This window comes from Dufourea novaeangliae, unplaced genomic scaffold, assembly GCF_001272555.1.
Source record: "Dufourea novaeangliae isolate 0120121106 unplaced genomic scaffold, ASM127255v1 scaffold89, whole genome shotgun sequence".
Taxonomy (NCBI): domain Eukaryota; kingdom Metazoa; phylum Arthropoda; class Insecta; order Hymenoptera; family Halictidae; genus Dufourea; species Dufourea novaeangliae.
In genome coordinates, this window is record NW_015373988.1 from 1,841,931 (window position 1) to 1,914,019 (window position 72,089).

Consider the following 72,089-nt stretch of genomic DNA (forward strand, 5'->3'; position numbering starts at 1 on the left):
ATGTTACAATTATGTACTCTACCTGTGATAAATATCCAAACACTTGGTTGCGATGACAGTACAGAAATGTGTTAATTAGTGATTAATTTGTCATTTTTGGTTGTGTATGAAAATTAATAATAGTAGATTAAAATTATACATGTAATTTCCTGATACAATCGTCAGTTTTAAATATCACTGTTTTACCTAATCCTTTCTATCGGAATTTTAATTGTCTGTGAATTAAACTATTATTGTGCTATATATGTATATAGTTTATTATACGGTGGCATAACAAAAACGAAAAATAAAATCATTCTAGGAGCTTCTGTCTCACGTTTAAAAACATAGTTTAAATTTACTATAAAAATTATAAGAATTTATTTGAGTTTAGACAGGAAGTTATATCTTTTATATGATACTGTATTATGCTAAATTCTATTATCCATTATTAGTTTCTTATATAATTTAATTTAGTATACATTCAACAATGTTAGATCTAGTGTTGAAGGAACTAGCGTTATTAACTATCGTTATCGAAAAGTACATTTCATCTATGAATTTCTCATACAGAACGGAATCACGGTCGGTGGTGAAAGACCCGAAGATACGAGGCTACTACCGGTAATCCCTACTTTTATATCGATTGCCACTCAGCTACATGTTACAGCCGCCAAAAGGCTGCTCCAATACTTTCGCCAGAAGTCATTTATCGGTTGAACCCGATTCATCATGTTAAGCTTGAAGCTTGATTAGATACAGTGATCATAAAATTGAACTGGGTGAATGAAGTTATATTATGGGCTGCGGTCAATAAATATGACGCTACAATATACACATATAGCAAATGATGTGTAAAATAGACATACAAAATTAATCTTAATATTGAGGCATCGATTTTATGAAATGAGCATAATGTTAAATTAATGGGGATCGATTTAAATGACTCATCTTATTATATCCTAACTGAAATAAATTACTATTATGAATGCAAACAGGGAACAGAAATAGGGAATAAAAAACGACACCATGAAAATTCATTTTTTTAAACAGAAATAGTTTAGCTTGCTATCGTGTATTTCTACGATAAAAATTTTCCCTAATTTTCATTTGAGTGTTTAATACTGTACGTTGAACGATCACATGCAGCTCCAGAAAAGTAATACAACATGTATTCGTCCCAGCACTTTTCCGTTTCGAAAGGACGTAAAGATTTATCATCGTCCAAGGAAAGGTTATATAGAACGCTTCAAGAATTCCTCGGGGACGCATTGCTCGTTTTTCCGACGATGGAAAAGAATTTCTGATCCCGCTGTCAGAAATATCATCGCGAAATGGATACTGAAAGTCATAGATATCTAGGGTTAATGTAACGAAAAATAAGTCTATAAACAAGTAAAATGGAGCTACACGTTTTTTACAATGAGATTTCCCATGGAAAGACCAGCCTTTTTAACAATCATATACTGCAAATACTGAATCTTTTTTCTAGTATTTATCATGATAGAAATAAGAATACTTCAAGTTAAAATAATATGCATACGATATACAGTTTTATCTCCACAGACGATTATCTATTCATGATAATAATTAGACTGCGGATTTTATGCATTTATAGCCTATAGGTCTCTGTGAAATGCAATGAAAGACAAAACTGTCGTCAGATGAAACGAGTTTTCTACTTTCTTTTGGACCCAATGACATATTCAAAAGAAAAAAGAAATTCCTACTTTTGTTTTTGTCTTGATAAACAACCTTCTAAAATGTGATTTTGCATAAAAGTCCGCAGTCTAATAATAATAATATTCCAAGAAGATTAGGGAATTTTTAAAGACTGAGAACAAGTTATTTCTGTCTATTCAAAAACATTTCGTTCTGTCTAACTTATCTTCTAAATGTACAGAAAATCCTAAATAATTCTCTTGCATTTCTCGGTTGGAAAATCATCCCCGGAATAAATTCACGTTGGCCGCGAATTATCGGAAAGAGGAACGAATACAAGTGAGGTTTCCCATCCGAATCGATTAACCGAACATCGTTCTTGGTCCCCGAGGAAAAGAATTTTGGGGAGAAACTCGTACGCAAGCGGAAGCTAAAGGGGTGGCGCGGCGCAGCTGGGGTGAGTAATGGAAGTGGAAAGGAACTGTTGTTAGGCGATGTTTCCTCGGTCAGACAGCGGCGGTTATATCGAGATATCGAAAGAAATCAAAATATTAGGTCGTCCTATAAATTCCTGTCGATTTTTGTACTGGCCGACAATAACTAGATCACAGATTTTATGGATTTGCAGTGGGTATTATTGTCTTAATTAAAAAAATGTCTTTATTTGGAATTTGAAATGAAAAGAAGAAATAGTTTTAAAAAATTGTTTAAGAAATTGAAATTGGACAAAATTGCATTTTCGGTAAAGGAGATTTTAGTAGGTTAATAATAATAAATAAATAGAATTGAATATTATTACAATCTTCATTCTATTACGTATTGTAAGTTATGAGATACTGCAAATGTGTAAACATCCACAGTCTAGTCATAATATAGTCATAATGTTAAGTCAACAGGGAAACATTTCAAGATATATACGATAGGAATTGCAGAATCTATTTTTCGGCGCTGTATGCTGCTGTTCGTAGTGCAAAGTCTATCCAAAGTTTCTTTGTAAGCAATGTTACATTAATTTCTGAATAACCAACATATTTGATTGATTTGAAAGAATGTATACTCAGTATACATACAGTGTATACTATCTCGCATTTTGTCCCCTACTGTACATCCACGTAGCAAGGAACCATCACCAAAGACCAGGTAACGATTAAAGCAACACAACTCGAAAAATCCTCTTCGTTATTAAGACATCAGAGGAAGAAATCTGAACGAATATATTATTCGACAGTCACGCAATCGACCGAGGCGAAAGGCGTTAATCCAGAAGACAGTGCTAGGGGGGGTTTATTAAGATTTGAACAGACACCCCCTCGGTTCGCCGTCTTTAAATAGCTCCGGAAGACAGAAAGTTCGCCCGTGAGACTTCGTTCGTCCTCCCCCGTCACCGGCGGATCATCGTCGAACCGTTCTCGTAGTCTTCCGTTTACGAAAGAACTTTCGCCTGTTCCGCGGCCCGCAAAAGTTTCATCGTTCCGTATCGCCTCGGCTGAGTGCATTTCGCGCGGAGTTTTCTCGGCGGTTAAACCTCGCCGCCGGTGACCTCTTCTGGAAGCGTTGAACCAGCCCTCGCCAGTCGCTTGTGTCAGGAAAGATAAGTCAGCGGGAAAGGTATCGGCCCGCCAGGAGTCGGAAGATCGAGGACACGGAGTTATACGCCCGTACACGAAAGGGGTTAAAACGCGGTTTATTCACGGGACGGGCAGTCTGTTCCTCGACGATTCCCGCGACCGTACGCTCCTCCCTCCCACTTCTCGCAACCGTACTTTCTCACCCCTCCACACGACCGTACCACCTCCCCCCATCGCCCATGGCTTTTATGCTCCCAAATGCAGAGATGAGAAAAGTTTTATTAACTTATGCACGGGTTAATTGAATATTATTATATGTATATCCCGAACCGTCCGCCCGGAGCAGCGAATAGAACGTTAAATGAAAAATACGGCGGCGCAATGTCTGTCGAACGATAGTTCGATTCAGGGGAACTTGGAAATTCAGTATGCTTCTGTCGCGAGAGCCGACGATTTTTGTAATATAATTAAATGTTTTGTTATTTTAAAGGTGTCATTTGTGATTGTGAGGAAAAAAACGATTTTTGGGGGATTTTTTTAGGGACAGCGTGTGCATTTAATTTTATAAAAGGTTTTGTATTTAGTAAAGGCATGTTTAAAACGTATTTTGTTAAGCTTTTAGCTACTATGTGTATGTCACTATAGAGGCTTTCTTGTAAGTATGTGACACTTTTGAAGAATATGCCACTATTGGGAAAGTCGGTGGAGGCGTGGCTTAGATTTTGGCCCTCTGGTGGTAAGATGAAAAACTACTGGCAGTAGGTACAGTAGACTCGCGTTAAAGTAGCGATAGGAACGCCTCATTACTCAGACACGTGCCGCACCCCACTATCGATAGCCATCTGTAACCAAAGTTCTGATCCAATTGGTGGATTGACCGAACCGCCACGAAATCCTGTGTGCCCATTGGCTCATGTTAAAGTAGCGTTTCCAGGAATAATCCGCCTCGAGAGCTCCGCACCACTACTTTAACGTGAGTCTACTGTACTTCAAATTTATAGTTGTTTACGGTTTGGGGCTAAATGGTGGACCCCGAAAGTTAAGTAACTGATTTTCATTTTTAGAACACTTATGTTTCGACAATAAAGTAAACACTGAGAATTGAAAAATGTGATGCTTCCTCGTATCTGCCACATTACAGGTAAACTTAATGTACACGTTAAGGGAACACGTTACTCTACTAGTGTAATCCAATAATTCCGCCCGAGCGTATCGGATTATCCCAGTTTCTACTGTAATAATGAGATTGTATGGACCAAATGCAAATTCTAGTAACTACAAAATTATTGAACTGGGACGGCTATCCTTGAATGCTTTCCAATCCTAATCAACTAATTTCCATGCCACGATACACATTGCGGACCACATGTTGCTCGCGTGTTCATATTTTATTAGGAACGGTTCCACGAGCAACTAAGATGGCTACCATAAATGCAAAGCAAGTGGAGACAACCGAGTTGAACGGGCTGCAAGTTCACTCTGGCCGCGTGCAATTATACTTTGCCTAACCGGTACACCTGGTTACGTTACTGCCAATAGGTAAATTGGTCAAGACTCGGGGGAATAATCCATGGCCGGTGTAATAACCAGCTTCATTAACCGCTCCTGTTTAAGTACGAATTTGAATGGCGATCGTAAGTGAACAATAGTTTAAAAATAGTTCGAAACAATTTGAAAAGCAGTTCTTTCGTCTTACACACTTCAAAATATTCTTAATCTTCCGATGATAAAAGGAAATTCTCGAAATACATATACATGAAGATATGGAATTACACATTAAGAGGTGTTTGCAACCTGAGGAACCAAAAATTAACAAGAATCAATAATTATCTGATTCGACTATCCAAGTCCTCTACAAACACATTTTAAAAAAATCGAAATTTTCGAATTACGAACATTCCCTTGTAAGTATGTTCAAGCTTTTAAATAGCAAAGTTATAAAACTTGTTAGAAAAACAGAAAAAAAAACGTTATATAACATGATGTCATACAACATTTTTCGTGTTATATAGCAAGTTACATGTTCTCCATCAAGTGTGATGTTATTATTTACAATAAAATACGAAATGTTATACAAACTTGTTACAGATCTGTCCCGAAGGTATAATCTTGCTAGCTTAATATATATTATATAAGAAATTGTTATATAACTTTGCTATACAGCATGTTTTTATCATTTGTTACAAGATTATACCTTCTGGATAAGTCTGTAACAAGTTAGTATAACATTTCGCATCTCATTCTTAAGAATGGCGTCACATTTGATGGATAACATAAAACTTGCTACATACCACGGAAAATATTACATAACATCATGTTATAACATCAAATTATATAACATTATTCTGTTTTTCTAGCAAGTTCTATAACTGTGCCGGTAATTATGAAAGTGATCTACGTAAAAAATCTAAGAAAATTGAACGTGTCACATATTTGGTGTGACCTCGATTTACGTTACAATAATATGAAAGCACTTTTTCAGACTATTTAATTGACTTAGGCCACTTTCACCAGCACTAACTATGCTAGATAACGTATTATGCTATATACTGCAGACGCAGCTTAATATTTACTTTATTTCGTTTTGCCCATTCCCACGAACCGGAAACGCATCGAACCCACAGTCGAGTAAGGAAAAACTATCGGACGGTGACCGTCAAAAGAGATCAAAGGAGATCCGGTACAGCGAAATCTGCAAAAACGAGCGAACAGAAGAGAACAATCTTCCACGCTCTCCCCATAGGGTGCACGGAGATACGAATATCGCTAAATCTATGCATCCTGATCTGCTCGGAACACGCAGACACCGTGCATACAACTAAATAGTTCGTTGTGAAATGCTAAATACTGTCGACGAACCGCGTCCCTATTTATAGAGTCGGTCGGGTCGATATCTGTCCGCTGTAGAGAGAAACGAGCGACCTGGGGGCGAAAGAGGAAAGGGGACGGGGTGAGAAACGGAGAAAGTTCGAGGAAGTCACCGAGGAAAGCGTGGATGAGAAAAAGGAGAAAAAAGACGAAGGAAGGGGCACATATGCCCGACGCTTTTTATGCATCGATGCCTGCGCCAATTTCACCTTGCCATTTCAACTTTAGTACCTAGACTCACAAGGGAACTTCTCGGCGACCCGCAAAAGTCCGATTTTTTTTTAAACTTTGCAAGTTTCTAGGGAACCTTCATGAAAGTATCAGGTAATTTTTTTCCAACTTTTTGATTCTCCAGAATGAAAACACCCCTTGGGGGGTTACATACCTTTGATAGGTCGGAAAATAGCGTTGGTTTTATAAATTTTTATTTATAAATTAAAATTTTTTTTTCATTGTCAATTATAACTTCTCGTATATCATTCTCGAAAATTAATGGACTTCTTTCAAAATTTTTCTTCTGGATAATGAAGTTGCGAATATTAAACAATCAGAGAATGTATAGTAACGTATGGAACAAATCAATAATTGTTTCAATTCAGGACAAATTTTTATAAATTTGTATGAACATAATATACCTCAGATCAGAATAAAATTAATTATTCAAAATAAATTATAGTTCCATTATAATCCTATTATAATAGAATTCTGTAATGTCGATGAAGTCTTCTAAATAATTCTGAAAACTGCAATTTATTTACAGAATAACGTAATAGTTATATTCAGTGGGTCAGAACCGAATTCTAATGGATCTCCTTGTTTGAACAGTCATGAAAAAATGCAATAAAATTGGCCCCACATTTTGTTAGACATTTAACATTTATATTTTTGAATTCACATGACTCCGATCGTTTTTATAGAACACTTATGTCAACTGTGCTTTTGTGCTATTCTAACTCCCGAGAGTTAACATCAAGTCGAACTAGCCGAGCAGGCGAATTATTAAGCATGTGTTGCTGGCAAACCAGCCGTTCATAGCATATACGCAGGCAAACGTACATAGTACTCTAGTAAACTGCCTCTCTCCACGCTCTCGTACATGTTTGCAATCCTTACTGTATTCCTCAGAGTATTGTGCTTCTCGGTGAATGATTTCACGGTGCTAACTGAAAGTGCATAGCCCTTTAGTAAATTATATTCTCAAAATATCTGCAGTTAACCGACTCCCGTTTCCTGTCTACACTTCGTCCGTCATTGATGATCAGTGCTGTCTAATAATAACGATTAAAAAAACACATAACATTTCATGTCTAACAATAACTAATTAATTATTTTTTAACGAAATCAGTATTTGTTTCTATGGAAATCGAAGACCTATGACGTACCATTTATATTCATAATGATCAATTGAATTCATATTGAATGTTATTCAATTCTGATTTATAAGCAAAATATAGATCTGCAACACACTGTACATAAGTATTTATGTAAAATTGTAAGAAACTTCATGTACACAAATGTGACCACCAGGTCTGAAAGGGTTAAAATGTAACTTCAATTATATCTAAACCGTGTTTGCTTTATGATGTGGAGTTAAAATAAGCTTCCTTTTTTATTAGTTGTAGTTTCTCACTATTCCCGTTAGTGTAAAGCACATGACTCTATACTTGCAACTAACCCATATTTGGACCCTAGCCTGTAGTTGGACCACAGGGTACCCTATCCAAATTGATCCTCTATTACAAACGAAAACGTATTAGAAATGAATAAAGGACAATGTTACTTGAGCTCAAGGTATATCTATTTACCCAATTGTTCGACGTACATTAAATCTTTCGAATAGCTGACGTGTCTGTCGAATGAATGGACCATTTCACACGTATAAAAATGTGCCGCGACGCGTGACGTCTTCTACGAACAGAACCAGCCGCCCGAGGACACGCGTTTCGTTACAAAAATCTGGCGTGAAAACGTGAAATGTGAGGGTTCATGGTAAATTTATTTGAACCACGGCTCATCTGAGTGTCACGTTTGATTTCAAAGCGAACCACGACCTACTCCCACCCCTTCCCTCTTTCTTTCAACTTAACGAACTCTTTTCTCCGTTCTTCCTTTTTAAAGCATCGTAAAGACTTCACGCCCATTCAAATTGTCGTAAAATTTCGAATGTCTTCCATACGTCATTCGGCGTGTCGCTTCGGAAATTGGAAATTTTAATTGAATGAAAATGTTCGCGATGCGCGAAGGACACTTTTTATTATTATCCATTGTTTTGGTAAAAAACACAAGCGAAGCCTGTTATTGATATTTCAATTGGAACCCTTCATCGAAACGAGAATGCTTTCGCAAATTTTTGTGGCTTTGTTGACGATACGAAGGAAGCACAAGAACAATTAATTGTTGGCTCGCAAGTGTAAAATGCAAGAGGATTGAGAGGATTATTTGAATAAAGTGCCTTAAAAGATTATTCAAGTAGACTGTAAATGAATTTCAGACTATTATAATTTATAGGAAAAATTATTTATTGCAGTCTTTTTGCTCTATTTCTTCTATTAGTAAAATAACCTGTACCGAAATCGTAAATAAAGTTTTATGAAGTTTACCTATAAGCTTGACTTAAAATTTTCGAGTGTAAATACACAGAGAGGTTTTAGCTGAATTTCATTTTAATCTGTCAGCTCTTTAATTTATTTAAAACTTTTAAGTGGTTTTACTGGTAAAATGAATAACACTTCGTGAAACGTAGATACCAAGCTCTAACTTAAAATGCAAATGCTGGCTCCTAATATTAATTTTCATTTATAAAAGTCTAACCAAATGTATTAATCGATAAATTTCATATACATATTACATCGTAAGCGTTCTTTGCTTGTTGAAAATATGCTCGACAAAACGCTGAATTCCACGATAAAATCTCTTTTCACGTACTGCTATTTTTTCCACAAAAACGAAATAACAGAAGTTTGTCATATTTTCCTATCGACACACAACCGTCCAAAAGTTTGTAAGCAGTCGTATTTTCTACATAAGCAAATTATTCTTTGGTAATACGTTGAAAATAACCGTCTGTAGAGAAAAATTGATTTCATAGTTTGACCAGTTTGCAGAAAAAATTTTGTCTGTGTGTACCAATTAATTCTGAAAATATTTTGAAACATAATGAGGGGGATTCAGTTAAATAATATATTAAGAAATTAATAAACACGATGCCTACAATTTTATTTTATGTTATGGAAAATATAGGTTTTTTGATACTTTCAAATTGGTTTTCTCGAATACAACAAAATCTGTAACTTGACTTTTTGAAAGATTTTATTTAACTGCTTCCAAACTTTTGAACGATTACTGTATGTGCCAACATTATTGTGTGTTAAAAATAGTTTTAAAGGCGAATAAGCGGTATTTTACCTTGGAAGGATTTATGGAAGGGTCCTAGGCTACGTGTTGTTTTGAGAGAGGTTAGGTTTGGGATAGACACAACGAATGCGATGGTCCAAGCGAGAGGTATCGAAAAGTCCATAATCACAAATCTGCATCTCGTTGCAACACTTCTAACAATGAGTACACACCATTATTCGCGCTAATTGTAGAATAAGAATACGGAATAGTACGAAGACTTGAAACTGGCTTGTAAGATACATTTCTAACTTATACATATAATTTACAGTCTTAAGTCGTAACTACACACCACTTGTCTCTGAGAAAAATTTGAATTTTTCTTCCACTAACACCGCCTGGTGGAGAATTTTGGAAGCTCTAGACGTGCGAGTAACTTCAACTGACAATCAGTGGCATACTATTTCCGAAACGATAACGAAGAACAACAACATTCAGTTCGTTAAAGGTGTTACAAGGTAGTTGTTGTCGGATTATTCGTCTCTGAGACGAGTCGGTTGTGGTTAAAGGTTATGAAGTTAATTAAGGGGACTGGAAGATAATTGTGCAACGACGGAGATCCGAGTATAAGACATTTCGGAGGGAGTTTATGAAGTAAGTATTACAACAAAAAGTAAAGAATATCTTATTAATCAATATTGACGAAGGCAGGTATTGAATAAGATAAATTTTGTTAGAGATATTATCGAGGGCAGTAATATCTAGTCCGAGCAACATTATCTAAGACCCCATAAGATAAGTCGAAAATATCCAAGTTGCTTTCGTCCAATAATTTTGTTTCTAAAGAAATCGACTTTGAAAATATATGCAACATGCGCGCGTTCGTGCCTATATTAACACGTTTAAGACAATTGTGTGGAAAATTATCTCAAAATAAAGTATCTCTCGGTATAACGATTTTTTAATTCGGATCTTTTGGAATGTTTCCATCTACAAAATAAAATAGCACGATCTGTACGACACTTCTATTCGGATATACTCCTGGAATATGTAATGACATAATTTTCTTCGAACATTTACACTGTACTCAGTACAGTAAAACAATGGAGGCCACCAGTGGCTTCATTATTTACGGCAGCTCCGTCTTCAAAAAACGCGTTCAGACGTTTATAATCCATGATACGTTGCGGTTAAGAGAAAACTCAAATGGTCTGGAAAACCAGCTTCGCGTCGTGGTTTAGATTTCGCTATGAAATAAATATCACCTCGTTGTCGTGGTGCCAAGGAGACTAATTTAGGTAATGGGTTACCGAGTGGCCGCGTGTTAGAGAACACAATTGTCGAGGGTTTCATTAAGAAACTAACTTGGCTTAGATCCTCTTATTAATGAACAATAAAGACGGAAAATCGTGGAAAGTAATTTTATATGTTACATTAGAATACCGTCACCACACTTTTCGGTTAATATCTAACGGTTAGAATATTTTGATATGAATCTTCTGAACACTTGAGACTTTCGCAGAAATCGTTGATTTCAAAAATATGGTTAGTTGGATATAAAGAACCATGTCAAGGTCACAGAGACAATGGATCTATGAGTGTGTTACAAGAATACACACATTCTTTGTAAGAGTAAACAGAAGTATTCACATAGCAAATACGTAAAATTAAAAACTTCTATAGGTACATTTCCAATATACAGACTGAGTCAATAAGAATCACTACCTAAAATAACTCGTTACCTATTACATAGTTGTATCAAAAAACATATCAATGAATTATATAACATTTTAAAGAGCGCAACAGAGGGATACAATTTGATTTCATTATATCTTATTTTTTTTCCGGATATCAAGGTGACCCTGAGTGTTCTCAAGGATAATGCATCTTGTTTTTAATTTCAAAGACTAAAAACCTCAAGGTCACCTTGATATCTCAAAAAAATAAAATATAAAAAAATCAAATTGTATCCATCCGACGCATCCCTTAAAATGCTACATAATTCATTAAAACGTTTTCTGATGCAATCAATAGGTAACGAGTTATTTTAGATAGTAGTTCGTATTGACTCATCCTGTATTATTAATTATGCTCGCGTATCTATAATCAATGATTATTAATCATATAGTATACGTATGTATACAGGGTCAGTCATGAAAAACAGAACACCTGAATATATCTGTTGGGATCGAAAATGGAGAATAAGTCTAAGACAAAACATGTATTACTCAAGGGGGCAAAATGGTGGTACAAACAAATTTTTTGTTTAATGTTATTTGCAAGGTTATTTGAAGACCGTGGATCTTTTGTTTTAAATGACATCATGTAAGTTTTATCTACTATATACAGTATACTATGATCTTAAAATGACATTGTCTTTTTTGGAGTAACTGGCTTCGCGTCATACGTATTTTCAACAATTAATAATTCGGAAGTGAAGCCTCAAACACAATTTCGTCATTCTTGATTTTTGCCTTAGTTTTGCATTTGGAATCCACCCTTTAGAAATTGTTTTGTAAATATCTCGTTATTAATTGGTTTAGGACGTATGTACGAAGGTCAACAGATTTTGACATATCCTCTTTAGTATTAATATATTTTTCTTTTACCCAATCATGGCTTTCTTGAAATTATTTTTCATTACCCGTATTTATTGCAGTTATTCCCGTGTCAAATTTTTCATTCTTACCGATGGTAGAAATTATTACACCTTTCATTTGCTCTCTTCTAAAATTTGAAAATTGTGACTTAATACACTCTGGCTCTGGGTTCCAAATACACAACCTAATCTCGTTAAATTGGCGAATCATCGAAAGAACATGGCTGTCTTTGTATTTCCCCGAGGAATTATTCCTTTCGGTTTGTAAAGGAATGTCCGATTCGATCGTCGCGGTAAGAAAGGAACGAGAATTGTCCCGTCGGATCCCTCTGAAATAGAATGTGCAGAAGCGCCCATTAGCGACCTGTTTGTATACTCCAGTGCCGTGAAGAGCGCTCTTTCCGCGCTACTTCATCTTCCGGTAAGAAGCTGACCTCGCCGAGCACAAGTTCCCCCCATTGTCTCGGAACGTGAAGTGCATCTTTGCCGGTGGAAAAAAAGAAGATAATTCTATATGAACGTGTCTCTTTCGAGTTGTCACCTCCTTTCGTTGCCGCGAGAACGATACTGGATTATTCTCTTTTTCCGTGTGAGAACCGAGAAACAAACGATGCTACGGAAGACTGAGATTTATTTAACCCTTTGACAGTCTAATTTTATTTTATGTTCTAAATTACTTCGAAGTAATAGGAATGGGTTTTGTGTGATCGGTTTCGAAGTTGACGTCATACTAATTTCAATACCAAACCAAATATTTTCCTTTATATGTTAGACTGAATTCATCAGAGGCAGGAACGATGAAATGAACAAATTGATATAAGTGATGAATAAACTTTTATAACGTCCCAAGGTAACTTTTATAATGTCCGGCCGTGTTATATGCTTTCAAATTCAATTATTTATCTTTATGAATAAAATTTATGAAAACAAAAATGTAGATAAACAGACCAAAACTGTATGTTCAAGCTGTAATGTTGGACTTTTTATTTAAATGTTTTACACCTTCCTATTCATGATATTCTAATTAATTGGTAATAATTACGATATTCTATCAACCGTTTGACTTTGTTAATCATTCATAGGGACATTATGATCATTGCAAAATTATTTTTTTTTTAAATTCGGAAGATTTCATACAATAACTGAATTATTTAATTAAAAAGACGAAGATTCATCAATTTTACTATAAGTACCTATTTTATTTATAATTGTTGTTACCATTTCACATTAAATTACGATTTAGGTATACCTTAAAAAAATAATCAGATAATTAATCAGATTCGTTGGAAAAATTATTAATATCATTATTAAAAAAGTAAATATACTCCACTTTGCGGAACATAAGAGAAGATTTTGCCATAAAACGTAAACAGCTGTGACCCACATAGTAAGAAAAATTCGAGTTTTCTAAATATCTACGTAGAAGCATCGAGCACGTGTATACACTTGCATGCAGTTAAGTAGAATAATTGACCATTTCAGTCACCTTGGGCTTAAATTACTCTTAAAATATTAAGGGTTAAACACTTAATGGGCGAATTAAAATAAACTTCATATTCCAACCTCCTAGCTTCGGATACTCATCTAGATTCAATGATTTCAAACAAGGAAGTTCGAATTAGTTCCCATTTGCTGGTTACCCTTTATTATTTTACTGGTGCACGCGAACGTAGATCACTTATTATTTAAAACATTTTGACAAGTGAATAGTAATTATATCGAAAGTATCATCTACCATTCAGCGAAGTTCCATTATTTTTCAATAGAAGTGTTGATACGATCACCATCCCTGTAAGTTTTAGGAAAACCTTTGGTCTTTTAATTTCGAATGAGTGGATCGCGAGATTTTATGTACACCGTTTGGGCAACAATTCCTTTGAACGTCACAGTCATTGTTGATTTGTTCAGTACATATTAAACAAAATAAGATGAACAACATTTTTTTCATACCTCAAAACGTATACTAATAAATCCCAGACTGATTGTTTGTTTCGTGTATTATACTCGTAGTTATTTTTACAAAAATCCTAAAAAATGGCTGTTTTTTTACAGCTGAATGTATCCAATAAACCGTCCTTGCTAACGGTTATGAATTCGTTTCTTAGAACGAAACGAACCATGCCCATTTTCACCCTACCAACCTACACTCCGCCACGTGGAAAACATCAAAGCCAACCCCGAACGTGGGGTGGGCGCATGATTGAAAGCCACGATTCGTGTGTATATAAATTTTCCACCGAGACCAGGGGGGGGCCTACGTAAAAGCAAGGAAGGAACGAAAGAAAAAAAAAGAAATCAAATCTCCCGAATCCGCACGCGAGACGGGATTACAAGTTGCGAAACACTCGACACTCTCACGCGAACCGATCCTTTTACGCGTGTAATCCAATTTCCGCGTTTAACCCCGAAATCACGGAATTACTCGACTCAAAGTTAACTGGGTCCCTCAAAGTCGGTCGAATTTTCCTCGAATATTTTCCCGAGCGTCTCTGCTATTATTTCGAGCTATGCAATTCGAGCGGCTATTTTCAGAGATTGTAAATAGTTTAAAAACCTCGCCTCGCGGAATTGCAATTCTACGAGATTAAAAAACTATGTTTTTCAACGGGTGCCTTTTATCGCGCGGAAAGCTATTGCCACGAAATATATCGGATTTGTGAAAATGGTTTCGAATCAGAATAGAAAAACGTATTGTAAGAGAAACTGTAGAATGTTGAGAATTCTAGAATTTTAGAGAAGTCTTTAAACCAGTAACTTTTATAACCACAATTTAAAAAGTGACGGATGATATTTCGTCCACCGGTGCGAAGGGGTTAAAATATCAGCGTTACACCTGGGGACCTCTCCTTCTCAGTACCAAGGAGCCATCGAACACTCATCAAGGATTTACTGTAATGTCTTCCTGAGAATTCTATCGTTCGAATTCTTTCATTGCCATCTGTATCTACGCACAGCTTGAATCATAACCGAAGTACGAATCCCGGTAAATAATTTCATATCGCCTACGGGTATTTAAATAAAAATTCAATTCGCCAGCCGTTGAGCCAATCTTTGTATCCATTTCCTCCGATGACTACGCTCGTTGTCCCGCGCAGAACAGAGAAAAGGGAGAATTTATTCCTCGGTCAGATCAATTTTGCACGGATGCGGAAGTAACACGAGCGCGAAAGGAAAATCAAATCCGGAAAATCCTCGTGAATTATTCCGTGGTGTCTGCGTAACAGTCGATACACGGTTATAAATGATTCTGCGCATCCTTTGATAAAAGATTGAGAAAAAGAGGGAACCAGTACCTTATCCCGGCAAAATCTGAAATTTTGCGAGAGAAAACCGCTGGCCCTGGACGATACTCAGTATTTTCCTTTGAAAATGTTCGATCCTCGCGAAATTTCAATCCCGAAGAATTTTCATGTATGTCTGTCTTCCACCAGTCGCTTCTATTCGATACAAATTTCATTGTTCAAACTTACGTTATCATATTGCGATATTTCAGAAAAGAAATGGAACAATTTGTACCTGCAGGGTGTCCATTTATAAACGTAACATACAAACTACTGGAAAACTATCCACTGTATGACAAAATTGTTGATTTCAAAGGGGACAACTTGGTTAATTACTTATTTATAGATGGCCAAGTAGAGGTCATATAAAAATGACATACGTTTTTTTAAATAGAATCAAAAATCACGGAAATAGAAAAAGTATTAACCTATTTATGTCAAAAAATGATTAATTTAGAAGAGACTTTAATCTGAGTATTGCAAAGTGATACTTAGAAAGTACAAATATCTGCACCTTCCCTGAAATGACAATAAATTTCCAGTACACACTGAGATTAAAATATGTATATCTTAAACTAATAATTTTTAGACATAAATAGGTCAATACTGTTTTGTAGGGTGTGCCGAGGTGGATCGATTACTGTATTTTAAAGTATATAATTCTATTTAAAAAAAACGTGTGTCACCTTCACATTATAATTTCTACCAGGTCATTTACAGAAACTAATTACACCAGATTATGTCCCCCTAGAGACCATCCACTTCTTGCCAAAAACTCATTTCAAATCACTTCACGAGTCTTCCATTTCCGGGTCCTCCAACATTTTTGTTACACCCTGAGTATTGCAACAAAAGTTACGACGAATCTCAGAAAATACACAGTTATAATATTTTAATAATTTGTGTAAGAGTTCTATTGTTAATTAGGCATAATGTGAATAAGTTCTGTAATCTGCAAATAAAAATATGTTTCTACGGAGAAATTAATGACAGTCTAAATAACATTGCGTTTGGTCTCTGACTTGTGAAAAACGTTTTCTTCAGAAAATATCGCAAATATAAGGGAACAAATTTTCATTAGCACATGACCCATTTCGCATGTTTACTTTCATTGCACCCGGAAGCTCTTTACCGCATACGGATGAAGAGGACATGGACCGAGTCAGAGTAAGCAATGAAAGTGAACGACGATAACTCCATTTTCAAATAACCATGATGAAGTTTCCTCAAAAATAGTGAAATATCGCAATAACTACTACACATTTTACATGTTTTACCCAATAGGGTACGCGTGTAAAGAATATGATACGTGAAAATAAAGGAGAAGGTAGATGAAGGATGATAAGAGTTATTGAAACCAATACTCTTGACAGCAGAAAGTGAATCTGTTTTTAACCGCGGGCTCCTTCCACTAGAAAAGTATCAATATTCGCACAATAATGTACAGTTCCATAGTAAATTGTTCCTTTTTTCCCAGACTTCAATCAAACATGAAATTCAATACTTTACTCTTTGTTAAGAAAAGTTCCACGAACCTTGATCTTTCAGAGACAAATCATTCACCCTTTAGCCTTACATTTTCGCACGATAGAAGAGTGCTAAATTTTACTGTCGCTAGGATTAAAATGCAAATAATATAATCGGATAATTAACAACAGGCATGTTGAGAAGTGGAGAATTTTTAGAAATTTTTCTTAAAAAATTAAAAAATTCAACAGTATCGAGCACTTAAAATCAACACTGCAAAACCTCCAAAATTTGTTGAAGATGGAGTCGAAAAGTTAGTTTAGAAATGGGAAATGGTCATGAAAAACGAGGAGTCAGAAAGTCGATCATTAAAAATAAACGTAAATATTATTGTTCTGCACTGAAAATTGGAGTAAAAAAACGACATTACTCAAAACATGGGCAATCCCGTTAACTTTTCCGACCTACTGTGCCCAGTGGGTTGATGGATCGTCGAGACGGAAGCGCGAAAGAAAACGGGAAACTGGGGAAAAGTGTTACAAGGTAATGGGAAAAATGCAAAGCCGCAAGGTGAACGCAACAACGGTGGTTACTTTGTAGCAGAGGCCTCTACAGTACCTCTATCTCTTTCTTTCTCTCTCCACCGGATGGAAAGAATCGATATTCGCGCGCGGGTCGATATCTCGCGGCAAGGCCACACCACGACCCTTCTGCATTATTGATGCTTGATGGACGGCTTTTATGGAATGGGGTGTCTCGCGCTGTTTGCGGGTCACCAAGCCTCGCGTGCTGCCCGCCTTGTGTCACAATAATTTTACCGCTGCACACCGGCGGCCCCTCGTTTCCCGCAATGACATGTGCACGTGTAAACGTCATGAGATCCATCTAATCGAAACGAGCATGTATCAAACGGACCGGTTTAAAACTGTCTTATATAGAGTGTCCCACCAAACTCTGCCACCATTAATTATTCTCTTATTTGTCACGGAAGAAAAAAATTAAAAATACAACAAATTTTATTTTTCTAGTAAACAAAAAATGAATCTCTGAGACAAATGGTCCTCTGGTTATCGGTTAAGGGATGCCCCACTAAATGGTGTCCAATTGATCGTAGTCCGAGCTAACCTTTTTGTACCTCTTTGTAACGGCAAACAAAAAAATAAGGCATTCCATTTAAGAAAACGTTACCATTAGAGAAATCTCAGAAGATATGACCTTGAGATGACCTTCAATTTCATAGCCTAATTTGCCCCCTAAAATACACTAATTTTCTCCAGAACTATTTTTTTGTACCATGACAAATGAGAGTTATTAAGGGTGGCAGAATTAGGTGGGACATCCTTTATAGGTGGAACTACGATCAAATGGACACCGTTTAGTGGAGCATTCCTTAACCGTTAACCAGAGGACCGTTCATCTCGGAGATTAATTTTTTTTTATTAGAAAAATAAAATCGTAGACCACTTAGAGTCCATCGATACAAAATCATAAGTACATACAGTGAGAGTCAAAATTGAGTATACACTTTTATTTCTCTCAATTTAGAATCTAATATTTCGCACAATGTTTCAATTTTGATCCAAATCACTAGTTGTTATTAATAGAGGAATAAACAAAACAAAATAATAAACTTTGATAATTATTAGAATTTCGAATAATTGTGAAGCATTTGTTGCTTTGGAAACAGTTCTTATATCACGTGAAACATATTATAGAATAACACTTCTTCTAAAAAAAAATTAATATAGAAAACATTTAATCTACACAATAGAAAGTGAGTAAAATATTAAAATGTCATTAATATACGTACAAATGAATATTCTATAAGAAATACTCATTTTACGAAAAAACTTGATCATTTGATTGTCTGAACATTGTGTCGCCTAATCGTTTCCTATGATCGATGTGCTATTATAATATACTAGCTATTGTACACGCATTCAAAATTTATAACTCCAACACGACATGTCGTCGTTAGAAAACGTTGCTGAAGAAACTTATCTCCTTTAAATATAATGACACCAATTAGAATATGCTGAATTTATTCACTTTGTATATAATCACATGGATGAAAATAATTAAAAGAACAGTCCTACTATTCCCTGACAACACAAAAAGTAAGTGTCGCGTAATTTTTGATCATTTTACAGAATAAGTATTATTTCTTTTTTACATCACAAACAAATTTTTTTTATGTAGTAGAAAAATTGAACATTGGGTTAGTTTACCCTAAAATAGATAAATTCTTCCGAAAAATTACACTTTCACAATGGGTTCTATTAGACAAAAAAATATTTTATCCCAACTAAAATTCAAAAAAATTAAATATTTCTATAACAAATTCCAATTAGACCTGTTACACATTAAATCTTTGAACGGATATTTCATCCCTTTAAACCGAATATCCGCAGATATAAAAAAAAACACGTGACACTTAGTTTTAGGGTACTACATTATTTTTTTCAAAAGTATACAGTATATACAATATATTTTTCAAAAGTATTTTTTTCAAAAGTATACAGTATATATATATTTTTCAAAAGTATTTTATACAAATTTAAATTTGCATAAAAATCTACAGTCTGACGATAAAGATTCAAATTCACGGAAATAAACTAAACCACATTAGACAGGAATTTCATTTTCTCTACTCGAACCATTAGAATTCGAGCACGGAAGATATGAAAGGTGATCAGCTTTTTATTTCCCATCAACCTAATAACTGTAACAAGATATTCTTATATTCGAGTGCACATGTTTTTCACGGTTAGGGTTGCTTATACGGCTGGGATTAAGGGGAAATCGACTCCTGCTTTTATCCATCCCAAGAATGCTTCGGCATTTGTCATATCGTATTACGGAATATCCGAAGGATAGGTATCATCAGACAAAGAGAGCTGCTTCCCCGATTCTGTCTATAAGATAGCCAATTAGCTATAGTATAGACGCTACCGTTCATGAGTTACTGGATAGTTTCGCACTCGCGAAGAAAAACTTAACGCTCCGGCAGACACCTACCTACAGTGGGTAAAAAAATGTATTCGCACGCTCGTTAAAACAGAACAACAATTTTTTTTTAAATTAGTCTTGACAATATTCTCCCCCACCTTCTAAACATTTATGCCATTTCTCAGGCAGTTACCGAATCCTCTCACAAAAAACTAATGACGATTTCGAGTCGATAATTAATTGGAAAGACCAGTTAATTAATTTGTACACCTAATAAAATCCATAAAAGGAACAGAAGAATCTGGAGCATCTAGAACTATTCCAGTTTGACTTTCGACATTCAGTCCTATTTTTAACAATATAATGGATATAGCTCCGTCCACTTACGTGGCCCACCCTGTACAATGTCGATTCCACTTCGGCACAGAGTAAAAAACGATTAAACGATTTGAACTAAATATTAATTGAAAATTTCAATGTATGTATGATCGACGTTAAACGCATTTTAACGTCAACTGCTGAACTGGACGTAAAAAATGAACGAGGAAATCAACCTTACAGTACCACGGGAGCAAGGCCATACAAAATACAAGGAACATCTCGACGCCTCCTCAATATCGTACGTGAGTTCAAAGCGAATTCTTTTCAGCCGATATTGGAGCCTCGCAAGCCTATCGCGCTTTACAGCGAGGCAATCACAGGAACGGAACGCATTGATCGGTAATGCTTTCCGGCGGCGCTCGGTTTTTCATCGCGTCTGCGAATAACAGATGCATTATAGGGGTTGATGTTAAAACAACAGAAACGGAATCGCTGGAACGCTTTTGTTCCCCGCCACCTTTCCTTTTATATATTTCTTTAGCATTTATAGATGGCCAAAGGTAGCCACCAGTTGGGAGTTAGTTGGGATATGGTTAGTGTTTTTGCCTACAAATTCCAAAAATAGGGTCTACGACGAAAAAATTATGAAAAAGTTACAATAATTTTAATTGGTTAATTAACAAGAAATTTACAATGGTAATACAACATTGGCCCACTCAAAGTTTGCCAACATTTAAATATGATCTTAAAGACATTAGAAACGTTGCTACAACCTAAAACTTGTTATTATAATTGTACATAATAAATTGTAAAGGTAACTTTGCTGGTAAAACACTTGTTTACCTGTTTAATATATTGTACATATACTGAATTTTAAAAAAATTCTACTGTATTCAAAAGTTACACACTCAAAAAGAAAAATTGTTACCTTTGTTCGTGGTCTCCCCTACAGTATTTTTAATTCATAGAAATATAGTTAACCCTCAATAATACGGACACCATCCATAATTGGGTTACTTACCCTACCCCGTTCGACTACCAATTACATGACACCCTATATATTCATTTCTTTCAATTGTATTTCTTTCAATTTTATTTCTTTCAAATTTATTTCTTTCAATTTTATTTCTTTCAATTTTATTTCTTTCACTTTTATTTCTTCCAATTGTATTTCTTTCAATTGTCTTTAGACTGTTCCACATCTGCCACGAATTTTGGATACCTTTCAGCGTCAAACAATAGACGACGGTTTCCAACGTTTGGTCTACAGTCCCTCCCGTGCGTCCCAGTAATTACCACTGGCTCAACGAACAAAAAGGCCATAAAACCGTCCCATTGGAGACATTCGCAAACTCGGTGTGGTCAAGAAAAACCTTGATCACGTGCTTAATTAGCTTCTCGCGTGCGTTTCGCCTCGATTTCCACCACCATGGCAACTTGGGTAAGCCAGGAATTATTCCTTCCCCTTCAAGGCTCAACCCATCATAATTTGTAATTAAGGAAACGCCTTCGACTGAGATTATCGCCAATCAGGGAGAAATACGAATTCTCGAGAGGCCTCGCCCTTCTTCAAAAATCCATCAATCACCTTAATGAATAGGTAATGTCGTTTTCGAATTTCCACTACATCAAATTTTTCACCAGTCGCACAAAATTAATTACACTGTCCAACGTGTTCCAAAATGATGGAACTGAACCTGGTTTTCTATATAAATTACAGATTGTTGAACACGATCCTGGTTTTAGTTTTTCCCTATATGTCACAAAGTCCAACTTTTTAGATATAAAGGTCAGCGCTGTTCAGTTTGATTTGTTTCTTGAATTATTCACACGTTGTACAATATTTCTGACTTTATTTCTATCGTATTTAACAAATGATAATAAAAATAATAATCTTCCCAAAACCATGACAACGGACGATAAGTTCGTTGGTTGTGTGAAGAGGGTTGCTACATTGGACACGGAATCGTTCAAATTCCAATAAATCCGGAATGTTACCACCATCCGTCTAAAAGGTATCTGAGACATCTGTCACGTACTCGAGGACGAGTTATAATAGTCAAACAATGATAGTTCGCACGCAGCGTGCAAACATCAGAAATTCATCGACGTGGCAATCCACGAGCTTATGTGAAGAAAACAAAAGTTAGCGTATTAAGCAAACATTAATGTACAATCTTACTAAAAATATTTCAAAAATATAGCAGTCATTTACTGGACAAGAAGGAAATGTTTATGCAATTTTAATTTCGATAAATTAATGTCTAAATTTGTGAATCAGCCTGAACATCTCCTAGTCAGCTCGTTACATTATTGACAAGCAGAACACTTAAAATAAATATACTACAGAACATTTGATTGAAACCAAAATATTGCGTTATACGAGGAATATTTGTTATAAAAACGCTTTTTCTACCAGATGACTTGCATCAACTTTTTACTATTTTGCAGCAGTTACTTAACCGTACGCCTTTTTCCCGGCAAATTTAAATTGAATTACAGATTCCTTTAACAGGTCTCGCCCAGTTTTTAACGTTATACGCGATGGACGACGTAACAATATTTTTAATTACGATCGCGGCTGCTCCATGAAAGGCGGGAAATTGAATTCATGGGAAAGTAAGAACTCAAAGTTTTGTCACTAAACCATTTAACTTTGCACTGTCCCTCTGTTATTGCACTCGCTAACGAATTTAATAGATATTAGCTTTCGAAGTCTTTTGCTTTTATTTCTGAGTTCCTCATTAATTTCTGTTATACCACTAACTGTGTTAGCGTTGCATTCACTTAATATTACTAGTATATTTGCGGTTGAAATATTTTTATTTAAAATCGATTGTTCATTTGAATTATAGATTAAAATATTTTTGAAATCTATTACCAGAAAGTAATAAATTAATTACTTATGTTTAAAAATCTAAAAGAAAAACAGGAAAATCCACGAAATTGAATAATATCCCTATCCCTTTTTTTACCACTGTTGTAAATTAATTTTTAAAATTATAAATTCACATCAACATCTTCAGTTGTGATTATGAGTTTAAAATTACACTCTTTAATTTTTAGTGATCGTAAGCATTATACGTAATCTACTAATAATATTATTTTTCATAGCGGATTATGTTTATTCGAAGCATTCATAATGTGTATTTTCAATGTTGAACGACACTATGGAAGTAATAAATAGACTGTGGTTGTGTATCTATTTATAGCGTATCCTAAATTACAAAACGTATTAAAATAAAAATTTCAATAAAGTTTAATACCGTCCATTTTAATTTTTACACATTAAAAGATATTTCAGTATGGTTTTGTAAATATTAATTTTCGTATCGAAATAGCAGTCTTCGATTCCTCAAAAGAATTTAATTACCCAACACGTGAATTCGTATAATCAATGTTTCATTCTACTATAAAACAGACAATAACAACTTTGATCGAAGAACCTCCAAGTGTCGTAACACCCGCATCAGATAGAAAGTAAAATACAATCGTAATCGCCAACATTAAATTTGGTTCAATGTTTACGGAAGTAAAGTATACCGCCGCTGTAAACCGTCGCCTTGTTTGCTATCACTTCAAGTACCCTATAAAGTGACTGGCTTCACTCTAAACTCTGAACTACCTGTGTGATTACTCGTGAAATAGTAACGATTGTAAAGGTATATGGTATTCTCGCAATCATTAAATGGCGCAAAGAGTTTATTATGTACTTTAACTACTAAACAATTGTGCAAACTTTTATATATGTATTTTCAAGTCCTTCAGGAATAATACTGACATCTTTGATCAAATTTTTCATACTCAATTTTCTCGAATACTAACCACTACACAAAAAACTGTCTTTTCTGGTCGGTGTACTATATTTTTTTATAGACATTTAGCTGACTCGATCAAATACTTATTGTTATGGGAAGAAAAAGTTGCAGGGTAATTTAGCAGACCCAAGGGAAGATGTGACGGTAGTTTTCATAAAACTATATATATAAACTCAACGGTATAATTTGGCACAGAAGTGACGCAGTCGAGTTTTCGCGGTCTGTCTTGATGGAATGATAGATGATGAATATTAGTCAGCCGTATGATATCAAGAAACATGTGTGTACACAGGCCCTCATAAGTGTTATCTGTCATCTAGTCTGTACGAAGAAAATCTATTGATTCATAGAGACTGTATACTCTGGTCCAGTTGTCCATCGAGTTCTAAGATCTTCTAAACAATATTTAATTCAAAACACGTTCAACAATTTTATAGTGCCTTATTATATTCACTTCATCTTCGACAAGTGCACTAATTAGTGATGGGGCTAACAATAAGACCTGCTATGATACCATCGATACTTTCATACTCTAAATTTCATACTTTAAATAAGACCTGCTATGATACCATCGATACTTTCATACTCTAAATTTCATACTCTAAATAAGACCTGCTATGATACCATCGATACTTTCATACTCTAAACTGATATTCTCGGATCAATCCATTCTAATAAGGGAAACTTATATAGGAGATAGTTCGCCAAAAAATATTTGACACGTATTTCCTTTTATTGTGTTCCCATCGTCGATGTTAAGGTGGCGATAACAGCCTTCAAAGTTACAGGATGAAAATATATTATTTTGAACATTTCGAAAACTAGAGTTTAGAAAAATAAAAATTTTGTATATATTATTTAAATAAACAATGTTTTCTTAAAGTTTCTTATGTAACTAAATTCTCCATTCAAAAATACACCATTTGAAAGAAAACAATTTTTTCCTTCTTGTTCTAGTTTCCGAAATGTTCGAAACATTTTTTTCCATACCTTAACTTTAAGGGCTGGTATCATCCTCTTAACATGGAAGCTTAAGAACTATAGTACATTCACAAAAAAATTCCGACTTGATGATACATATAACCGTTTAAAATAATAAAAAAAAAATTACTAAATCGCCTAAGTTTTTCAACAAAATGACTAATTTCATTGCACTTTCACCATTTTCGAGCTGTTTAATTATTTTATATTTCGTTTCAATAGTTAGAACTACACGTTTTCGTTTAGTTGCCATTGTAATATCGCACGCTGTTAGCTTCATACTCGACTGTTATTCTACAGAATTCGTCTGACCGAATACGGGAAAGTGTATATAAGATTGTATGTAAACATTGCTACGAAACAGCTATTCGGATAACAGAACTTCCGGATACCAGAACGGTATTAGAGTATTCGGATAATGGGGGTGCGGATATGGGAGGCTCTACTGTACTTCCAAAATGTGGGGAACGTGAGTACCCAGTCTAAGCGTAAATTATACAAACTCAACGGTATAATTTGGCACAGAAGTGACGCAGTCGAGTTTTCGCGGTCTGTCTTGATGGCAAGCTAGAGTCGCTTTATGCGAACCACCTCTGTTTTCACTGTGAGTGCCTTGAAAAGAAGTAGGTTACAGGGACCGAGATATAGCACAATAGAACGAGAGGGGAAAAATGAACCGGCCAAGGTGAATGAAGGAAGGAAAACGCAAACCCGTACGGTTGATATTCATATGTTGGCGTTATAAAAGTGAGAAAATCGATATTGGTCGTTAGGCGACTCGTTATCCTCCCATCCTGCAATCCCCGATCCATCCATTTCCAGCCCGATACACCAGCCTATGTATTTAGGTTCCCGCGATAGTGTACTGTTGGCACTTATTCGTTGCCCTTCTAACGGCGAGAAACAGGAAACAGAAAGTAATTTTGTAAGTCTGGCGAGGTATTGTTAACACATTCGCAGCCGGCGGTTTTCATCGTTTAAAATTTTCTAACGTCCATAGCTGAATACCGCAGGGATCTGATACTTAACCCTCATACTCCCCCATTTTCTATTTCCGAATGCTGTACTATGCTTGATTTCTTTGTAAGTATGATATAACTTGATCTATTTGTCTAAAATACAGAGTTGTATGTAAAACACAAGTAGTTGACGTTTTATTGTAAGACTTACAGCCCAAATCGCTGAACCTAGGAACGTGAAATTTTAGGGTAGCTTCCCCTTAGGACGGGGCATCCGCTAAGAGAGGATTTTTCTAAATTCAACCCCTAAAAGGGTGAAAAGGGATAAAATTTATTTTCTCGGAATCTTTACTATCTCTTAATTCCGATGAGATATCCTACTGCTTTTTACTTTAAAATGCTACTTATTCAGATGCCTGGATAATAATTTCAGAATTTTTGGAAATTTCATCTCCAAAGGGCGAAAAGGTGTCTGAATAAACGGGGCTAAATTTAACAATATAATATGATGTATATCGATTTTGTATTTTCTTTTTTACAATTCAAACCAAAAAGTTTGTTTAAAAAATAATTTTGCCAAATCCCGAAATCAACACTAGCGAAAAAAACGTCAATTTTTATTGTTGGCGAAGTTTCTTTCAGTTCCTGAAAAAATGAAATTCCTCAAGATAACTGACCCTTGCACCAGAGTCTTCAATTATTCAAATACAAGAATTATTTTCTAGTTTAGCTGTTCGATTACTGTACGAAACCATATAATATAGAAATGATAAAAAGTGCGTGTTTCAACCGACAATTACTGACACCAATCCGATTATGAGCCAGGACATTGGTAATGTTTATCAATACAAATATAGCAAGTGCTACTCTATCGCGAGATCTGTCAAGTCAAGGTCATAGTCGAGTGCAGGAGTACTCGATGAACTTTCAACATCGATTTATTCAGGGAAGCAACGCTTCATATAAAAAAAAAAGAAAAATATTAACTCCACATTTTCGATTTATTCTTTCATGTAGAATCACCTGACATCAAGTTATAGTACATTATACACATAACGAAATATTCTTTTTTGTTCGCACGGTAATTGGGACAGTTTTGAATAAATAAAGGAAATGCTAATTAATAGGTTACTAGTGTCTAAATAAATAAACAAAATTTCAAAATATTCGGTTGATGGAGTTTTGCACATATATTTCGCAAAAATACGCTAATTATTAGAGCGTTACACTCATCTGATTCCTTCAATTGACAAAACTACTCAAAATAAGGGAATAAACAAACAGATTCGGCAGAGTCGCTGAAACTCCACCTGGATACTAGAGGGTTAAAAAAGGGATAAAAGATTATTCTTCATACAAAAGATACAAGGTTATCGAATATCCACATACGCCAGTTTCGCCTCGTAATGCCAGATTTACTTCCGTCCTACGCACCCTACGGCTGTTGTTTACTATCGTTCGACGGTTGATTATTACCTGAGACACCGATCGTCATATATTTTATGTAGAATACAACGTGTCCCTCTAAAAGGGTGATCGACCAATGCTGCTTAATTTATGACCGCAGTTGAAGGGAAAAAGCATCCATATTTTTTCGACGTGAGAAATAAGTTCAGAAAAAAGAAGCGAAAGAAAAAGATGAATGCGATCCCTTTTACCTCTTCAGGACGAAATACCTTGACGGCCATTAATCTTTCTAGAGATAGACTAACGATCCGAGAGAAACCTAGAGGGTCCTTTTTCCCGAAAGGGCGGCAAGTCATTGCCTAATTCAACGCGTACTCGGTAAAATGCTTGGCGAAACTCAGAATCAGAAATCATTTTTCTTTTATGTAATACTTGTAAATACCGATGGACGCAACATTCTAACGTGTACAATGAGTCACAGAAGTATTCGTGACCTTCCAATTGTGGATTTCAAGGGATTGTTGATGGATATTAAAGTTAAGTAACTATAACATTGTCGAAAAATCTAGCACTTTCAAGAAGCTGTTCAAAATACTGGTCGTTGGAATTTATACATGGAAGAGCGTACGAACACTCATCGAGAATTTTTCTGTATAAACAGCGTAACGAAAGCAAATCTTACTCACGAATTACGAATTTAGTAAGCACAACCAAGGCAATAGCACCTACAATATGTAACAAAATTGTACACTACCTGTTGCTGCGTACTCACGATAAAATCCCGATTTGTCACTGTTCGTTGATAAATGAATATCGCGGAGCTTGTTGGAAGATGACGTGATTGTGTGTGACGACATGGTGTAATTTAAATAACTTAACACGACTTGATGACACACTTAAACTTCACTAAACGTAACAGAATATATAAATGTGTATGTACGTGTGCACTAGTTTGTATTTGCTCTGACTGATAGATGTGGTCTGATGATTGAATGTGTTCTGTCTGGTGGTTGTATACGTCGACCCTTATCGCAACGAATCGACTTGTGATTGGTGGAAAATGCAGAATTTTTGTTGGTGAATATTGTGGAAGAAGTGGGCCTCGGTATATTTATTGTTTCTGGGATTCCTGGAAGTCAGCGCCGAAATACAATGAAGAATGGTTCTTAGGACAGTGAATTTTTTGCACGTGATGTGCCGCTGTCCTGGAATCCCGGTTTATGACGGTTTGTTTAACGTATTCACGGTCCAAGACGCGACGATCCTTACGACCATCGCCTACCTGCGTTAGGACACAACACTGCCATCCATAATTTCTCGGATACTTTGTTGTTTCCAGGAAAATTAAAATTGTATTAAAGGAGAAATATTCCGAGGAACTTTTATTCTTTGATTGTTTTCTTGTGCAAGAGAATGATCCTTAAACGTCCACCTTTCAGGCTTGTTTGAAAATATTTTGTGAAATATGCAATACTTTTTATAGTTGCTCATTCCAACACCATCGGGAAAAGCTGTGGCTATTAGACAACCAGGAAATGAGAAGTAAGACGAAATTATGCAATAGATTAAGTGGAGTGAAATTAGTCGAGAAATTGTTCAAAAATTGACTATCGTATCTGCCATGATTATTGAACGCCATCTCTAAATGAAACAGAATAACTTATTTTTTATGTTTTAGATGTTTTTAGGGTGTAAAGAATTAATACTTTATTCCTTTATTTACTAACATAAGTAATGACTTATAACAATGATTGTTTAATTAAGTAGAAGTAAACTAAATATTTTCTAATATTTTCAAATGAAATAAACTACATACATAATTGTATCCAATTTACAAGATTATTAAACATATAGAATAGTCGATAAAGTACTGTATTTGGATGAAATTACTGATATTTAAGTAGTACATGTTTAATTTTTTAGTGTTTCAATAGTTCTGTAATCTCAAAATGAGCTATTCCTCAATTTTTTTGCAATTATTTAAACAACCGTGTGTAATACATGAATGGTCTTTCAATTTTTTAGACCAGAAAGTGTGTCAGACTATAGCATGGTACGTTGTTTTTATCCAATTCATATTTATTCGAAATATAGAGCGCAACATTATTTAATGAAAATAGAAATAAAACAAGAATTAATTTCTTCCACTTAAAATATGGAGTACTTAACATGTAAATAGCAACTTTATTTAATCTTCATTGGAACATTTATTTTATTAAAATTTATTCAAAATTTATTTTACATTTTATTCAAAGAAACTATCAATGCACAATATTCGCAGTCTAATCGTTTCACCAGCAGGTGTATTTTCCATCCAGGTATTTAAAAAATGTTATAACTATAAAAATTAATATTAGTATTATCATAAATTTAAATAAAACTGACGAATTCTGCGCCAACAAAGCGATACTAAAGAAAGAATTGAATTACAGATTTCTGTATGCATACTTGGTAAGTGATATAACCAGAATATTGATCAGACCAAGTGGTGCAAGTCGGTATATAAAACGCCATCTGTGCCAAGAAACACCAACTTTGTCGCGGCAGCCAAAAATCTTTATAAACAATAATACATTAATCGATCCACTATTTCTATACATAATATCCTCGATTTATTAGAACTTCCTACATCAATTAAAATTTTCGAAAAAAACCTTTAACCTAATTTTGTATCTCGGAAAATAACTAAATATCGTTCGAGATGAATTCTTCCTTTTTTTCAAAAAACGAAATCATAAATATATCATAAGAAGTCATAACAATCAATTCTCCTGACCTAAATCACTTGTTTCCTCCGAATTCCATCAATCTCGCGAATCACAGGTTTAACGGGTTACGTACTTATACGACAAAACTCGTGGATAGAATGTGTCCGTCACTCTTCAAACAACGAAGCAACGTTTCGTGTGTGCCATCAATCTTTCAGAAGCAACATCTTCTCGAAATTTATTAACTGACAATAAAGATTGATGCGACAGTGTTCGCGAAAGACAATATAAGAAGAAAAACCAGCATCATCTCGTTAATCCGCGTTTGATATATCGGCAAGGAGGACAGCATCCAAACGAAGCTACTTATGGGCGCCTACTTGCTCGTGAACGCACTTCGATGTGTCCTGATATAAATACTTCACTCTTAAACGATAAAAAGGAATCCTTGCATTGAGTGATAGAATTCATCGTTCTCGAGTGATTAATATTTAATCGGGTTATCCTATAAGAAATACAAATTTTCTTTGATGCTTGTGGAAAAGCATATATACGTAGAAGATTAATAGTTCTAATTTTTAATCTTGAAACTAGTTTTCAAAGAACATTAATAATTGCAGTCTCCTTGATCAATAATTTTTTCGTTAAAAAATCATCTGTACCACAACCACAGATAAAGATATATACATATATTATACCTTAAGACAGACCTACAATTTTCAAGTATAAATACATTGAGATTTTTGACAAATTTTGTCTTCAATCCATTATCCATTCCAATTTATTGTTAATAATTTTAAGTAGCTTTACTGGTAAAACCAATTACTACCTCATGAAAAGTACACACCAAACTCTAAGTTAACATGAGAATCGTGACTGTTGTTAATAATTTTCATTCATAAAAGTCTACGCAAATGTACCGATCAATAAAAGCGACATTTCGTATGCAACGACATGTACAAGATTATCGCCTAAAAATAATATCTCGCCCAAAATTGACTAAACAACACGATTTCAGACATGCCATACTTGGTTCGTTTTTATTTTAACCCCTATACATAAGAATTGAAAATTTTAGGATGGTTTTATAGTTATGCCACGCAGTGTATATCGCGTACCTACGCGCGGACACTTGCGTACACGAAAATCCAGATGCGTTCAGTATTGAGGTAACGATAAAATATGTTACGTCACGGCCACATAGAATGCAATCATTGGTACACGTGACAGGATATAAATACATTCCAAGGTACTCACACAGAGAAGTGGTATAGGAAGCACTTCCAGCCGGTGGGACGCTCCAGAAAGTTGTAAACTTGACCCTGGAAAGTCGCTTTTCCAGCACGCCGATGTTCCTTCACGTTGTAACGGCCCTCCCACGTGATACGATCGCCGCCAGTGGCCAACAATAATCTTGGATCGACACCTGAGGGCACGTGAAATCTCGGGTCAATATCGAGAGTGTCGAGAGATATCGTGAATCCGGAAATTCAAAAGATCTAGACATGGAACGTGGGTAGTGTTAGCTCCAATACTGACGTACGAAGTCGAAATAATATAGTAATTGATGCCTGGTTGTCTAACATAATTTTATTTTCAAATTTAATGTAGTTCGCAGATGTAAGTACAAACTAACTACAGTAAATCCTCGATGAGTGTTCGAAGACTACTCAGCACTGATCTTGGTAACACTGATTGCTAGTAATAATACCGTTTAAAACTATATCTTCTACCTTTCGAATTTCTACGAATTAATAACGATAACTTGGGCTATTAAATAAGTATGTAATATTTAATATTGCAGTATAATTTGAAACACAACCAACAGCTTCTATTAACAAAACGCATACATTTTCAACGATTTATGGCTTTAAAAACGTAATAAAATGTGTCTGGCTACGTACAGCCTTTTTCACTGTGGCAACCGATGTGTGAATATTTTTGCCCCACCCCTGATAACCTGCCTATGCCCATGGTCCAGACTGGAAACTTTTTGTGCGCACCGCGTTTACCGTAGTTTTCACGTGAATTTTGACAACAGATCGTAAACAGGCATTACAATATATCCTGCGCAACGGACAAGTGCATTAAGAAAGGAACAATGACCATGAACGTCTCACCTCCGCTAAAAGCATCATTGTTGTCGGACTGCAATGTGGCGCTGGTGTCGGATAAGGGCGACGGAGTCGGCCTTAAATCCGACGGCGGTTCCAATCTCAGTAAATCACCACCGCCATCTCCACCGGCACCATTTCCTTTCCCGACCTGTACAATCGTCACATTCAGTGGTCCCCGGTTACCTGCCGTAAAACAGAGAAACCGCAATGAGACCCGGACACCAAAAATATACGTCGCCAGCGATCCCCGCTAATTCCTAGAGAAGACTCGTATTTACGATCCTCGGTGAAATAGTCTGTTTTAATGCCTCCCTTCCACCACCGGCTCCCAAAAAGGAAAGCTTCTTGCGCGTAATAATACATTTTTCTGGGAAATTATTATAATTAGACTGTGCATTTCCTTTTTAGATCGATAATGAACCCACGTGGCAACAGTTAATTATACTGTGCATTATTCCGGATGTACACTGATGATGATTCACAGGGTGTATTCTAAATGCTAAACTGAAAGGAATGTCAAGAATGACGAAATTGCGTTCGAGGCTTCGTTTCCGAGTTGTTAACGCTATGACTACTGAGCCCGTTAAAATGACGGATTTCAGATTTTTTATTTTACGATTACGGAAATTCTAAAAATACCGTCATCGGAATATACGTTAACCTGTAATTTCTTATACATTTCATATTATAGTATACTAAGGTATATTGCATTATACCGGGTGTAACGACAGGGTTGTAGGTCCCTGAAATGAATGTGGTATTAAAATAAAATGCATTGACCTTGAAAAACCTCAAGGTCACCTTGATGTCTAAAAAAAAACTAAAATAAACAAATAAAATTTTATCCATCCGATGCGTCCCTAAATGTAATAATTTATTAAAACGTTGTTTGATCCAATCAATAGATAACGAGTTAATTTTAAATAGTAGTTATTATTGACTCACCCTGTATATTAAACCCATACTAAATTTCTAAATTGATGCTAAAAAAGAATAAAATTGAGACAACCCGAAAAAGTGGTAATTTTTTTATTGGCCACTACTATATTTGACTTCCTTTTTTCACTTCATCACAATTAATGTTGACATAATTTTAACATCGATTAATCTTTCTTCTGATTTTGCGTAACTGTTTATCAGGCCTGGCTAACGGTCTATTTTCAGAATGTAAATTATATTCGTCTAGAGAAATGGAATTAGTATCGCAATGACAGGCGATGAAGCTCTGGGGAACGTTGCTAAGTGGTAATTAACCTCCGTTTCATCGAGCCTAGTAACCTAAACCGAAGCTAAATACATTTTATCTATAATATCTGTCTCGAATTTCGCATTTAATCGATATATCGAGAATATTTATCATAATAATCCTAATGTAAGGTGTAAAGATTAGAACCATACAAATGGCGTCTACATGAAGTTAAACGTCTAAGTCATTCTGTTAAAGCTTCATAAGCTATTAAGTGACTCTAATACCCCCCTTTATTAGTACCATAAAAATTAATTAAAACAAATATTCGCTGCAAAAATCTATTGTATAAAATCACTATAATAATCAATACATAAATTTAAGAGTGATGTAATAAATGTTTCTAATACTATATATATATATATATATATCACCAGACATAAAAGAACATACCTGTAATCAAGTATTTTTCAAAACAACTAGTTTCTATGGAACTTTCATAAAAATCAGCGTGTTACACTTGAGCGATGGCCCCGTGATAGATTGAATTTTCCCTATTACCGCCAGCAGTTGGCAAAATGCTTTCGAGACCACCATTATAACATGCATTCCGATGAACCTACTTGCCTCGACTCGCCTAAAATCTGTTAACGTCCGTGACAAACCAATTAAACACGACTGAACTCGGTCAGGTTTGATTTGAACTTGACTGAAAGCAGGAGAACTATACACATATTGTACTGAAAGTCGACAGCAACCAGTCGAGATCCGTGGTAAATTGTATAGTATTCGATCAGGTCCAAATCAATTTCAGCTCACCCGTTAATTAGCACTGGCGGGTCGTATCTGATACGGTCAACTGTAAACGACGTACGCCCGAGAGGACTACCATTGAGTGTAACCTAAATTACGTGTTCCTAAGCGGCAAAGGGGAACACGCTAACAAACCCTAGTAGCATTTATGGTTGGCCAACGATATTCAACAGTTGGGAGTTAGTTGGGATATAGTTAGTATTTTTGCCTACAAATTTCCAAAATAAGGCCTACGACGAAAAAATTATGACAATTTGCCAACGAAGTATTAAAAAATCTTATGGTAGCTCGAATCGATAATTATAAAATAATTCTTCGATTATTAAACCTATAGTACATAATAAATCAGATACCACTTTTAGAACTAGTAACCAGGAAATATTAAATAGTTGCATAAAAGACTCGAAATCGAAATTATTATACATGATATAATATGAACATTATTCTTTAATAGTTTATTATTGATGGTCCTAAATGAATATTGTTTTGATATAATAGTATCAAAATTCAACAGTCTGTGTTTATGTGAATAATAATATCATGAACATGGTGAATTTTTTTAACACGTAACAAACGTCCTAATACTTATTAACACGAGTGTACATTAATAGAAGGATACGACTATATAGAGACATGCATCGATGGCAACGTTTTGTGTGTACACTGTTACTGTAATAAAGGAAGACTGTAAAATTTTACGATTCTGCTGCCCGTAAAGCTCAGGCTTTCACTACAGGAGGACATTAAATTATATGTATAGCTTGACCGTCAGCTCCATTCTCTGACTTGATCCTAATTTTAAAGAAATTTGAACATTTCTACACAGCAAATTCTCTTTTATATGCTCTCACACGAAAATATTCGTGGTGCTCGTCAGTTTTTAATTTTGTGCTCTACACTTTCAGTAAATATACAGTGAATAAAAGCAACGTATTATAACAAAAGCAAACAATTTTATCCTTTAGATACGATTACTTGTACAATTAAAAAAATGGAGGAATAGACAATTTTGATGTCACAGAATATTTCACACACTGTACAAACCATAATATTTCTGCCACGTAGTTCATATGGTAATATAAATTCGTGCATATAATAATGTATTGGAAAACCATTAACGTTCTGAAAATACTTGCTCTAAATAATTGACACCAATACATTATGCATCACTCGATAAGACATTTTTGTAATTCATTTCTCATAATTATAAATTTTTCAAAAATCCCATAGTTTCATTCGACTCTACAGATTATTTATGAGATTCACATAAAATAATTGCAAAGAACATTATATGTATGACGTTTGCCGAAACTTTTTTTATGTAAAATAAAGAAATACAATGTTGAACTATTTGTATTATTACATATCATTTTTTAAGACGATCACGTTTACATGCTGGACAAACAAACTTTAGTTCTGTAGCTTTGCAAACTTCGTGTCCTCATCTATATGTACACATACAGGGTGTCCCCGCGAACAATGTACAGTCCGTTAGTTTTTAAACTATTCGAAATACGAGAAAATTGTTTACATAAAATTGAATTGCACGAAGGGACTAACGGGCTATGGCGAATTTTATTTAACATTATTATTTTAAGAGATGTCAAGGTCATGTTTATTTATATATATATATATATTTATAAATTTGAAATAACGATTTAAATGTTTGGGTGTTAGTGGGTTAAGTAGGAGACATCCTTAGAGTATTACGGCATTAAGGGGAAAAAAATCGATATGTTCGATCTGGAAACAATACGGAATATCTCACCTGTTCTGGAAGGAGGAAGTAGCAATCCTTGCACCTCCTCGAGGGGCATCGCCTGTCCGTGATGATCTCGGTAAGGCCGATGCGGTCGATCTTTCATGCCTCCTCACGAACGCACTGATTGCGTTCGTCCTCACGAGCTTTCCCGTTGAGTAACAATAACGATTGTTGTTAGAGACTAGGATCGGGACCAAACACGGTATTTGGTGCGGATGACGGGGTGAGTCCTTAGGGACTCCTGGCGATGACTGCGGACGGTGGTAGAGCGTCATCGCCCCGCCGTCGTCCCTAAGACCATGCCCAAGTCACCAATAACTGTGAGTTAAACGGTTCTCACTGAAGCACTCCAAGAGACTTTGTCTTCTTCGACTCTGAAAAACGAAAACAGGAGATCGCATTAACCTCCGAAGGGGATATTTTCATCCTGAACAACCAAGAGGTAACCAAAACGAAAAATTGTCTGATACTTCTATCGAGGTCTTTTACAAAGCTGCGATATTTCAAAATATTGAAATTTTTGCGTTATCTACAGTTAAATCATGTTTACTCGTAGGAGGTAATATGGTCCACTTAAACGAGTTAAGCCGTATCCTTTTTCACTTTACAATTAGACAAAAAGTGGTATAAAGAAAAATTAAATAATTTCAAAATATAGTAGAGAAAATAAGCTGTTTTAAAATATTTTAATAGAATGCCTAATGAAAACAGTGAAAATACGGTGCACAACGTAATTCGAATGTAATAGAAAAGATTTTATACATTTTCTGTAAAAAATTTTTAATATTCTTGGCGAAAATGTTATCCGAGGCTTTGTTAACGAGATATTAACGAAACCCCCCGACCAATCAGAGCTCAGCCGACAGACTCGCGCTGATTGGTCGGGGTTTTTCGTTAATATCTCGTTAGCAAAGCCTCGAATAAAATTTTTGCTGAGGAAAAACTTTTTCTGGGACCATTTCAGGGACGTACAACACTTTTGTTACACCCTGTATAAATCGTAAATCTGTAGGTCAAAACGATACAGATGTCAACTCGTATACGTAAACATTATCGAATCTCGTTAAAATTTGATAGAATTACGTCGATTGAGTTGAATCATAAATAACTTACACCGATGACATTGAAGAATGAATGTACTGATATTTACGGTAAACACATTGTGTTCCGACCAATTGTAACTTTTTCACAAATTATTTACACAAAATTAAGTAAACTAATTCTTCCAACCTCGCAAAAAAAAACTCAAATCACTTGGTCGAATTTAAAAAAAGTTGTTCTGTTTTGAAGGTTGTGTGAAGACTTTTTTTACCCCCTGTATGACCACGCAACATAAATTGAAATGTAGGCCAGACTTTGTCACGAATGAGACAGCAGTCGTTTCGTCATAAAGACTACAATAAGAAAAAGTGTGTGAAGAAGAATACAAAATAAATTGGTACACTTTCGAAAATGTACGAAGTCTCCTGTTACAAACGTTCCAAATTAACATCAAAACGAAAAACAGTCACTGAACATCTCTTATAAAAAATCTCTAATAAAAATGTAATTTTAAACGAGCACTCGTTTTAATTTCTTCACTTTTAATTCGCAGAGACCTTTACGTTGATTGACTTTATTTTTAGGAGTACCATTACAATTCTTCCGATTAGTTCGGAGCATTCAGACCATTTTTACCGGTAACCCAATTTAGGTCACCTATTGATTACTGCTCGGGGAAAAAGAAAGTTGTTTCTTATGGATAAGGCGCCGATTACGGTACCCTCGAAACTTATCATTAGCCCCAGAAACTGTCCTAGAACAGTTTGTCAACCACTCACATGTCGCTACTTTATACTGTTTTTTGCTTACCATTTTCCATGAAACTTCCTTTTGCTCCACAATTGCCCTTACAGAACGCAATTAATTTAATAAAATACCTGTACATTTATAAGGTTCGTATTATTACGTTGTACCATATGAAATTGCCGATAATGAATAGTTGACAATCAACCGCGATTAATAAACTAAATATGGGCTACATTTTTTGTTGTGCTAGTCAGAAGTTATAACATTAGTATATTCTTTTCTCGATTATTGTCTTCTTAATATGATGGTTTAACTATTCTACGTAAGCACAGAATATGGTGAGAAAACAACAGTCCCCAATATTTTTCCAACCTGAATTTAAATTAGGTCGTGGAATAATTAGCTGAATTAACCCTTTCAGACCTGGAGGTCACATTTATGTACATGAAATTTCTTACAATTTCACACAAAGACAATGTTATTCAATTCTGAATTCACTAGACCTACTAAAACCATTCAGACCGTAAGAAATTCAAATTTATAAAAAACATATTGATCTGCAACACACTGCACCTAAGGCTTTGTGTGAAATTCTAAGAAACTTCATGTAAATCTAGCCACTAAGTCTGAAAGGGTTAACATTGTTCTTCCAAACCGGACATCGAACACTGCGTCCATACTAATCCATCATAAATAAAGTCAAAACTGAATAGGGTAGATACAATACGGAACGATTATAAAAATCCTTAGCCTCGAACTGCGTGTCGGAGCTCCCACCGTTTGATTACTACCGACACGGCCCTCCTACCACGACCTACGATACTTCCGTCTATGGACAATTTTTAAGTCCGTGTATTCCTTGGTCATTGGTGTATAGACGTACAGACCCGTAGTATGTTTGCTTGGAGTACATATTACGTGCGTGTGAAATAGATCGATAGGAAATGTGTCTCGGTTACCAGGTCTAGTTCAGCGGAATTGTATAATACTAGATCGCACGGTAAAGACATGCGATCCGTTCGTGTCTCATAAGGCCGACAGTGACCTTATCGTCGCACGTGATGTTCCTTTTTTATTTTCCGTTGCAATTTTTCTTTCCCAAACTAATCATAGTTAACGGGCGTGAAAAAAACCGTGGAAAATGTTACGATAATGTGACAACGTCTGCTGACACGAACTTCACTTTTTTCACACGTTATTTTCCCAAGAGTAAGCAGCGCGAGGCGAGGCACGACATTCGCAACGCATGTCACGTAACTGGTATTCATTTAACCGTTCGAGGGACAGTAGAAATAATTGATACCTAAAAAATTTTGCACTGTTTATGAAGCTCTATAATCCGTTAACGTATAATCTTAGCAAAATCTTGATGCAAAATCTAACCTCACTTTTTTTCAAATGGACCACTACTGTGGAACTTGAAGTTAACCAGAGTTCCAATGTTTAAATTGAATTGAAAACAGAAAGGGTGTTTTTTTCTTATAATATTATTACAATTTTCTAACATTAAATTGTATAGAAAAGTATTAGGCTGATAGATCCGCTCTCCCCACTTAAGGGGTTAAGTAAAAGGATTTTAAGCCAATAAATTTGTTATATCTTTTTTTATATACACTACGTACTTTGCTATTACTGGTATACTTTTCATTACTGGAATATAACAAATATAACTGTTATTTTTTTCAACAAATAGTTGCATGTATTGGTTTGAATTATGCAGAAATGTGTATTAATTGAACGTAGTGCCATGATGATACTGTTAGTGAACAAAATGTATTCATAGGGTTGCAAAAAAAGCTTAAAACGTCGAACAGGTAAAAGTATCTCATGGCCGGTGACACATTAACAAGGTAAATGTTGTGACATTATAGAAGTAATCAATAGCGTCACGAGTTGACAAGAATAGAGATGCATGTGGCAACTACAGGATGTATCATCCACTATTTTCATGCTTCGGTGTTGGAGTGTATGGTTTTTTTCTTCTTGGAGTAACCGAGAATTTTTGTTACTTCCATTAATGGCTACGATCTCAGACCTTCGGGCATTTTTACCAATATCCTAAAATAACAATCACGAGATAGTTCTCTTTTTTCATCAATATAGTGTCTACCTTTCATTTAGCTGTTGGTGTTTTCTCGTTTTACGTTTCCGATGTTTTCTTTACATTTTTACAGTAGTATGCTTTCTCATTTGTTTCACGAAACAAGAATTCTGTTCCCATGTTTTTTACTTCGTGATTTACAAACAGAGTAATAACTCTTCTATTCTTTATTATATTTTATTTTTTCGTGGCAAAGTAATACAACTGTATTCTGTACGATTGAAAATAAGACGGAAATATTACACGAACATTAGTTAATATACACGGTGTCGTGTAATTGGTGGTACAGTCGACTAGGGGATAATTCTACGTGAAAAAATAAGTCGAAAATGTACAATAAAATTTTTTCCTTCGTTACTTCGTTTTCGAGATATTCGACTTTAAAGATCTGCTGGATACACGTGCAATTCAATAGGACCTGGCTAGCGTTTCAGATCAATTTTCACAGTTGATTTTCTCGAAAACGAAGACTCAAATGAAAAAATCTTATTCCATATTTTCGATTTAGTTTTTCACGTCATATAGAAAAAGCGTTATATAGAAAAAATGACGACGATACTACTATCAACGTGGGAAGAATAACGCGAAGAGGTAAAAATAAATCCATTTCATAATGCACTCCCCATATGATGCACCGAGTGAAAGAGGAAAAATAAGAGAATGCATTATTACGGCATCGGGACTATCGATTATACGCCACTATTTATTCTGGTGTGGACGTCAATTTGTTAAACATTCCGATTTCCGCTAATTAAATTGCCAACAAACGAACTGCGCTTCGTATCGATTTAATAAATTACTGGGACAAGTTGGTGTACATACGTAACTGCATCTGAAGATGCTCGTATAAAAAAGTGACATTTATTGTACCAATGAATGGTGGAAAAAAGAAACAGGAAAGCTAATTGTATTGCAATTTGTACTTCAAACACTCATCCAGGATTTACTGTATACAGAATCTTATTACATCCTTGTAATATATTATCAATTCCAAAATAATGAAACTTAGGGTCGAAGACTATAGTTCCTTTTTCTGTGCAACTGAATAGGTTCTACATGCTAAATTAAAAGGAAAATCAAGAATGACGAAATTGTTGAAAATACGGGCTATACATGCGTAAAATACTTCTAACACGACGGGTTATTTTACTTGAAAGGTTCTTCAACTGTTTCACGAGTTGGTTTCATTCATTTCATTTTATTTCATTCATCAGTTTCAGTAAGTCGATCGAGCCCCATTATCAGCTGAGAATCTGCTATTCGAGTATTATAACTAAACTGCGGATATTTATGCATTTATAGCGGCTCCTGACCTGCAAAACGTAGGAAAATAAAGATTCTAGTAAAATATGTATTATTATTTCCATATAAAAACTCCTAGTATTGGAAAGAAAATTCCGTGCAATTTTGTTTCTTTGATATTAGTGTCCAAAATTATAAATTTGTATAAACATCCGCTGTCTAATTATAACCCATCCTGTCTAGACATATTTCACGCCTATTTTGCCTGTATTTTCAACAATTAATAATCAGGAAACGAAGCCGCGAATACAACTTTCTCATTCTAGATTTACGTCTTACTCTAGCATATAACTTCCACTTGTGAAAGTGTCCCACATTTTTATTAACACCCTGTATTCTGGTATTCGTGACGGTAGTAAGTAGAAATGGAATGTAGTGAGCAGACACGTAAAAAAAATATCGTACGAAAAATTTGTATTATGTACTTTTGAATAATTTTTTTAATCCATCCTGTAAACCCAATTCAGTTTTCACACGACAGATACGTTCCCGAATAATACGTGTAAAAAAGATACTATATCTATGGAAAAATTCGTGTAAAAATAGAATTGGGTGTATTTGGACATGGAAGAAATTGGTCCAGTTTATTTTTGTCAATACTATTGTCTTCTGTGTTCTATAATTTAACAACTACATCATAAAGAATGATGTAGCTGTCAATAACTAACAACAATTTGACTACACAGTAATTTTCCTTCAAAATGATATTCATATAACATTATTATGAATAACGAGTCTTAGTGGCTTATTACATTCATTACTCTACGGACTGACTCTTAACTGGTTCCAGGTGGTTACCTCAAGAAACCACGTATTATTACTTCACGAAAATAATTTTCTGTCCACGTGTAATCATCGATGCGTAGAGCTCACGTTAAACAAACGGGAAACGTTGACAACCTTGACGAACACTCGAGTCTTCGATTATTCGATTTATGTATTCAACTTATCAGGGCTGTTAACTTAACCTACTTCCTCAAACGATACACTCCTTATTTCATGACAGCCTTCATATATGAAATAACGCGCTTAGAAAAAGAGGTACACATGATTTTCTTTCGTAACAATGCACATTATTTACCTTCTTAATAACGTGATTTTCTTCTATAATAATAATATGGCACAGCGTGCGATAGGAACAAAGTTCCTCGAAACTACGTGGTAGAAAAGTTTTATTTAACAAGTTCAACGTAACAGTTAAACTTAAACTTTGTATCTATTTCTAGGTTTATGTATCTAACTATACCCTATTAACGTAGGGAATCCTGTTATACCTTTCTTCGGTACATTTTTGTATTTTAGTTTGTACTTTTCAAAAATCCTAAATAATGTACACACTTTATAGTAGTTTACTGATTAATAAGATACATAACTTAATTATGTCCACGGTACAACACCACCTATGGACATATTAGATACTTGTTTTGTTAGAAATTAAACCCTTCTCTCTACAGGAATCTGTGGCTAAATGAGTTACGAACCTATATTAAAATAACTGGTTGTACCTTTATGAAGAGAAATACAGTTATTTGCAAAAGTTCAGAGGAGAAAAGAATTACTTTTGATGTGAAAAAATCTTCAAATCGTCGTAACGCCTCGACTTACGTCCGTTCATTACTTTCTGTATCTACTTGCCGCAAACCTTAACGCCTGACCACAACAGTGAAACAAGATGTACATAGACAGACACACTGTAATTTGTTTTTTGTCTTAAATCGACGAAAATATATGTTAATTAATACAGGCTCTTTGTCCTGTTTGAAATTATACTGCGGTATTAATTTTACGCAAAAATTTTATAACGATGTTTAAATAATCCAACCTCTTTGCAACGTCTCAACTACGAGTTATCTCGTAATTGGCAGTCAACGTGCTTCAGTGATACAATATTATTTGTTTTCTATAGGTATTATTAAATTCTATCGGTTTGATATCAAATTATTACTAAAAATCAGCTAATAACACATTACAATTCCCTTTCTCGAAAATAATATTTTATATAAAATTTCATTACACATTAATCATTTATTTTTCTCCAGAAGATCACCTCCATTTCGACTGTATCATTTCCGGTACACACTATACAACGTGGGTTAATAAATCTGAGTGAATTAAATAGATTTCAATCAGAAACAAGAAAGTAGACCCAAATTATGCTCGCCGTTTCCAATAATGCGGCCAAACTGTATCGATAAAATATTTTACTGAATACCGTTACGTAAATTGAAAAAGGCTATTTATAATATGATTTATGATATCGCTCCGCGAAGGGACCTATACACTTGTACTTTTATGTGAAACCAATTACCGGCATGTCGACGATCAATCGATGCCGATGTATACTTTTAATGAAATTACTTATCTCGCATCAGCATGCTCTCGCAGCGAAACTTTATTATAATCGACTCCGAATCTTGAACTCTCGAAGACGAAATCGATGACGATTCCACAATGAAATAAGGAAATGAAAGTATCTTAAGCGCTGTTCTATAAAAGTTATGATGGGACAACTAGGAATTCATGAATGCCTTCATAATTAAATTATTGCCTTCATAAATTAATAAAGTTAAAATGTTGCCTAACATCCCATAAAAAGATCCCAATATTTTACTCAATAATTGCCTGACAGTATTTAAAGTTTTCCGTTATTTAAACGAGTTTTATGAACCCATAGTACATAAATTTCTTTGTTTTTAGGGTATATTACTTTTTTTTTCTTCTTAAGCTTTTAAATAAGATTTATGGCGAAATTTCGCGAAATCGTCACCACATAATTTCAAGAATTATTATTACTATTTTATAAGTGTTAATAACTTATACTTTCAGTTCAATTATGCTAATTGTTAATTAAATTTTATTTCAAAATTTTAATACATTTATCTTAATGATTATGTAATTTACCATACATAAAAATAATGTAAAGGCACAGTAATCAGGGGGGCTCAATAACTGGCACAGTTACCCTATTAGATTATTATTTATTTTTCAAAGTGGAAGCTTTATGTTGCACTAGCCGCTTCTTTAATCAATTGTTTTCACGTTCTCCAGTAAATTTGATTGATTCTACGATTCCTCTACTATTCATTTGACTTGCAACCACGAATCAAAAATTCCTCAAGACTAGCATCGTTGTCTTGGGAGCGATATAGTATGCAATAGGAACACCTTTATCATACGTCCACCGAGATCCCTAAAGAAGACATATAGGCATACCGGGGCCGCTGACGCAAGAAACAAGGAAAAACGACCTGTTCCCTTTTCTTTTTGTTCCGCGCATAGAACAATGAGAACTCGCCCCGCCCATAAGAAATTGTCTTAAAATCGTAACGGAAAACTGAGCTTTTAATTGCGAACGGACGGTAACTTGCCCCGCCGCTTCGCTGTTGTACGGTGCGCTTTTCATGTCGTAATTTTAATTCATCAAGAGGCTTTCTACCCTAAGAGGCACCCTTTATAAGTCACGCTTAGGCGGAATTTCAGCCCCGTTAAAGAAGATAAAATGAACCCCGATATTGAAATTACGGGGAAGAATTTCTGGCGGAAAAGTTGGGAAATAAGGTAGACACTACTTCGAATCTAAACCGCTGAGAAATTTCGATTGTTCGTTGTTATTAAAAATAAATGTGTTTCGGTTTGATCGAAGCACACGTCAATCGACGGAGCTATTTAGATCAAAAGTTACATTGGTACTTCATATGTTATAACGTAATAATAATAGTAATAATAATAACGGCAGCAACATTATTTTAAAAATGTGTCGAACTTTAGTTGTACGATATTTTTTTCGTGTTTACAGTAATTTCGTTACGATGAAATCTAGGCCAACAGGAGATTACTTCAATATTATTAACACCAAAACACGAACATGGAATACTTAATTCAACAACAGGTAAACTCGCCTCGAAGTGAAGCAATACACAACATGATATGAAAAGCCAACTTGCTGCATCTGCTACTTGTCTATTTACCTTCAACGTAATGATCGTCGCCAAAGTTTGACCAGAAACTAGCAAACAACGAGCAACTGATTCCAACAAGCCTCGGGATAGTTTGTTGTACGTTTCGTTGATTATAAGATGTTTCAACACCGAAACCTGACGTTGATTTACGTTTGTGGATGTTTAAATGCGTTGCACAATCTAATAAATACTACACATTCGCATATAAAGTAGTACAAACGTTTACAAATAAAAATGATCGTGTCCTATATTTTTTATCTGATAACATCTCCGAATACATAGATATGAAAAATGTCAGCTGTATCGGATGCTGCAGTTTTTCAGCATGCAGCAGCAATGCAGATTTTCTCCTCGACCCTTACTTTTCGAAATAAATTGAAAAATATTTAATTATGTGTTTAAACACATTTAAATATTCATAATGCAATAACAACATATACCATTTTATTTAGAAGAGTTTATAGAATAATTTGACGCAACAATCAACCGAATAAATGTTACTGTTTGAACACAGGAAATGTTCAAATCTGAAAAGTTGCATTTTGCTTCAAAGTCAAATTTGTCAAATCTGCACGTGAAAAACCGTTTTCAAATTCATATTCAGGACCCAAAAATCTATAAGAAACGTTTATTGAATGTTACAAGTCCTGCTGGTTGTTGCATAGTATTATTGATAGAAAGAAATACATGTCAATGTGTGGTCAACGTACCATCTCTGAGCCAAATTTAATAGAAATTAATATGTTTCGCTTAAGTGATGTCTCTGGTAGGTCCTACAAACTTATTACTACGCTCAATCGAATCAAGTAGGAAGTTTCTAATTTCTAAAAGTTTCTAATAAATCCAACAAAACTTTCTACAGAACTTTCCGTGCGTGCAATATGGTGGCATGGATCGAGGAAACACTGATCAGTATCACTTAACACGTATTAATTCGTTGACCACGAAAACTGTTATGGCTCCTTATTAACATAATGGGATTCCACAATTTTATTTCGGCTCACATAACCCCGACAGAAGCTTCGGACTTCGACCCGATTACTCATGAAACGCAACCTCACCGGTTAGTCACCCCCGCAATTTATTGACTCTGGGGAGTAAACCGCCGAAAACACGCGCAACAGTGTGTCACGGCGTGGCTCGTCGTGCTCGACACATTTGTTTCAGAGAAATTATAGAATAGAAAAAATAATCTATATATTGTGATATTTCGAATTTTTCATCGATAGACTTTTTCAACTTGAATTTGTCTGCGCTATTTTAAACGATTAATGAAGCAGTACTCGATCGTAGATAGCGATTAGTAGACAGAAATTGAAGAAAAAAATAAAATTTACCCTTGGTGAGGAAAACTGAAGAAACGAATCGATTAACGAGGGATATGCTCACTTTTTTTAAATGAACTTATCGAATTGACTTTCTTAATTTCGAAATTCAACTACATCATTTCGTTTGACGAATTAAAGGTGATCTCGGTATGTCCTGCAAAAAAAATGATAAAATCTCAGCTTTAATATTGCCAGATTTTATAATATTTGTTTTGTAAGAATAAGTTTACTTAAGCTGATACCGTGAAGCATTTCACGTTCATACGAAACGAGAAGTCATAAAAATTGAAGACAAATTCGAGCTAGTTACTGTAACCTGTACGATCAATCACTTTAGTCGATTTTCGATAATACGGTCTTACTGAAAAGTAAATTATACGTGTACGGAAATAGTACTATAATACACGTATTATGATGACCAGATACACTAAAGTTAAAAGGTTGTTTCGAAATTCACATCAATTTTATTTAAATACATACACAACAAACAGGATTTTATATTTTTGAGAAAGAGTTAGTTTATGTATCGCACGTCGATTAAAATATATTATATTTACATATATTATGTTTACAATGCTATTGAGAATTTGTGTTCTATGAACTCAAACAATTTTTTATAATACTTTACATATCATAGTTTTATGATAAATTTTCGTCTTCTAATGCCAACACAGAGTTAAACAGAGTTTATTCTACTTAACAAATAACAGTTCCAAATTGTTATTTCGCAAAGATTACACGTTGCACACTTTAAATTCATGATTAAAAATAAAATAATTAAGGTTTCAGCTGCAATTATCACGTATGATTTTCTTTGAATTTATATTTAACGGTTATTTATTTATTAATATCGTTCAGTACGTTTCAACCTATTCGACAACGAATTCATGGAAAATAGATCTAATGTTACATGAATAAAATAGATTTAATATTTCATATATCACTCGGAATAAATAATACATTGAAATGAATAGATACACTTCGCTCATTAAAATATCTATCGACATAAAACTACACACCCTAGCACAACTTACACATTCAAACGAATCGTTAAAATCATACTAATCTTCTTGATCTCTAATAATTCCTTCATTCCCGGAGCTATTCAAGAGCATAATCACCCAATTACTTTCGTTATATTACACCCGTTCCCAGACCCGCTGCTAAGCGGACCGTGAGTATTATATCCTAATACCATATTACCAGTATCCCTCCACGAAACCTACCCCCATACTCGCAGTACTATTTCCACCTTCCCTTTAACCCTACTGTTCTCCTCACTTATTCTTCACGTATCTTTTCCTTCGAATAAAATTACATCAAACCGTGGAATAACTTCCTTTTAAAAACTGAGAAATACACGAAAAGTAGACGTGTAAAATTTGAGTACACGTTAGATACTAAAAATAAACATTTAACAATCTATTAAAATATAATCCTCATTTCGATTCATATAGACAAGTTCCATTTCGTGAGTTTTAATTGTTACTCAAAAGCAACAAGAGCATACTTGAAATGTAATCATCTTATACAAATTGATTTCGAACTCTGGAATGAGTACCTGTAGATTCGAGAACATACTTGCAAGTAGCTCGATGTTAGAAAGATCGAACTCTTCACAAGCAGTACTCGAATTCTAAGTGTTAGTGAGGTGGGGATAGAATCATTGTCATTCATTGTACCGGACATTTAACTTTCAACAGATTAATTTTGCTCAAAAAGAAAATTTAGGTAAATAAATGTAATTAAACCACATACAATTGCAAAGAATAGAGAACTTCCATCGAAGTACACATAAAAGGTTCGACTACTCAATCTTTTTCGTCTAGATTCGAATCTACTTAAAAGTATTGCTTTCCTTTCTCCAGGTATTTATGAAACATTCGAAACAATCCAGTTAGATTCGAACCTCCTCCTAATACACTGTCCATCTCTAGTTAACACAATACACCATTTTCAATATCTCTCCATTGACTCTCACTAACGAACAACAAAACCCTAGACAAAACTTCCAAATAAAAAAAAAAAAAAAAAAAAAAACACCCACGTTTTGTGCAAAACGCATCCCACAGTCAGAAAACAAAACAAAAGAAATCGTATGAGAAGCCGGAACGCTTACCCGTTAAGAGAGAAGCTAAGATGATCGCGACGACGACGACGTGTGTACCAGGGCCAGGATATCCCGTGCAGGCAATCGAGTTATCCGGTTCACATATCACAAACAGGCGTGCTCCCGTCAGGTGTAGCCGACGATTCCCCCTGATCCTGGTCGCATCGATTCCTGCGCCCACCCAGGGGAGGAGGGAACCGTTCTATCCCGTTCACCAGGTTCCCTGGTTGCACACGGTTCTGCTGGTACCGCGGTCGAGAAACAACACTGCGACGGCGGCCGACCGGATGCACACCTGTCAACCACGATAGACACGTGTACCACCGATGCGTTCGCGTGCACGTGTACACTGGAGCGCATGAGAGGCGCACGCTTCGATTATCGATTGTGCGCGAAAACCCATAGGACACGGCGAAACGGGAGAGAGAGAGAGAGAGAAAAAAAAAATTACGTATCGGTCCCTCGAGAGAGAGACTGGCGAGCCGCCACCACACACCACCACCACCACGATGTGCGGCTTTTCTACGGAGAGAGAGACACACAACTCGTCCTGCGGCGATACGGACGGACAGCTCTGACAGGAGGCGTAACACGCGCGCCTCTGTCCATCGCGCATACATTCACGCGCATCACCCCCTACCCCTGCTCATTAGGCAGGCGCGCCAACTGCGACGCTTAGAATCTTACCAGGCCGTTTTGTAAACAAACGCCAGGTCCCGTTTGGATGTGTGTGTGTGCTTCGTATATGCTGCTTGAGCTTTCGATTTCAAGAGACGGAATTGAGGGGAGGAGACGCGGGTACGGTGGAATTTTTCGCGGTATTTTTGTTGTGGGGCTCGAAGAACGAAGAACGATATACAGTAGAGCAACCCGTGTCCGTATTAATAGGGAGGCAAAAGTGGCTGGATAAGGGAATTTTCGGATAATAGAACAATCACTACCTTTTATATTGAACTTTATTCATTGAAGTGGAAATTTACAAAATTGATACCTTGTTTCGATATTTAAGGATCCCATATCATTTTAGCTGTTAAATTTAGTTTTTCAACAAAATAATTAATTTCATTGCACTTTCGCCATTTTTGAGCTCTTTAATTATTTTATATTTCGTTTCAATAGTTAGAGCTACATGTTTTCGTTCAGTTGCCATTGTAATATCGCACGCTGTTAGCTTCATACTCGACTGTTATTCTACAGAATTCGTTTGACCGAATACGGGAAAGTGTATATAAGATTGTATGTAAACATCGCGACGAAACGTCTATTCGGATAACAGAACTTCCGGATACTAGAACGTTCGGATAATGGGGGTGCGGATATGGGAGGCTCTACTGTACTTGGAACGGTCCCGAGCGCGATCAACCCTTCTGTGGGCAGCAAAATATTCGTGGTTACTGAACAATCGGAATACACCTGTTCGGACGGATTAGATAAATATAGGTAATTTTGGTTTCATACTTTTCTGAAACTCTTAGTTCCTTCTTCCCATAATATATCAAGAGCTGTTTTAAACAAGAAATCATTTGTATTTTGCAAAGTAGCCATCAATAGTAGTTACCTAAAAAAAAAACAGAAGAAACAAACAAATAATTAAAAAGCTACACTAAAGTAAGTTGTTAAAGAGAATGAAGAAATTTTCGTTAATTAAGAAAGTTAAATTAATAGTAAAGTATCCGCTTAAATCGATAGAAAGACTACTTCCAGCAGCTCCCTCCTACGTAAGTCTGTAATGGTTAAGCAATGACTCTTTATGTGCGATCGAGCGATTAACTCCAACGTCACCGTTACCAGATCGGTGACACGTACCGATACCTTTTGTATTATCGATCGTCGACCGCGTGAACCAAAAACACAGGCAAGTAACGCACCCACCAGCGTGAGCACGACCTCGCTGATTCTGGAAGGGAAACTTCTGTTCTATAACGTCGCCTACGGCGACCGAACTTTTCCCGGGAAATCGCAAAGGTGCCAACTACGGAGGTATGTATGTGTATACGTGTGAAAAACAAAAAGCAGATAGAAATTAAAACGGCATCCCACGAGATTGAACGCGAAGACAATACAGTTAGCTCTGAATGGAACAGAGCTGCTTAAATGAAATGGAATTTAGTTGATTGTTAGTTACTTTTTCTTTCGTTTTTTCTTTAAATTAAAATTAGTTACGTAGTTTAGAAAATTAGAAGTTAGGAGTTTAATAAAAGGAAGTGTAGTGGAAAGTACACGGTGTGCAATAATTACAGTATTCCCGCGTAATTCAAACAGATCCTGAAAATTGATGCGTTCATAGAGAAAAAACAAATTATCCCGATTTTTGGGATGTTTTACAAAACTAACCATTACTTTAACGAACAAACTCTAGGGTAGATGTCCCAATCGTTGCCACCTTAAGATTGTAACGTAACTTCGAAATCGTCTCAGTTTAGAACATAATATTATTTCACATCTCTATCATTAAAAAGAATAGTTGTATATACTAAATACGAAGAATTAATTAATAATCAATTAAAATCACCGAGCAATCCCAGTGTCCCTATAACTGTCACCTAAAAATTAAAGTAATTCTTATATATTTTAACAATTCATTTTGTACAATAGTAAAATTACGGCCCTTTCTTTAATATAATTTCGCCATCACTTCCTACTTGCATACATAGTCAGCTTTTTAACACTCATATTTCAGTTTCATTTTTGAACATTAATTTTTAAATACTAGATACATACAAGTGAATGTATTTCTTTGTTTATATACAAGTCAAAGTCCCAATTTAATAACAAAATTTTCTGGACACAATTCTTAGTGCGTTACGTTTTTAAAATTAATAAAACGACAGTGTTAAGGACACGGGCAGTAATTGCGACATTTACCCTATTTGTCCAGTTTATCTGTTAGGTTTTCGAAATTGGTGTTTCCGTTGACGAGTTACCTGCCTGTTTTAATAATATCGTGTCGACGTATCGTAAAAGCTTGTCGCCTATGCAGACGACGTATACCCGCAAGTTTATACCATTGAGCTCAAGTTGTTGGTCTGCCTCCTTACTATATTTCACCGTGCTTGTTTCGTTTCGACTCTCATTGTGAATAAACCTCAGTCTAGCATGGTCGTAACTGTTGCTTATAAACGTTGATACAATCAAACAAATTTACAATCAAACAAACATCTATTCCACGATTTTTACCTTTGAAATCTTGTGGAAAATAATTAGTGACAAAGTAAACGAAAATGACACCCAGATAGCACACGACGCCTTGAAGACGCCCATGTTACGGCTATTTTAGGTCCGAGGGGCCTTTAAGCAGTCATTAAGCTGTCTTAAGCCGTCTGTGTGCTATGTAGGAAGTATTTAACAATTTCTATGAAAGTATAATTACAGAAGGAAAGTGACTCTAGCCGTATTCGTAACTCTAATTCCGTACTAAATAATGCGATTGATCGCATAAAATTACTAAATTTGAATCGTTTCACGTTTACAGCTGTTTAATTTCGTTCTTCTTATGATTCGAGACACGTGTGTCACACGCAATGGTTCTTCCATAGGCTATAACAACAGACTTCGATGACGACTTGATGACGAAATCCCTCAAACAAAGGCGGCCTACCTTTCGCGCGATCCATACTACCCTTGCTAGTTGAACATCCGCACAAAAGTTAGATCATAGTCCACGAATATTTCATTTCGCACTCCCAAGGACGAGAAACTGTCCCAGTGATACTTCCACGTGATCGATCAACCTTAAGTGACTGCGAAGGTACGTAAAGTCCAGTGCTTCTATTTCGCTATGCCTCTGTTTAATCTTGAAAAGTACACGAACAAAGTGACACACGTTTCTTTTTCAATTACATCCCCCAAAAAACAATAATAAATACGCATACCCCTTAACAATTTATTTAACCGTAAAATATACATTTCAATCGAACTAAAACAGACGAGAGAAAAAGTTACTAGAATTTATTACTTTTACATAAACGTTAATTTAAAGTCGTTTTACTAGGTCCAATCGTTTTAAGTAATGCAATTATTTAATAAGATTAAGAACACTGGTCGGTCACATGAAAATCAACATCAAACGTTACCAATTGTGACAATTTATGCATCGACGAATTAATTCACTGACTTGCAACTGATGCAAAAATTGTTGTTGGTGTGTATTCGTTGACGAAAAATAAAGTTACCGTTCCTTTCTTAAAATATCACCAAGCTCGTACAGAAAAATCAATTATGAAACAAGTTAATTGGTATTTTGTAGCAGCAATTAGTGCACATTTCTGCGATATAATGTGTAACCTTACTACAGGGTGTTCCAAAGTATAATATATACAGGGTGTTCCAAAATAACTTCGACTCCCGAAAATGATGGGTTCCTGAGATGATTTGAAACAACTTTTTCCTTAGCAAAAATTTCATCCGAAGCTTTGTTAACAAGATATTAACAAAAAACCCCGACCAATCAGAGCGTGAGTTTGCCGGTCGAGTTCTGATTGGTCGGGGTTTTTCGTTAATATCTCGTTAACAAAGCCTCGAATAACATTTTTGCTAAGGAAAAAGTTGTTTCAAATCATCCCAGGAACCCCTCATTTCCGGGAGTCGAAGTTATTTTGGAACACGCTGTATATATGTATATGTAGGCGTGCGAAGCAATAATTACCATTATCAACGGTAATTATTGCCACGCCCTGTGAACGTTCCTCGTGGCGTATCGTGACTCCAGCAAAATCTATAAATTCCAGAAAACATAATACATCAACCAGAATTAAAATTTTATTAGCATTTATTCTTATTACGATGTTCCAAAGTTCACCACTCAGTTTAACTTATTTTGTAGATTCCAAATAAAATTGTTTTTTTAGAAATTCCTATCTTCATAACTAAGTCATTTATTTAATTAATTATACCCACCATTAAAATATATTATAATTTGTTAGGTATCCATACACTCTGAACGAAGATGTACCTGAGAAACCTGAAGGTTGATAGACTTTTGGCAGGTACTGTATACGCATACAGAACGACATACATGGAAATATAATTGTACCGTGCTACTTTTGTTTCCGCGGTACGTGTATACGTGTTTTCGCGCTCATATTCGACAAGTTGGCAATCATAGTACGGGCCTCATTAACCGACAGGGTACGAAAAGAGTGGAACACGTGTTACTGTATTCACAATCCCAAGATTGTCACAGTTGTATCGATTCGGGTGGAAATTCTTCGACAAATAATGTGGAACCACGATTAATCTGATACCCACCGTCCGTCGACGATAAGATCATTCCTCTGTAAACATGGCAGCGAAGCAGCACGAAATCTAGCTGTTCGTTGTCAAGATGCGAATACCAGATAGGCTGTATACGTGTGTGACGAATTGTACCCCGAGGTTATCGGTGGAAATCTTTCCGCAAAATATGATCAACCACAAATCAATAAACACCTTGAATGTTAGTGCCGTGACTAAACGAAGTACGAAGAATATATTATTTTTCATATCTCTGAATAATACATTTCCCGCTGAACATTCGATTCATGGGATCGATATAAGAATGTAAAGGGTAGCGAGTTGCGTACCTAGGAATTTTATATTAATTTCGTTAGATTATGCAAATACGTTGTATCACGTATTTAACATTTATGCAACATTGTGCATGAATTCTTTTCGGTATGTTAGGAATTATAAAATGATGTAGGAAATGTTTGGCTTTCAAAACATTTGTAACACGAGAATTAGAAACAATAATTAAATTATACTATTTATAGAGGTGAATTTATGTGAAGTCTATTTTAGCTGCAGCTGGTAAAGCTTTCATTGCAGAGGACAAGTATTGAGGAAGCTAATCTGCAGAAGTTAAGTGGAAAATTGGAAGAAAGAAAAATTAACGCATTGTTAAAAGGTAATTGAATCTAGAGAAAATATTATTTCTTTAATCTATACATATGACGTCTTTAGTGTTGTCAGTATTAAAGGGAAATGTGACAACCAGCGCCAGACTAATTTTAATTGAGCTGCAATCAAAGAAAACAAAATTCTAGTTCACCGCGAACGTTTAGTGAAATTTCGTAGGCAGGAAATAAAACTGGATTAACTAACAAAGCATACAAAATTTTTAATTCTTAATTTTAAATTTAATTTTCATATGTAAACATTATTTCGTGGTATGAACACTGAATATAATGTGTTATGCATACTTGTACAGTGATCGGTGAACTTTTTTTTATTAAACGACATTAACGGTAATGCAAAATGTATATTTCATGAATAACTTGTAATTATGCATGTAGACGGCGCCACTTGACGGGGCCTATTTTCATAAAAGTACAAACAAGGTATACAGTAGTCATTCGTTTATTGCACATTTCGGGACTCTAGAGGGCCAGAATTCCAGAAATTGTGCAATAAACGAACATCAATCACCTTGGGCGTAAACAGATTATCAGTCGAGGGGGGGGGGGCAAAAATATTAACACATCGACTGCCACAGTGAAAAAAGCTGTACGTAGCCAGGCACACTTTATTTTGTTTTTAAAGCCATAAATCGTTGCAAATGTATCCGTTTTGTTAATAGAGGCTGTTGGTTGTGTTTCAACGTATACTGCAACATTAAAAATTACGAAAAAAAATTGTAATTGTGGGAAGGGAGAGGGAGGCAAAATCCAATTTTTTTCTTGTAGGGTGGGGAAAAAGCTCCTTTTTTCCATCCAGGGGGGGGGGCAGTAAGCCCTTTACTTCTGCGACGCAGGTATATATAGGGTGCTACATAAAAATTGCCATATATGAAAAACATACATTTTATTCACAACATGGTAAATATAAATACAGATCTTATAATCATGTTTATTCTCCTCCTCCTTTCGTCGAATATCATATACGCACATAAATAATAATACATAATCATATATACGTATAAAAAGTGTAGATTAAGCAGAATTCTCATGGCAGGTATTGTGTAGACAACGGCCGTTCAAGAATAATTATATCATATTGCTTTGGACCTAATTCTGACATACGAGTACACTCTTCAAAAAAAAGACAATTGCAAAAAAACCATTATAGACTTTGATCGTTTCCATTATGAGTATTTATGTGTTGTGCGTCTTTCATTGGCCAAATACTTATATTAATTCAGGCACATAAATTTCGTGTACGAACTTAAGCTTGAGAAGTCTCAAAATTCACTCTGTAAGGCTTTTCTTAATAGCATATGTCTTCTAACATTAATTTCTTCTAATAAAAAATGCTATTACACGCATTAAGATATTATAATATTACTTTCATCAACAAATAATTCGAAAAATAATCAATTTTTGAAAATACCTGTTGCTTGTGAATATCATTCGAGACATCTTATATGCTACGAGCTAATTATCTTTTTAATTCTTAAAAATACTTCATATATTGACAACCGTGAGAACTGAGACTGCCAGCTTGAAAATGTCCACGGTAATCTTGAACGTCTAACTTGATTGTAAAGCTTTCAAAATGTGCTTTTTAGGCTGCAATATAAAACACGTGATTTCCCTTTAGATTAGTATAGTCTTTGCTTCGTTGTTCATTGAACAGGTCCAAAATTGTACACCGGATATTTTGGAGCAAAACGATTCGTTATGCCGAAAATATGATCGGATTCGCCACGTTCCCATAGACTTCTAGCACCATTGGTCGACTCCTCGTATGATGGCGGAGCTAAAATGAAATTGTATTGAAGTTAAAACCCTTGTGGAAAATATCGAAACTGATTCTTTAAAAGAGAAACTTTATAAAATAGCTTATATTCGTACGTAAATTCGGGTATAAATTCGATGTTGCGATTCCTTCCGGCGGCGTCCATCCAATTTCCGGTTTCGACGGATCCATCAGCGGAGCGCTGGGAGTCTGATAGTTTACTAACGGTATCGTGCCCACAAATATGAGAGTGTTTCTAGACAAATTTCTGTGATACCTGAAACAGAATTACCGATTTAACACATTCCATATTGTTCATGTCCTTTAATGGAAGAAATTTCATGCGTCCCTATTCTTCGAGTTATATTATACAGGGTATTAAAATAATTATGGTACACTTTCACAGAGTGGATTCTATATTCCCAACTAAGACGAAAATCGAGAATAACGAAATTGTGTTTGAGGTTTCGTTTTCGAGATAATCGAATTTGAAAATCTAAATGAAACTTCGTATGTCTGTTAAGCAGTCAAAAATAACGGATACGTATTTTTTTTTATCGCCTGAGACGCGACTTCAAGGGGTGAAACCACCCCTCGAAGTTTCGATCCGAAATTTGTTTGTTATAAACAAATTATATTTTGGACAATTTGTTAGCAGCATGTTATTCTACACAAAAACCGCAAACCTCGTCCATTAAAAGTTTTCATATACCTCCTCTAGTTTTCGAGTACTTTCGGATCGAAACTTCGAGGGGTGGTTTCACCCCTTACAGTCGCGTCTCAGGCGATAAAAAAAAATACGTATCCCTTATTTTTGACTGCTTAGCAGACATACGAAGTTTCATCAAAATCGAAGGAGGATACTTCCGTGCCTTCCCTTGTGTATAGGAGACTCTTTTAGCACGTCTGTGCATTGCATTCCGTTTCTACTTACACCACCATCTCGGATACACGCGTTTCAAATTAATTTTCGAATTCGATTTTCTTGAAAATGAAGTCTCGAACGCAATTTCGTTATTCTCGACTTTCGTCTTATTTTGAGCCGTACTAGTCCTCTTTAGTTAAAGGTTGATGGTGATCGGCATTTTATTATGTAACCAAGAGAGTCCTTGCTTCGTTCATACACGTTCGTGTATGCGCTCTAATTAGAATAACCATGGTGACCAAAGAAATTCTGTCGTTTACTGAGGTATAAATAAAAATGCTTTGTATATCTTACGTAAAATAATATATGTATATCTATATGTATTTATATTTGTTTATATATAAAATCCAAACATTTTTATTTACACCTCAAACAGCGATAGAACTGTTTTGGTCACCATGATTATTCAAACTGCAACGCATGAGCGAACAACAGAAGTTTCTTGGTTACCTCATATGTTCCAGTAATTTGATATACTAGTATTTATACGTGTCTATACTAACCATCCTGACACACATGCGACAATCTTCAGATTGTACTCTAGATCGATGATCCCACAATTCGCGAGATTTGACGGCGGTAGCGGGGGAATATCGAGATACTGTAGATATTCGGCCGTTCCTCCACCTTCGACGGGTCCTTTGCCAACTTCCGCTACCACGATTTCTTCCGTTCTGGTATCGGTACTCGGTGTGGTTGCGCGGAAAGTTACGATCTAGACTTCACGATTCATCGTTATCATCAAACACATTGTATAGTATCAATGTTTGTTGTTAAAAGACACGGTAATTTGTGTATACCTTACAGAGAACGAGCTTCACAGTATCCACCGTTACTCCAGACGCATTTTCAACGTTAATCGCTACTGGCATTGCCTGTCCCGGTACATAACCTCTGACTGGTAAAGAATAGTTGACGGTCAAAGGCGCACTCGCGCAACATAAACAGCAAAACGTTTTGGTCATCTCCTCTTGAACTTTCTCCTGAAAACGGATAACGAAAGGAAATTAGAAAAATTAACTTTTAGCTTCTTGTGACGATTACGATAAATTTCCCATTTATACTTGAAACACTTTATGTATATTAAACTTTACAGCCAGTTGAAAAGAAAAACGACGTACCGAAGCTCTTTGTTCTTGATTAAGGTCAAATGGTTGCACCACCGTGAAAGGAATTTTCACATCATGATCGAACTTCCATGGACGATCCAATGTTGCCTTGACGATATACCGGACGTACCCAAAATCAGACTCGAAACTACTCGGTATGTTCATGGGCAACGCACACTTAAATGGGAACTTGTGTTCGCCGCTTTGTACTTCGATCTCACCACCTGAACGAGTGATTAAACACATTTTAGCGGGAGTTTACAGTGAAGAAAACATTTTAGAATCTTACCCGAAGCCGATCCGACAAGATAATATTTCGTTTCGAAATATTCTTCGTGACCGGAAACCGTTTCGGTTCCTTCTCTGTATTGCCCCCTCTCGTCCATTTCTTGTTTGTCCGTTGTCCAACATGTATTCGCGAAACCTTTTATTTTCACGCTAATGCCTACAAAAACAACGTAATAATACAATTCTTCGTGTGGGAATTAGAAAGATAAAATTAACACATATAGAAGAACTAGAAATTTACTTTTTACAGCATTACATCAATTAATAAACCGTTTTGGTGGACATGTCAATTAAAAATTGATTTCTAAGAATAGTTAAAAACCACAAATTATTAGCTGCACAACGTTTGCCACAAAATGTTGAAATGCATATCCACAATTTGCCTCAGTCCGTATTAATTAAAGACACAATGAATCCTGCCTCAGTATTTTACAAAGTAAACCCTCCGGGCTGTTTAATGAGACTTTAACAAAGTATATCTAATTTTAGCATTTAACGCTTAATTCTCGGTACTGCACGAACTACATGACAGTACCAGCGCGAAGAAGGCGTCTTTAATAATACAGCTGATGCCAGAAGTGTTTCGAATAATTAGCCAGAATAATGCAAGTTGCTGACGCGGAAAGAAGAGACCAAATCGAAGCTAGCTAACACAGCCTAGATAAAAATAAACATTAACCCCCTTTCCGACCTAAAAAATTTTTCATATACATATAGTTATTTATTGGATGTCAGAAAAAAAACAGAAATATTAAAAAAAATTATTTATATAAACAAAAACGAATAATCAATATTTCTTAAATATTATTCTCGAAAATGCTATGGTCGGAAAAGGTTAATAACCAGATGTATACAATTAAAAGACCGTAACAATTATCAACTTGGACGACGGCAAAATTTGTTTGTGTCATTTTTTACCAATTTTTTCAAGGTCACCCATGTTTTTTTACGTCTATGCACATAATTTTTCCTGTTCTATATTATAGCCAACATTATTACCCATTTATCCATATACAATAGTATGACCTAGAAATTACCTTAAACTCTAGAAATTTTAAATTTACTTATATCATTTTTGCTACCGTTTAAATTACAAAAAAATATTTCTCGTATGATAGAGGAGATATTTAGGTGGTCTGTTTTAAGGGGAAACACACTGTCGAACGCATAACGCTTTACAAGAACAATATAGCGTGACAGAAACAAATGTTCCATGGCTGATCGCGGTTGTCCGTTTCTACTGCGCGGGTGCACACGGTCGCGCTATAATTAAACTACACCTTGCGGGAAAGAAAAATCTTCGCTGGGAATGCGGTGACAGCAGTTGCGAGATATGCATCAGATGTCACCGTACAAATTGGTACGGAAACTCAAGATAGAACTGCATAAATCTTGCAGCTCGTCAATGGATGCATTTCAGGACTTTCACGTCGAAGACGACATGATTATTAAATTTCTCTGTATATTCATAAACTGAACTTCGCTTCTATTATAAGAGTTTCTTCTACGTTTTTCATTGTAGCTAAATGTTACTTTCTTGTAAAATTAAAATTATTAGAAAAGTTTTCGTTGCTCTGTAATATTTACTGTTACATTTGTCTAAAAGAATAATTTCGATTGCTTAGTAAAAAAAAGAGGAAAAGTGTAAGATAGTACTGTAGTATTTTCACCATAAACAGTTTCTCAAGATCATTTAACATGAACAGGAAGCTTAATTATTTATTAATGTACTATAAACACGCGACAAACTTCAAGAACGTCACGAAACGAGATACTCGGAAAACTCAATACTGTTACGTCAATAATGCACCTGCTGCCTGGTGATATTTTAATATTCCAATATTAATATTTTGATATCTCCAATATTGAGCTGGTATAATTCTAAACTCTATTATCTGTGATTGTCAGGAAAAACGCCGCATGTAAAATGTTGTTCTCCAGCTCAATTAACGCACAAACTCAAATCTTTCGAAATTGTGACACGAGACGTTTCACCTTACAGCCACAGGCAGAATTCCAACATATCTCAAGGATACTGAAAGCAGCGACCTTCAATACCGACATCCCGTCACCGCGTATTTAAAATACCTTAGACGCATTAATCGTCAAAATAAGCATTACGTAGAGCTCGGTGTCTCTCAAACCTCTAAAATCCGTAGACACCTGTCGATCATCGTATATCCGAAAATGACATGCAACAGACGCAATATACGCAGATACAGTACTGGACAAAATTATTCGTACACTCTTTAATACGGAACAACTTTTTTTAAAATTGGTCCAAATGACTTGAGATCTTTTGTGAAGTAAAGGGACATTAGTTTACTAAATTATGTGTAAAAAAAAAATTGAAAAAGTTCAATTGATTCGTTCCTCGAACTGTGTATAACGATCACAGTCGCAAACATACCGCGGATCTTCTTTGTGCTATCCAGCACGACGATAATATTCCCGCTGACCGTCTGTCCTGGATAATACGTGCTCCAAGGATTGTCGAAGATTACACGGAAATCCTTGAGCCCCATGTCTGCCGGCGCGGAACCACTTTCGTCGATATATGTATATGTCCTAGCTGTTCCTGGCTGGGTCGCCTCTTTTATTAATTATTCCACTCGCGTTGGATTCGTCCGGTGAGAATGGAAGAGACGTTTAACACACGCGTTCAGTACCTGCTTTCGTACATACGCCGTTTCGTTTCACGCCGCGAGCGCACCGCAGCAGCGGCTATATCGAGCCGCTCGTAAAAGCCGGCCTGATCGTGCTTACGAGTCCACGCTACACTACTCGATATTTCTCTCTTCTGCGCAGATACCCAGCCGTGGCAGTGCTCGGAGGGGGACAGTTAGCTACAGGTCGTTTCAAACGGTTTATCGCTCTGGCTACCCGCCCCTCACAATGGAACTGATCAACAATCCTCATGATCAGCTGGAAACATCAACTAATCAGCTGGAAGCATCAACTGATTAGCAAATCCTTGAATGAAAATCTTATAAGGGAACCACCGTGACTGATACACGACGATTTTGATGCAACTTTGTACAAATGTTCATTAGGCTTACCTGAGAATAATCTACAGTAAATCCTCGGTGAGTGTTCGAAGACTCCTTGGTACTGACAAGGAAAGGTCCCCGGATGTAACGCTGACTTTTCAATGAGGTTTAGCAAAGAGATAGAGCGTGAAATTCTGAAGACAATGGTATTTGTTTCAGCCACATATGACTATTAATTTATGAAATATTTAATGTTCAGGAGTACTACCTACTTACCCGTTTTTGAGGGAGATATCAACCCTTTTGTCCGAACCAGCCCTTCTAGGTAAGTGCTTTAAAACCTTGCGCCATAAAAGATATCTAAAGATTGTTTGAATAAAAGTTACACCGTTTCTTGAAGTCTATAAACCTGTGAGAAAAATTTGTTGGAAAAATAATTTTTTTACGAAAATTAAATTGCTCCCTCTTGTTTTGGAGAAACTTTTTGAACAGATTAATGGGCCTCAAGAAACGCTATAAGTTTTATTTGAATAATTTTTGAAACTAAAAACTGTCGATGAACTGTTTCAAAAATTCCGTCTTAAATATGGCGCGTTCCAGTTTTGAAAAAACCGATACATTCATGTTATACCGACGATGACGTAACGTCGCTGCGTGACCCCATTGGTTAAGCATAGGTAAACATGCGCTTAGGAAACCCACGTTTTCACATATCGTGGCAATATTCGCGATTAAAACATCGCGCATGCGTTAATCCTGCGAAAGGCATGACGTCATCGTGGATAACGAATGAACAACGATGATGCAATTGATGAATACGTCTGATAATATAATAACTGTCGGGACAGGCTTAACTCGTATCTGCCTGAGTAGGGTCAGAATTATTTCACTTTGACGAGCAAACAATGTACGGGTCGACAATTGCGTCGTTATCGTTTGTTTGCTTAAAGTTTCATTGCACTTCGTTTATCCGTTTGTTTGCATACAGACATACACACCCGTTGTAATAATATAATCTATAATTTCTCAAAAAATAGATATATCAGTATTTTCGTTGCTTTAATTCTTTTTGACATTATTTCAATATTTTGTTGGCACAATATAATTTAATGGTATTAAAATAAATAATAATCAAGGATACCAAGAATCATACTTACAAATTATAGTCATACTTACGAATTATCAACCGTAGCACAATTTGGTAGCTCGTTATTGTACAAGTATGCGTCTTAATGTATACTAATTACTGAACATACCGAAATATAATTAAATTGTTTATCTATATGTTAAGAAAAAAAGAAAGGGTATACTTCATTGTTATTGAAATCATAACAATACCCGTAACATAAAATATGTCATTTCTACAAATGTTCATAATATCACCTAAGACATGTAATTGCCAAATGAAGTCTCTAAATTAAAAGCAAATGAGACAATGCATTGGCAGTAATATAATATAATAATCAAAAACTTTTTACCAAGAATCTTCAAAAGCTCTGAGAAGATGAGCAAGAATTATGTAATGAAATATAGGATTATTTTCAGAATATTAAAGAAAATACTAACTTCATAATTTTCCACTTGGCGATCAATCCTCAAAAATTAATTTGTCAATATCACTAATGGCTTCAGTAAGTGTACGAGTATGGGGAGTTCCTTACCTGTCATAATATCAATTCATTTGAAAAATGCAAGAACGCCATGCCCCATGTCGCAGCTTGAGTGCGCGATATTTTACGGAAATTTATCTCTGAACCGAATATCGCCGCACGTGCTTTTGAAACACGAAATACGAAGCTGCCGGGATAAACAAGAACTTAATCTCGTGTCATCAACTGTATTAAATATAGAAACATGCGAGTTAATATCTGTTTACAGGAATGATACAAAATGAAAAGGTTTAAGCAAAATCCGATGTTCACAGCCGTATAATAAAAAGCAATACGTAAATATTACAAACGAATTGTAGATATTTATGGAAAAACTTGCAAAAACAGAAACCAAATAGAATTTCATGTTATTATTAATGATTCGATTATATTAAAATAAAACGAAAGTGTTAATTGACTTCGTTAATTTTACGCATACTATGAAAACACCAATATTCCCAGGTTAGCATAATCAATTTAAGAATTTCACTTTCTTAAAACAGTAATTGTTTAAAACTATTCATCGCACGCTGTTCAATAAATTATTGTACTACTATTCCCTGAATTAAATTGGACAGTAGCATATAATACTACAATTCCCTGAATTAAATTGGACAATAGCATATAAATATCGAATATACGTAGAAATGTGTTTCAACATAGTAATTCACGCCCAGAGTAAAATGCAGATAAATTATAAATGTACGAAAAATCATTTTACATCAAAACAAACTAATATAAAATTTAGTAACAAGAAGCGTCAATAAATGTGGAACATCATCAATTGAGAAATTAAAAATACCTTTTCATTAGACGAGTTCTTTATCAATATTAATCAACTTGTGCAAAACTAACAAACGAAAACACGATACAGATACATACATATGAATCTACATTAAAATGTTTTTGATTTCCTTCTAATAACTGCGACATCATCGCCAACGGCTAACCCAGCCAGAAGAACCAGAAAACAAGTTCCCTTTACACTTTACAAATCAATTGAAAAATTCATTAATTGTCTCCCTATTCTTCAGCATGATATGTGGTTTATGTTGCATCGAATCTACTGTTCAATTACTCATATCTCGCGCAATGTTTTAAGACAGCTGATTGCGAAAAATTACATTGTGATTATTAAAGATTACAAAATTTTAAAACCATCTTCTTTATAAATTTGGAATATTGATAAACAAAAATTTAATTTTTTAACTAAACACCAGAGATGTAGAATTTTACACTAAATTATAATTTACATATACGTTAATTGCTACACATAACATTTTTAATTATTATATTCGTATAATAGATTGAAAAACAAATAACATCGCGTTATTTCCTCCGTGAAAGCGTGTTTTGGCACGGGAGCCAACGGTTCTCGCCCGTCGGCCAGCTGAAACGGTTCGAATCGATAGCGCATCGATTCAACCGGTAGGTGCACCTCTCTCTCCCGAGTGCATCGTCACCTGCGCCGGGATCCCCGTTACCTGCGGGAACACCCCTTCTGTGCACCCACGTACCAAACGGCATTGTTTCTGGTGTCGCCGCCGCCGGCGTCGACGTCGTCCTCGTCGTCGTCGGTCCCCTTTTCTGGAGTCGTCGATTCCGCGCAAGCCCAGGGCCGTTACTATTGATCGAACATCATCCGATGGTCGCCTCGGAATACCACGAACGGTCCGCACACCGTAAATATTCGTTCAGTGCGCCGTGGTCGAGTGAGTTACGCGCATAAAAGCGTTTTTAAATACGGTGGACAAAACGTGGACCGAAAATGGTCGGAGGAGTGACGGAGGATGGACCTCTAATTCAGCCCGTCGAGTCCGGTAAGTGTAGTTTGATAAACGGTGAAATACACGCCCGATTCACGTTCCTTCTTTGAGCCCTTGTCTCGTGGCCGAAGCAACATCGACCATTCCCGTCGACGATGACATACCCCCTTTTCTCGACGCGATTGCACCATCGTGCAAGTTCGTAGATTCTCTGGCTATGTTGAGATAGATTCAGGTGCTATTCGATAGAGATGTAAAGGAGGAAGATCTTGGTAAGAATCGTGGCGCTTTTGAAGATGTCCGTGGAGACAGCTGTTACCAGTTGGGGGACCTGTTTAAGGATGATTCTTCCAACCAGGGTTGTTCCATCCATTCCAATTGTGCTTTTTTAGTTTCCCTTAGAATCCCTGTTCGCGATGATTAGTCGATTACTGTGAGCTTCGAGGTACATTTAGACAGTTCCATTGGTTTGGATGAGTCAACCTTAGCGATGTATATAGCGAGTAGCCCCTTCTAGGGATGAGTAACAAGATCATGTGGTGGTTGTTAACGTTGCGTCTGTGATTTTTCAAAGTAGCTTAAGCGGCACTTATATTCTTTTCCACGTTCATAGGTCATATATCCGGTTGAATGAAACTTTCCCGTGCGTGTTATTTGCGGTAATGAACAAACTTAATCGTAACATCGTGACCAGGGGATGAAGCTGGAACGGTATTCTGAAGTTCTTCTGCGGAGTTCTATTTCTGGTGAAGGCATCATACTAAATTTACATTAAAGTTGCACGACCTGTCATCTGGCAATCCCAGCCGTATCCCATCGTTTCCTCTAAACATCGATAACATTCACACAACTAGAATAAATCAAAAGTTAATTCCTGAAAGCAATTCACAAATGTCATAGAACAATATCAAGAGTTACAATTTTACTATCAATGACGAGATTCATTGGATTCGGTTGGATACAAAAATATTTCCTCATTGTTAGACTAGGTAATTTCGTAAAGGGCAAAGAAATTCCCATCTTAATTCTGAATAATGAAACTTCTTATCTACTCATATTATTTGTGATTCGTGTATGCGAGTAATGGCAACGGTTTTTCCACGAGTAAGACATCAGAGTGACGTTAGATGTGACGTGATATGTCAAAGAAAGCTGTCGTAAGGAACCTGTCGCTGTCGACAGTTAATGATGAATTAACGTATTGACATCTACACACTTGAATTCCGGCGAATAATCATCGAAAATCTCGTGGCATTTGAGATAGGCCACGGTTATAAACAGAAATCCCACGTAATTCCAGTGTCGACGACAACTGTGGTCGCGCTATGCATCGGCGCCGCTTTTCTACTTTGCGCCGTCGCGATGACCTGGTGGCTTTGCCGACGACGTCGCGAGCACACCAAACTGAATTGCGACAAGTCCTTGGCGTTCAGACCGCCACATAGGAAACCGACGGCGGTGAAGAGCCCAGGTAGCACCAGCCACTACCTGAAGAAGAGTCCAAGCCCCACGGAGCCTACCAAGAGCCCTCCTGGTTCCGGTGGACAGACGCCGAGCCCAACTGGATCTCAAGCTTCGAATCCTTATTCTCAACCGAGGACACCTCAGGGTACGAATAAAAATGCTTGTCTCGTCAATTAAGGGAGGGGGGTTCTAATGCAAGAGGGAGTTATGCCAGAACAGTAGCGTTGCGAGGTTAAGACTTGAGCAAATTGCTAGCAGTAAATGACAAAAGTTTTCCAAATACCATAGTCATCTGGTTCTGCATTTGACTTGGGTTTTGCAGGTAACATATTGTTACCATTTCCAAGGCGCCAGCTGACAAAATAGTGAAGCAAATTGACAGAAGGTTTTGAAGCATGACCTATGTCAAATGGAGGGCAAAAACGGAACAAGGTTTGGGCAAGCCCAATTTGCTGCATATGTTACTGTCAATTCGCTGCCTGTGTTGCTGTCAAACTCGTAGCCATAACTTTATAACAAGCATTAGAGAAAATTTAGCTTTGCGGGTTTGGCTGACTAGGTAAAAACTAGGGTAAACTTTCCTAAATAGTACATGTTAAGAAGAGATTTGTTTATTTGTTTTATTTATTAATGGGATAAATACCCTCTAGTAGAAAGTTCTGTTAACAAGGGAACGATGTACGTAAAAATGCAAATAAATGGTAAAGTAATATTAATTATTGACAATGCGAAGAAACGAATTGTTTAATTTTTTTACAAGTCTGACAGAACGTAATAAAAACGGACTTTGTGCTTGTCCATACATTAGGCAAAGTGTAATCTAATTACAATTACAATGTAATTGCAATTTAATTGCAATATAATTACAGTTACAATCACATTCTATAACTATACTAAATTGACAATAAAAATTGCAATAAAATTGTAAAATTACAATGTAATTGTAATTGTAATCGTAAAAGTCAACATAAATTCCGTCAAAAGCACTATTACAATTTCTGTGACGGTAAAATAGTGAATGTGTAATTCGTCATTTTGACGGGTTCGGTGGTTCTAGTGTTAATTTGGCATAAATTTCAGTAACTCCCAAAACTAAGTCGTAGAAGACCCTTCCTCTATATCACTTATCCTTTAGTGTACCACTGCCGTGTAAACTCGGCTTCAGCTAGGAAAAAAAGTGAGATAGGCGAAAGGCCTCGTACGATTTAGTTTTGGGAGTTACTAAAATTTATGCCAAATTAACATTAAGTTTAACATTCATTTCAGTACTTGAAATAAATTTATTAAGTAGTAAAAAACTTTTCTTCTACGCCACATTTTCCCCTAGCGAAAGCCGAGTTTGCACATGAGGGTACATATGTATAGCAAACGAAGTTAATTTCAATTGGTAGACTTGGAACAATCGAATGGCGCGTAATTCAAAATAAGAATCGTTGTTGCTCCAAAAGCAAACAGGTATTATAAAAGCATAACTTTTCTGGTTATAAATATTTTCGACACGTCATTTATGAAAGTTATTTATAACCTGTTTTACGGTCACAGATAATCAGAGACTCTTCGCCTTCTCTCCCGATTTCAGGCACGCCAGCTCAGACACCTTCAGGGGACGTTACTTTGAGCATCGAGAACGAACGTGACAAGGCGGAAATCGAGAACAATGAGAAAACCGAACGGGACAAGAATCATACGACGAAAAATAACAAAGACAACCTGGGCCAGCTGGTGTTTAAGCTACGATACGTCAGCGAACAGAATGCGCTCGGTGTGACTGTGGTGAATTGCAAGGGTTTACCAGCGAGGGAGCAAAACGCCACCAGCGATCCTTACGTGAAGCTGAAGCTGTTGCCCGACAAACAACAACAGGTGAAAACGAGAGTCCTCAGAAACACCAGAGATCCTGTCTACGACGAAGACTTCACGTTCTTCGGGATATCCAAAGATCAATTGCAGGTATGGAATTTGTTTGCATATAATCACGTAAAGAAATTTAACGATAGTTCTTAACTATTTTTAGTTACTTTAAAAGTAAACAAATTTCATAAATAGGAACGCTTTTTCAAAGATCGATTGTTTAAAACTTTTCTAAAGTGTTTATAATTATTAATAAACTTCGCCCAAATTTCAGTCGAACGATTCACGAAATAAGCTTTTTCATTATCGTTCGCAGAAAATCAGCCTGCACTTCATAGTGCTCAGCTTCGATAGATACTCCCGGGACGATATTATCGGTGAATTGACGTGTGCACTCTCGTCGGTCCCCAGTTTGGGAAGCGCTGATAACCAGGAGATATCATTGTGTCGAAAAATTTGCCCCAGAAGCCTGAAGGTGAGAAAAACCACGATAAAGAAGAAACTAATACCGATCAAAGAAATGTGTCTTTAAAGAACTCTTCGATAATATTTAATATATAAAATCCTAGAACCGTTGTGAGTCATGATGACAAAGAAAAATAACAGTTCTTACTACTTTCTTTTAATATTCTTGAATTAAGTTATTAAAAAATTACACTTTGAGTTTCCATTCAATTTATTTTTATTCTAATCAAATTCTATTTAATTAGTTCGATTTTAAAAGTTTTTTGGGACACACTGTATATATCAAATGTTATAAATTTATAAAGATTCATAAGCCCTCTTAGATTAGTAATTTATACGCCTTGAAATAAAATCTCTGAGTTAAATAGTCGAATTACCGTTAAATAAACATAATATTATAGATTATATTATACCATTACAGATTCAATCGCAAGGCAGGGGTGAATTGTTAGTATCACTCTGCTGGCAACCGATCAACAGCCGATTAACGGTGGTTGTGCTGAAAGCACAGAACTTACCAAAGATGGACGTGACAGGCTTGGCGGATCCGTACGTCAAAATCTATCTTCTATACAATAATCAACGTATCGCAAAGAAGAAGACGTGCGTGAAGAAACGCACCCTCAGCCCCGTATTCAACGAGTCCTTTGTTTTCGACATACCGAACGGTGCGGATGGTCTCAAAAATGTCAGCCTTGAATTCATGTTGCTCGATTGGGATCGTGTTACAAAGAACGAGGTATGTAATTTCAAGTTGTATAAGCTAAACCGTTAAAATTGGATATTTTGTTAAGGTCAATGCATCTATTTTTTAATACCACGTTGTTATCGATGGAAGGACCAATTCAACGACCTATACCATGATGATATAAAAAAAAGATGCACTGACCTTAAAAAAACTCAAGGTCATTTGGACATCTCAAAAAAAAAGTAAGATACAAAAAAATGAAATTGTATCCAACCCATGGGTTCAGAAAAACGATTACGGCCCGTCCCGAATGTGTTAAATAAATCGAATGTTGACGATTAAGTGTTGTTCACTTAAAAACACCCAACATTTGCCTCCGTTTATTATGGCGCTCCGTGTGTTACAGGTGATCGGGCGGCTCGAGTTTGGTGGCCCGGATTGTCAAGATTCAGCTATGAATCATTGGAGAGAAGTTTGCAGCTCGCCGCAGAGGCAGATCGCTGATTGGCACAAATTAAGGGAGTAATTACCATCTCCCGGCCCATCGATTTTCCTGGAATCCCGTCTCCGACTATCCAAACGCCCCACGTATCCTCCCCCATTATGAAACCACCGATCCAACCCCCCCTGAAACCCTACGATGAAGTTGGGTATCTGTTTTGTAAACCTAATACTCGATGTATATTAGGCTTGAAGCGATTGGCGGCACGTCCACACTCGCGATCGATGCTACTGCTGGTGCACCGCCGTGAAACGTATCGTTATTACATTACGTGGACGCGAAACATGCACAAGGAACGACTTTGATCCCTGAAATTCTCGAGCATATCTGGCATCGATTTTAAAGCAAAACTGCTCGAGGTTCCCATCTGTGTTAAAAACAGGAATTTTTCGTTCCATTCATAATATTTTCCTATTATTTCGTAGAGACGAGTCATCGACGATTCGCAACATCTTCGTAAGCGATGATCGAGCACTAATCGAATATAATCTGTTCAACTCGTTAACCGTGTAACTGTTCCACCATAATTGCCCCGTCCTGGCGGAATTAAAGATGAATGAAACTCGCTTGAAGCGAGTTAGTATATAAAGATCCAATTTAATATTCTACAAGTATTATGACAAATTCAGATTCAGAAATATGATGGTGAATGAATAAAAAGACGAACAATTTTCGGGGGCTGATACTTATTAGGTCGAGTATTCACCGATCGAATGTCCGGATGTCCGAACGTCTCCATCGAATGCAGTGGCAGACGATCGCGAGTGTGACGCATACAAAATGCTTTACGATATAAATATAGTTGTTAAGATTTCCGACCAGATGGCAAATAGAGGAGGGGAACGAAACAGTTAAGTAGTAAAGAAACGAGCGTCTGTCGATTATTGGATACCACTGTCGCGAACACAGCGTTGTGCTTCTGTGAGACTGTTTTTTTTTTTTTTTTTTTTTTTTTTTTTTTTTTGACAAAATGACGACTCGATACTCGCGTTGCGAGTTTGAAGTAGGATTCTTGGTTCTCGGGTTAGATTATTGAAGGAGGATTCATCGTTGAAACGACTTTAGAGAACATGCACGGACGAACTGAATGGATTTTTAACAGTAACATGTTATAACAGAGATATGATTTTATTATACAAAGTGACCCAGCTGAAGAAGACCACCTAAATATCTCCTGTCTTTTTACTGTCATAAGAAATAGTTGAAACACAATTTGAATGGTTTTGAAAGAGGAATACCGTGGAAGAAAGACATTTTTTAAAGTCTGTTTTTCCATGTTTTTTCAAGATTACTGGCATTTTTTGCTGGGAAGCATATATTTTTTTTTATTGTATCCTGTTAATGATGAAATAATGCATTCGAGCGTGACTGAGTTATGACCGTCAAATGACCTTAAACGATCAAATTCCAAGACAGTGTTAGGATGGTATGTGAACGTCCTCTTCTACGTTACACATACTCAAAATGGAGTCCATCTTTGATGTTCTGAAGGTCATACTTAGGCACGCTCGAATGAATTTTTTCATCGGGTACAAAATACAATAAAAAAAAAATATATGCTTTCCTCCAAAAAATCCTGGTGACCTTCAAGAGACATTGAAGAAACGACCCCAAAACTATTTTTCCCCCACAGTGTTTCTCTTACGAAATCATTCAAATTGTACTTTAAACATTTTTCATATCGTTTAAAAGGAAAATAGATATTTATATGGCCTCTATCAGATGGGTCTCCCTGTATATGAATTAATAATGTTTGCAATAGAACACAGTTAAATATAAATGTATTAGTTTTGTCATTTGATTCTAAACAAGCGATCTCGGTGACAGAATCTCAAGGCTAGCAATTAAATATATTTATGCAAGCACTGTATACCAACACAGATCAGTGATTCTCAATTCAAATTGTCGAAAAAGTATCTTATAATAGCCCAGCTATGATAATAGATACCGTTTGAAAAATTAAATTTTATTTAATTCGAACGATTGAATTTTCTTCGTTAACGAAGGAAAAGAACGACCCTGTCGGATTACCGAAGACCATCGTTTTTAGTAACATTAATGTGGATTAAACATAAAAGAAAAGTATTTAGAATCGAGCGATTAACTCGCAACTGTGTCTATTTCCTTCATTATTGAGGCACAAGAATCAATCCAAAAATTATATTCAAGTAACAAACTGTAAGAATCGAAGAGAAATCGTTAATTTTTAAAATGAAGACAAAATCATGCGATTCGATTTTTCTTCGGTAAAATCGATGTATTACTATTTCTGATTATATAAAGAGACAGTTGGTACAACATTGTATCATCGGGGACTACAATATCAATTTTAAGTTGATAAACGAAAATAATCTAAGAACTTTTGGAGTGATT

General features: G+C 35.8%; 3 protein-coding genes across 3 annotated transcripts; 1 reads left to right on the forward strand and 2 right to left on the reverse strand.

Moving 5' to 3' along the window:
* Nucleotides 1-31,153: 31,153 nt before the first annotated feature.
* LOC107187509 (potassium voltage-gated channel subfamily KQT member 1-like) lies at nucleotides 31,154-35,881 on the reverse strand. Its single transcript, XM_015575627.1, has 3 exons — nucleotides 35,785-35,881; nucleotides 32,021-32,200; nucleotides 31,154-31,326 (listed from the first exon to the last, which is right to left on the reverse strand). The coding sequence occupies exons 1-3, from the start codon at nucleotides 35,879-35,881 to the stop codon at nucleotides 31,154-31,156; spliced, it is 450 nt and encodes a 149-aa protein (XP_015431113.1).
* A 19,975-nt stretch (nucleotides 35,882-55,856) lies between these two features.
* LOC107187563 (arrestin domain-containing protein 3) lies at nucleotides 55,857-61,111 on the reverse strand. Its single transcript, XM_015575688.1, has 7 exons — nucleotides 60,752-61,111; nucleotides 58,343-58,498; nucleotides 58,066-58,277; nucleotides 57,745-57,927; nucleotides 57,448-57,659; nucleotides 56,136-56,296; nucleotides 55,857-56,040 (listed from the first exon to the last, which is right to left on the reverse strand). The coding sequence occupies exons 1-7, from the start codon at nucleotides 60,864-60,866 to the stop codon at nucleotides 55,907-55,909; spliced, it is 1,173 nt and encodes a 390-aa protein (XP_015431174.1). The 5' UTR covers nucleotides 60,867-61,111; the 3' UTR covers nucleotides 55,857-55,906.
* A 3,575-nt stretch (nucleotides 61,112-64,686) lies between these two features.
* LOC107187499 (synaptotagmin-11) lies at nucleotides 64,687-70,455 on the forward strand. The gene is made up of 6 exons (XM_015575615.1): nucleotides 64,687-64,800; nucleotides 66,047-66,355; nucleotides 67,790-68,160; nucleotides 68,378-68,536; nucleotides 68,948-69,265; nucleotides 69,621-70,455. The coding sequence occupies exons 1-6, from the start codon at nucleotides 64,749-64,751 to the stop codon at nucleotides 69,738-69,740; spliced, it is 1,329 nt and encodes a 442-aa protein (XP_015431101.1). The 5' UTR covers nucleotides 64,687-64,748; the 3' UTR covers nucleotides 69,741-70,455.
* The last annotated feature ends 1,634 nt before the right edge of the window (nucleotides 70,456-72,089 follow it).

Coding starts and splice junctions, on each gene's coding strand:
- LOC107187499 (XM_015575615.1), top strand. CDS start 64,749: ATGGTCGGAGGAGTGACGGAGGATGGACCTCTAATTCAGCCCGTCGAG. Junction 64,801..66,046: donor AATTCAGCCCGTCGAGTCCG/GTAAGTGTAGTT, acceptor ACGTAATTCCAG/TGTCGACGACAACTGTGGTC. Junction 66,356..67,789: donor TCAACCGAGGACACCTCAGG/GTACGAATAAAA, acceptor TCCCGATTTCAG/GCACGCCAGCTCAGACACCT.
- LOC107187509 (XM_015575627.1), bottom strand. CDS start 35,881: ATGAAAGATCGACCGCATCGGCCTTACCGAGATCATCACGGACAGGCG. Junction 32,201..35,784: donor ACTTCCTCCTTCCAGAACAG/GTGAGATATTCC, acceptor GTTTTACGGCAG/GTAACCGGGGACCACTGAAT. Junction 31,327..32,020: donor CAATGATGCTTTTAGCGGAG/GTGAGACGTTCA, acceptor ACGTGCCCTCAG/GTGTCGATCCAAGATTATTG.
- LOC107187563 (XM_015575688.1), bottom strand. CDS start 60,866: ATGGGGCTCAAGGATTTCCGTGTAATCTTCGACAATCCTTGGAGCACG. Junction 57,928..58,065: donor ATCAAGAACAAAGAGCTTCG/GTACGTCGTTTT, acceptor ATCCGTTTTCAG/GAGAAAGTTCAAGAGGAGAT. Junction 56,041..56,135: donor GAATTTATACCCGAATTTAC/GTACGAATATAA, acceptor ATTTCATTTTAG/CTCCGCCATCATACGAGGAG.